Source organism: Physeter macrocephalus, chromosome 1 (genome assembly GCF_002837175.3).
Source record: "Physeter macrocephalus isolate SW-GA chromosome 1, ASM283717v5, whole genome shotgun sequence".
Taxonomy (NCBI): Eukaryota; Metazoa; Chordata; class Mammalia; order Artiodactyla; family Physeteridae; genus Physeter; species Physeter macrocephalus.
In genome coordinates this window covers 13,846,121-13,918,209 of record NC_041214.2, presented here as the reverse complement: position 1 = coordinate 13,918,209, position 72,089 = coordinate 13,846,121, and the positions used below count along the sequence as shown (strand labels likewise).

Below are 72,089 nucleotides of genomic sequence, written 5' to 3'. Positions count from 1 at the left end.
CCTCCCATCCTAATAATAATCCCAGGGAAGGCCTTAATTTTCCTGTTGAGGTCACACGTCCATCTTTGGATGGATTACTTTCCCTAAGGGTGGTGTATTATACAAAACAAGACCCCGCCCCCGAAGATATTCACATTCTAATCTGTTTAACCTGTGAATACGTTTCTTTACCTGGCCAAAGGGACCTTGCAGAAGTGATTAAATTAAGGATCTCACGATGGGGAAGAGTAGCCTGGATTATACAGGTGGGCCCAATGATGTAATCAGAAGGATCCTTCTAAGAGGAACGCAGGAAGTGTCAAGAGTCAGAGTCAGAGAGGAGTTGTTTGATGATGGAAGCAGAGATCCGGTTGACGTGCTTTGAAAATGGAGCCACAAGCCAAGGAATATAGGTCATCTGTAGACGATGAAAAAGCCAAGGAAACAGATTCTTCTCTAGAGCCTCCGCAGGGACCCAGACCAGCCAATACTTATTCTGGACTCTGGCCTCTAAAACTGTAAGAGGGTACGCTTTTAATTTTCTTATTCTAAGACACTAAGTTTCTGGTAATTTTTTACAGTGGCGATAGAAACTAATACAAATGTGTTTTCTGATTTGGCTCAGTTTGGTTAACAGTTTTTGACGTGTGGTCAAGAAAGAAGGTGGGAGATGCCAGAGGGTGACAGGGGCGGGAGTACGTGTGGTCAAGAAAGAAGGTGGGGGCTTCCCTGGTGGTGCAGTGGTTGAGAGTCCGCCTGCCGATGCAGGGGACGCGGGTTCGTGCCCCGGTCCGGGAAGATCCCACATGCCGCGGAGCGGCTGGGCCCGTGAGCCGTGGCCGCTGGGCCTGCGCGTCCGGAGCCTGTGCTCCGCAACGGGAGAGGCCACAGCAGTGAGAGGCCCGCGTACCGCAAAAAAAAAAAAAAAAAAAAAAAGAAGGTGGGAGATGCCAGAGGGTGACAGGGTTTGGAGTACACAATTGATGGTATAATCCAGACCATATCAAATCAGGGAAAATTTCCCCCAATAAAATTTGTTACAAAAGGAAGTGGATAGAAAAGAAGGCTTAATAAATAAAATTAACAAGCAAACAACAACTCCATAAACAATAGCTACCATAATCTAGTACTACCGAGAAGAAAAAATGCTGAGTCAGGAAGAAGGAACGAACTAAGTAAGGGAGGCAAAAGCCTGTAGGACTTACAGCTGGACCTGGGTAATCAAGAATTCACAGAAGTAACAGCCATTGTTTTCCTGCTCGAATGCCCTGAAAGAGCATTATGAAGAATAAAGCACATGTTTTAGGATCAGTATTACTTAAGCTCAAATCCTCCACTAAAAGCTGTCACTCTAATCTTGGTTTTCAACAGTAAAGTGAGAGAGCTTGTGCTTCAGAAACTCCTCCACAAAGAATGCCTAGTGTCATAGAAGAGGAAACTGAACATAAACGCTGAGAACCTGGGAGTCTCACAAGGGAACTTATGCAAGTGAAAGTTTCCTTGAGTATTAGTTTTCTTATTTAAAATTCAGGTTATTTAATATAAAAATGTTATAAAAATTATTAAAAATCCTGCGTGTTATCTTCTCTTTTAAATATTTAAGTTAATTGATACTCCAGGAAGGTTTACCTTTTTTAGTCTAGCTTCAAATAGTCTATGATTTCAATGATTTGTATGGCATGTGTAGCCCAGCTATGGGACTAGGACCAGGTCCCTTCAGACCTCAGTCACCATAGCTCTGCTGTCTCCATTGTCTGCCACCTGAGACCTGAGCTAGGAGGATGGCACTGTCAGCAATAGTGAGAATTTTATTGTGAAGAGGCTACAGGCAAATTCCCTTCAGAAAACACTTCACAGCTACACAAAGGGAGGACTGAAGTAGTTGCAATTTTCTGGGTTTTTTTAATTGAAGTATAGTTGATTTACAATGCTTTGTTAGTCTCAGGGGTACAGCAAAGTGATTTAGTCATACATATATCTATATACAATATAGTCATTTTTTTCAGATTCTTTTCCATTATAGGTTATTGAGATATTGAATATAGTTTCTGTACTATACAATAGGTCCTTGTTGGTTATCTATTTTATATATAGCAGTGTGTATCTGTTAATCCCAAACTCCTAATTTATTCCTAACCCCCACTTTCCCCTTTGGTAACCATAAGTTTGTTTTCTATGTCTGTGAGTCTATTTCTGTTTTGTAAGTAAGTTCATCTGCAACATTTTTTGATTCCATATACAAGTGATATCATATGATATTTGTCTTTCTCTGTCTGACTTCACTTAGTATGATAATCTCCAGGTCCATCCATGTTGCTGCAGATGGCATTGTTTCATTCTTTTTTATGGCTGAGTAATATTCCATCACATATATATACCACACCTTCTTTATCCATTCATCTGTCCATGTACACTTAGGTTGCTTCCATGTCTTGGCTATTGTAAATAGTGCTGTTATGAACATAAGGGTGCATGTATATTTTCAAATTAGAGTTTTCTCCAGATACATGCCCAGGAGTGGAATTGCTGGATTATATAGTAACTCTAATTTTAGTGTTTTAAGGAACCTCCATACTGTTCTCCATAGTGGCTGCACCAGTTTACAATCCCACCAACAGTATGAGAGGGTTCCCTTTTCTCCACACCCTTTGCAGCATTGGTTATTTGTAGACTTTTTGATGATGTCCACTCTGCCTGGTGTAAGGTAATACCTCATTGATTTGCATTTCTCTAATAATTAGCAATGTTGAACGTCTTTTCTTTGTGCCTGTTGGCCATCTGTATGTCTTTGGAGAAATGTCTATTTAGATATTCTGCCCATTTTTTGATTGGGTTGTTTGTTTTTTTTGATAGTGAGCAATATGAGCTGTTTGTATACTTTGGAAATTAACCCCTTGTCAGTTGCATCATTTGCAAATATTTTTCTCCCATTCTGGAGGTTGTCTTTTCACTTTGTTTATGGTTTTCTTTGCTGGGCAAAATCTTATAAGTTTGATTAGGTCCCACTTGTTTATTTTACTTTCCCATGGGAAAAAAGGTGCCACTTCTTTTTTCTTTTGCCTTGGGAGACTGACCTAAGAAAACATTGCTGCAATTTAAGTCAGACAATGTTTTGCCAATGTTCTCTTCTAGGAGTTTATGGTGTCATGTCTTATATTTAAGTCTTTAAGCCATTTTGAGTTTGTTTTTGGGTATGGTGAGAGGGAATGTTCTAACTTCATTGATTTACATGTAGCTGTCCAGTCTTTTCTCCATTGTATATTCTTGCCTCCTTACTTGAAGATTAATTGACCGTAGGTGTGTGGGTCTATTTCGGGTCTCTCTATTCCATTGATCCCTATGTCTGTTTTTGTGCCAGTACCACACTGTTTTGATTACTGTACCTTTGTAGTATTGTCTGAAGTCTGCAAGGGTTATGCCTCCAGCTTTGTTCTTTTTCCTCAGGATTGCTTTGGTAATTCTGGGGCTTTTGTGGGTCTATATAAATTTGCTTTACTTCTGTGAAAAATGCCATGGATAATTTGATAGGGATCACACTAAATCTGTAGATTGCTTTGGGTAGTATGGTCATTTTAACTATATTAATTTTTCCAACCCAAGAGCATGGGATATCTTTCCATTTTTTTTGGAATCATCTTTAGTTTCCTTTATCAGTGTTTTATAGTTTTCAACATATAAGTCTTTCACCTCCTTGGTCAGGTTTATTCCTAAGTAATTTTTTATGTGATTTTTTTTAAAGGGATTTTTTTTTTTTTTTTTTTTGTGGTATGCGGGCCTCTCTCTGCTGTGGCCCCTCCCGTTGCGGAGCACAGGCTCCGGACGCACAGGCTCAGCGGCCATGGCTCACGGGCCCAGCCGCTCCGCGGCATGTGGGATCCTCCCAGACCCCTTGTTCAGGTTTATTCCTAATTATTTTATTCTTTTTGGAAGCCCGTAAAGGGATTTTTTTTTTCTTTCCCTTTCTGATATTTCATTGTCAGTGTAAAGAAATGCAACAGATTTCTGTATGTTAGTCTTGTATCCTGCTACCTTGCTGAATTCCTTTATCAGTTCTAGTAGTTTTTGTGTGGAGTCTTTAGGGTTTTCTATATATGGTAACGTCATCTGCATATAATGACGATTTTACCTCTTCCCTTCCAACTTGAATACCTTTTATTTCTTTGTCTTCTCTGATTGCTGTGTCTAGGACTTCCAATACTATGTTGAATAGAAGTGTTGAGAGTGGGCATCCTTGTCTTGCTCCAGATTTTAGCAGGAAGGCTTTCAGCTTTTCACTGTTGTGTACTATGTTTGCTGTGAGTTTGTCATTTAGCTTTTATTATGCTGAGATATGTTCCTTCTATACCCACTTTGGTAAGAGTTTTTTAATGAATGAATGCTGAATTTTATCAAATGTTTTTTCTGCCTCTATTTAGATGATCATGTGGCTTTTGTCTTTCCTTTTGCTTACATGGTGTATCATATGAATGTTGCATATGTTGAATCATCCTTTTGACCCTGGGATGAATCCTACTTGATCATGGTGTATGATCCTTTTCATGTGTTGTTGGATTTGGCTTGCTAATGTTTTGTTGAGGATTTTGCATCTATATTCATCAACGATATTGGCATGTAATTTTCATTTTTGGTGGTGCCTTTGTCTGGTTTTGGTATCAGGGTAATGGTGGTTTCATAGAATGACTTTGGGAGTGTGCCCTCCTCTTCAATCTTTTGGAAGAGTTTGACAAGTATTGGTATAAGTTCTTCTTTGCATGTTTGTTAGAATACCCCAGTGAAACCATCCAGTCCTGGACTTTTGTTGGTAGGGTATTTTTTTATTGCAGATTCTATTTCACTTCTAGTGATTGGTATGTTCAAATTATCTATTTCTTCTTGATTCAGTTTTGGTGGACTGTATGTTTCTAGGAACTTGTCCATTTTTTTTTTTAGATTGTCCTATTTGTTGGCATGTAACTGTTCATGCTATTCTCTTATGCTTTTCTGTATTTCTGCAGTATCAGTTGTTATTCCTCTTCTTTCATTTCTTATTTTGTTTACTTTGGTCCTCTCTCTTTTCTTGGTGAGCCAGGCCAGAGATTTATTTGGGTCTTGTTTTTGTATCCATTCAGCCAGTCTATGTCCTTTGGTTCAAGCATTTAGTCCATTTTACATTTAAGGTAATTGTCCATATGTATTTCTTATTGCCATTTTGTTAACTGTTTGGGATTTGTTTTTGTAGGTCTTTTTTCCCCCTTTTTTGTTCTCTTGTGATTTGATGACTATCTTTAGTGTTACGTTTGGATTCCTTTTTCTTTGTGTGTATATTTATTCTAGACTTTTGGTTTGCAGTTACCACGAGGTTTTTATATATTGTTTAAAGTTGCTGATCTCTTAGTTTCAAAGGCATTTTAAAAACCTTGCATTTGTACTCTCCTCCCCTCATGATTATTGTTTTCGATGTAAATATTTTACATCTGTATCCTTTAACTGCTTATTGTGGATACAGATGATTTTGCTACTTTTGTCTTTTACCCTCCATACTAGCTTTGTCTAAATAATTTCCTACCTTTACTGTATGTTTGCCTTTACTGGTGAAATTTTTCATCATGTAATTTTCTTGTTTCTAGTTGTGGCCTTTTCATCTAGAGAATTTCCTTTAACATTTGTTGTAAAGCTAGTTTAGTGGTGCTGAATTATTTTAGTCTTTGCATGTCTGTAAAGCTTTTGATTTCTCCATCAAATCCAAATGACAGGCTTGCTGGGTAGAGTGTTCTCTGTAGGTTTTTTTCTTTCATCACTTTAAATATAGAATGCCACTCACTTGTGGCCTGCAGAGTTTCTGCTGAAAAATCAGCTGATAGCCTAATGGGAGTTCCCTTTTATGTTATTTGTTGCTTTACCTTTGCTGATTTTAGTATTCTCTGTTTATCTTTAATTTTTGTCATTTTGATTACAATGTGTCTTGATGTGTTCCTCTTTGGGTCCATCCTGTATAGGACTCTGCACTTCCTGGACTTGGGTGATTGTTTCTTTTCCCAGGTTAGGAAAGTTTTCAGCTATTATCTCTTCAAATATTTTCTCAGGCCCTTTCTCTCTGCCTTCTCCTTCTGGGACCCCTATAATGCAAATATTAGGGTGCTGGGGGTTTTCCCAGAGATCTCTTAAACTGTCCTCATTTTTTTCATTCTTTTTTCTGTTCAGTGGCAGTGATCCATTCTTCTGTGTCATTTAGTCTACTCTTGATTCCTTCTAGTGTATTTTTCATTTCAGTTGTTGCATTCTTCATCTCGTTTGGTTGTTCTTTATATTTCCTAACTCTTTGTTAAAAACTCCTAACTTCTTGCTCTGTGCATCCATTCTCCTCCTGAATTCTTCAATCATCTTTATAATCATTACTCTAAACTCTTTCTCAGGTAGATTGCCTATCTACACTACACTTAGTTCTTCTTTTGGGGTTTTATCTTCTTCCTTCGTCTGGAACATATTTCTCTACTGCCTAGTTTTGTCTAAATTGCTATTTGTATTTTTATGTTTGTGGTAGGTTAGTTATGTTTCTCCACCTTGGAGAAGTGGTCTTCTATAGGAGACGTCTTATGCAACCCAGCAGTGCACTTCCCTCTCATCACCCAATCTATATGCTCTAGGGGTTCCCCCTAAGAGGGTTTTGTGGGCCCTTCTGACTATGTGAGCAGTCAGGTAGGCTTGGTTGGCCCCTAGTCTGGTTGGTTATCAAGGCCTGCCTTGTCTGGTTGTTTCTGGCTGCTATTTAGTGGGACCTGGTCATGAGGTGGCTAGTGCTGGCTCACTGGTGGGCAGAGTCAGGATCCTGAAGTCTCTGGGGCTGTTGCCCACCCACTGGCAGGTGAAATCAGATCCTGGGGTTAGTGCTGGACTACTGGCAGGCAGAGCTGGTTCCTGGAGTCTGGCTACAGGGCCCAGGGATTCCAGAACTCATTTCAGATCATTGATTTGGGGGGAGCCAGTTCCTGACCCAGGTGGGTATGGGGTCCAGGGTGTCCCAAAGGTTGCATTGGCCTGCTAATAGGCAGGGCCAGGGCCCAGCTGGTCCCAAGGTAGGGTCTGGCTTCTTGTTGGCAGACTCGTTCTGGAGGCTGCGGGACCATAGTTTTCTTGCTTCTGTTGTCTGTCCCCTGGTGGGTGAGGCTGGTCTAGAGGCTTGCACAGGCTTCCTGGCATGAAGAGCTGATGCCTGCCCACTGGTGGGTGGGTGGATCTGGGTCCTGGCCCTCTGGTGGGCAGGGCTGTATCTAGGGGCATGACTAAAGGTGGCTGTGGGCTCAGGAAGACTTTAGGCAGTCTGTCTGCTGATGGGTGGGGCTGTGTCCCTGCCCAGTTTGTTGTTTGTCCTGAGGCATCCCAGCACTGGTGCCTATGGGCTGTTGGGTGGGGCCAGATATTGGCACTAATGAGCCAAGATGGCAGCCACCAGGAGCTGTGTTCACAGGGCTGAATATTCCCAAATATGTCTGCCACCAGTGTCTATGTCCCCAGGTGAGCTGCAGCCAGCCACCCCTCCACCCCCGGACACTCCTGTCTCTCCAGGAGACTCTCCAAAACCAGCAGGTAGGACTGGCCAGGCTCCTATCAAATTACAACTTTTGCTCTGGGTCTCAGTGCATGTGAGATTTTGTGCCCTTTAAGAATGAAATCTCTATTTTCCCCAGTCCTGTGGTGCTCTTGCAATTAAGCCCCACTGGCCTTAAAAGGCAAGAGCTTTGCAGGTTCATCTTCCCAATGCCAGACCCCCAGACTGGGGATCCTGAGGTGGGGCTCAGAACTTTCCTGTGGGAGAACTTGTGCAATATAGTTCTCCAGTTTATGGGCCACCCACCTGGGTGGTATGGGATTTCATTATATTGTGAGTCCATCCCTCCTACCCGTCTTGTTGTGGTTCTTCTTTAGACTTTAATTTAGGAGATCTCTTCTGGTAGGTTCCAGTCTTTTTCATCGATGGTTGTTCTGAAGATAGTTGTGATTTTGATGTCCTTGTGAGAGGAGGTGGGCTCAAAGTCTTTCTACTCCACCATCTTGGCCACTCTCCCCTAAGTTGTAGTAGTTTTAAAACATGTCTGCAAATTCGTTGACAGTCCTCCAATCAAGAGGTGGATTCAGTGTCCTCTTCCCTTAAAACAGGGCAGGCCTTGTGACTGCCTTGACTAAGAGAATGCAGCAGAAGTGAAACTTCTGGGATTTCCGAGTCTAAGTTAGAAAAGGCAATACAGCTTCCACTTTCCCTCCTGGAATTTAGAGCTTAATGCCCAGTTGCCATAGTGTGAGGAAGCCCAAGCCAAATGGAGAGGGGGCATGTAAGTGTTCTAGCCAACAGCCTCCACTAAGGTTCCTGCCATAGCCTCGATCAATTGTCAGACATGTAAGTGAGGAAGGCTTTGAGTTGACTCCGGTCACAGTCATTGTTAAGGAAGCCTTTGAGATAACTCTAGATTCACTTACTATCTGACTGCAACAGCAGAAAGACCTTGAACAAGAACAGCCTGACTTAGTCCCCTCAGCCCAAAGAACCAAGAGAAGTAAATAATAATAAGTTATCGTTGTTTTATATTACTAAGTTTATGCAGCAATAGATAATCAAATTAAGGGTAGTCTGTAGGACTGAATCCATGGAAAGGGAAAAGGATGGAATATGTAGCTCAGAGAACATAATCTTCGTATGTCCTGGATCCCAGATTCTACTACTTCACCTCTATTTTTACTTTCCATTTTGGATTATAAAGTGTCTATTTACTTCTTCATCTCCCTTTCTGGAAGATAGTTGGGTACTTCATAAATGTATGGGGAAAAGGGAGTTGAGGGGATGGGGGAGGCTGAGAACTGAACCCAGATGATGCAAGCAACAATCTCAGGACCCCACTGAAATCTCTCAGGGGCTGAATTTGGTGAACAGCTCCAAGTAGTACAATGCTGCCTGAAGTTGCTGGTGATACCACCAACTCCATCACCTACCGAGTGACCATGGTACTTCATATCCTAGGGTATGTTTCTCACACTGGAGGACATAATACAACAGAATCAATAGGGCATATCTTCCAGAAGTACCAATTGTACTCCAGTCATTCATTTCACAAATACTTATTGAAGACCTGTTATATGCTAGGCACAAAGGTAAGAAACTCAAAACAAACTTTTAATTAAAGTAAAGACAAGTGTATTATGGAGAAGAATGTTAAATTAGCATGGATTTTTAAAGAAAAAAGAAAAAACCCTCAAAGAACATTTATCCTTGCAGTGCCATTATTCTTTATGCCTAGAACCTTGGAGGTAGGAGTGCAGAGTTTTAGAAACTCCCATGTAAGACATTAATGAAAATGTTTATATTGCAGTGCCTCCCTGTACCATAGGTCAAAAATTGGTAGCTCATAACCTAATCTATAGACATATCTTATTTGAATCACAGAGTGATTTTTTTTTGGTTTGTTTTACAACTTGAATTAGTGGCTGATATTTAAAAACCAGAGTGTCATTTACTAAGTTGTATTTCTAGCTTCTCCTGAAAAAATTGGAAGAGCTAGAAATCTTGGGCCCACCTCCTCATGTGGCCACAGTTGGCGGATGCCAAGCTTCCTCCTTTTGTTTCAACAAGACCTGGCCCCAGTACTTGCCATGGTCCTCATCACTTTCTGTCCACACCACCCACCAGGTTCGTGGCCTTCTTCTCGTGTCCATGGTACCTGCCTGGGCCTGGGAAGTATCTGAATCTACACCCCCAGTTCTAGGTTGAATCGTTTGGGTCATTTTTCAATATTTAACATTGACTGTTCCAAATTTCTAAAATTTTCAGTATACTAGTCTTTTTTTATAATTATATACTCATATTGTTTTTTTGTTTTTTTCTTCCAGTTTTATTGAGATATAATTGACATACAGCACTTTATAAGTTTAATGGGTACAGCATGATTTCACTTACATACGTTGTGAAATGATGACCACAATAAGTTTAGTGAATATCCATCATCTCATAAAATACAAAATAAAAGAAAAAGAAAAAAATTTTTTCAGGTTACTAGATTTAACAGTCAGATCCAGAAATTTAACCTTATCTGCCCAAGTCCCAAATCAGAAAATTATAGAGCTGGTGTAGACTCACTTTTCTGATCATGGTCATAGGATTCTGAAGGCTACCACATAACCACAGGGCTCAGAAACAGCCCCCAAGATTATCTGACTTACTCTCAAGGAAAGAATCAGACTCAAAGCATGCATCTCCCCAAAACCCAGAGTCCCAGAACAATCGGGCAAAGAGGGAATAAATGAAGGTTAAACCAGGTTATTGTAGAGCATGCACTCTCCTTATGGGACACAAATGCCTTCCTGCAGTGTTGGGAAACAGGGAGAGGGGCTCCCCAAATGTCTTTGGATTCTGTCAAGAACAAGTTGGGGTGGCCTCCTCACCAGGACATGGATAGCTACGTAACTAAGTCCAAGTTCCTGCGGTAGTGTGTGTGTATGTATAATATGTGTGTGTGTGTGTTATGTGCGCGTGTGCATGTGTGACCATATCCACCTTGGGGGCAGTGAGTGTTCACCATGAGTCATTGTTTTGTTTTCTGCACTCAGCGGCCTGTGGGCTGGCAAGGATAGAGGTCTGGGATTTTGCAACAGCTGTTCCTGTCACCTGGGAAGGCAACTGAACATGCCCTGGGATCTTTTTTTTTTTTTCCACTGGGATCATTTTTATCAGCTCATGAGCATAGGCTTTGCCTGCCAAAAGACCATAATTCTCAGCGAGAAGAATAACATTCCTATCTGAAACCAATGTGGAGTCTTAAATGTCAGAGTCTAAATTCTTATCTTATGTCACAGAGTCTTAAATTGTTCACATGCTAATTCCAATTTAAGGTGACTACTAAAAGGAACAGCTACAACCTCTTTTCAGACGCTACCATAATATGGAGAGAATCCATCAGTAAACAGTGGAGATGAAGTCTCATTCTACTTTAACTTATCTTAAAATGACTTTCATGTGGTTTCAGGAAATAGCCACCCTGTCCTCCATTCATGAGTTTACTATACAAACTTCTCTGCCTGGCAACTGTTCCAGGCTTGTTTATACCACCTTGCAGCCCTGGTCTTTCCAGACCTCATTTTTAGCCCATTATCTATGAAAGTTACCTTAATCCCTTGATCTTACATTCACCTCTCCCTGGACCCTTTCCAGCCTGTCCATGGAGAGAGGCACAGTGTCCTTTGGACTGTAGCCATGGGAGAAATGCTGATTATGTGATAACGACAGGCACTGCCTGTTCCCTGCAAATGGCACACAGCAATGACAGAGGGATGCCACGGGGGGAATGCTGACTCCCCTCTTGCTGGGGAAACCTGTATTAACATGTTTAGGATAATGAAACCAATTCGTCTGGTCAGCAGATGTAACATAAAAACACCAAACATACTTAGTTAGCAAGCCAAAGATCTGAGCCATGATTAAGTCTTGGAAGACAGTTAAAAGTCTAAAATTCATAACAATTCTATCAATACCACTAATTGGGAACTCTTCAAAACTCTCTCATCTAAATGCCTGCAAAAAAGAAAAGGAAAGAGTTGCTTATTTTGAAGCCTGCCTGGTGTAACAAAGGGAAGTTTCAAGGCAACAAGCATTTACATGTATGTAGTATTAGAGGAGAGGAGAGTGGAAATTTTTGTTTAGGTCAGTATTTAATAAAATTACCTGCCTGCTGTTTCCAGATCCAACAATAGTATCGACAGAAAATTCTCGATAAGATTATTGCTGCAAATATGTGCAACTGTCACTTCGACGTGTAATGATTTACTTTTAATAGTAATTCTTGGTCTCATCAAATCTGGGCCTCTTATTACAAAGTAGTGACTCCTGCACTAATAATTCTTCTACTGTAACATTTTTTCCTCTGCTTCTGGAGTTGTTAAGGGTTTTGGTCTTCAGTCCTATCAGATGCAAATAATACTGAGAGAGAGCATATCTTTTTTGTTATTATCAGTGGGTATCATGGAGGAAAACAATAAAAACTTAGGAAGGATTGATTGTCGGTAGAGTATAAAAAGGAGATTCAGGGGCTTCCCTGGTGGCGCAGTGGTTGAGAGTCCGCCTGCCGATGCAGGGGACGCGGGTTCGTGCCCCGGTCCGGGAAGATCCCACATGCCGCGGAGCGGCTGGGCCCGTGAGCCATGGCCGCTGAGCCTGCGCTTCCGGAGCCTGTGCTCCGCAACGGGAGAGGCCACAGCAGTGAGAGGCCCGCGTACGGCAAAAAAATAAATAAATAAAATAAAAATTTAAAAAATAAAATAAAAAGGAGATTCAGGAGACACCTCATAGGCAAAGAGAGAGGGCAAGGAATGAAGATTGTGTGTGTGTGTGTCCAAATTTGGAGGAAATGGCAGGAGGCAATTCTAGAAAGGAAATGAAAAACCTCTCCTCCTCCTCCTCTTTCCTCATTCAACTACTTCACAATTTTGCTACAAGTTAGCCCTGCCTCTAAGGTCTCTAGCGACTTGCTCCCCTTCCATCTTATTCAACTTAAAAATGAAGAAGAAAGCCCAGGATAGCTGCTCTGTGCACAAATCAAGGAAAAGGTATTGAGAAGAGTGAACAAGGAAAGTAACTCTAAGTGGCTCAACATTACATAGGGACAAAGAATAATGGACTGGTTCCCAGAAATGCCACCCCATTCAGATGAGGCCACAGGTTGCCTGTTTCCAGGACACTCATTACTCCCTGGAAGGGACTCGTGGCATGCAATCCTATGAGAAGCCAAGCATGCCTTCCTGATGACACAGCAGGCCTGCATGACGGCAGATTAGGATATTGTTCTGGTACAAAGGGGAACACACATAGGCTATTCTGAGAAGGTTAGAAAGTCCTGATTACCCCACAGATTGGCCCAGACAATTAGTGTGTGGGCATTGCAGAAGAAAAGCATTTTTATTAACATAATTTTCCTTTTTATTTAATACAAGTGGTAATTCTTTTCTAATCATGAGTTGAACCAACAAAGAGCAGAGAAGAAAGATTTGCTTTTGATTATATGCATTGTTTTCCTTGGGAAAGAGATGAGTGGGGTTGAATATTGAAATGAAGGAACCAGAAAGCATAAACGAGACCATATTCTTGGCTCCCACTTAGAAGGAAGCAGAATGTTTGGAGCTATATCACAGACATCTGCTAAACATCCATGTTCCTTGGTCTACCACAAACTGGTTCTTTTCAAATCATAAATATATACATGTTTTTCCAAAAGAGAAGAATCAATACTATTGTTTATTCACACTATTTTTCTTAAAAATGTTAAGTTTCACCAGACATACAAAATTTTGCAGAATCTTTGGCAACTCTTGCCTATTTTTCCTTCTTAAAAACAGTTAGGGTTCTTGGTGTGAGACTCTTGTGAACCTTATTTTTGAGGCAATTTCTGTAAATAAACTAAAACATTATGTTTCATGGATAATTTTCCTCTCAGCTAAAACAGTTCATCCATTTCAGTTGACATTGGCAAGAAAATATCCACCTATTTCATCTTGATTGGTTATTTCCATCAACTGTAAAAAATAAATAATAAATAAAGGGAAGAATGCCTCAAAGATACTTATGTCCCAGAAGATGGTTAAGCAAATGGGTAAAATGTACAAAAAGAATGCCATCTTGTGAGCTGCACCACCAGAATGACAACAAAACATCACCCTAGGAAGTAATGCTGTGGTTTCCAAACGTGTCCTCATGTTATAATATGAACCATTGAGATATTGGCCCACACTGAGAGGACCACATCCTTTGCCTACAGGGATCCAGATGCTATCTTGTCCTTGGGCCCCAAAGGGAATGACCTTGTTCAGTCTGTGACCTAGAACCAGATACCCTGGAAAAGCAAACGATTTGGAGAGACTTACCAAAGATTCTGATCTATTTTGGGCAATGCTACTGGGTGTGATATTGAGTGTTAAGGGAGCCAAAGAGAACTGATTACAAGATGACTAAGGAAAGGCCCAAGGGGCTTCAGCTGAATTCTGAAGAGAGCTGCTCTTTTTTCTTTTTTCTATTTTTTTTTCTTTTTTTTTTTTTAAGAAACTGGACTTCTTGACACAAACTTACCCCAAATCCTGGAAACAACAGCTAGGGAATACCAGTTAAAGTGCATGAATTGTTTTGAGCCAAGTCGTGGAAGAAGTAAACTCAGTAAGCATTTGTTATTTTAAAATGTTGATTCACAATTTAAAGGAAGGGTTTAGATAAATTTATGGTTTGTAGGTCCATAATGTATCATTAAGAAAAGCTGATGATATTTAGGATACATTTTGTGGTTGATGTCTACGAGGTTAATGATATACTTCCACAAAACAAAGCCTTAGTTCTTTGAGTGCAAAAGGCCTGAAAGGTCGTGTAGTTCAGTCTCTTAATTTTACTAGAGAAAGAAAATAAGGTCAAGAGAGGCTAAGTGATGACAGCCAAATAATGACTCTTAACTAGATGCCAGATCTGGGGTACACAACTTTTTTTTTTTCTTTTTTTTTTTTTTTAAGAAACTGGACTTCTTGACACAAACTTACCCCAAATCCTGGAAACAACAGCTAGGGAATACCAGTTAAAGTGCATGAATTGTTTTGAGCCAAGTCGTGGAAGAAGTAAACTCAGTAAGCATTTGTTATTTTAAAATGTTGATTCACAATTTAAAGGAAGGGTTTAGATAAATTTATGGTTTGTAGGTCCATAATGTATCATTAAGAAAAGCTGATGATATTTAGGATACATTTTGTGGTTGATGTCTACGAGGTTAATGATATACTTCCACAAAACAAAGCCTTAGTTCTTTGAGTGCAAAAGGCCTGAAAGGTCGTGTAGTTCAGTCTCTTAATTTTACTAGAGAAAGAAAATAAGGTCAAGAGAGGCTAAGTGATGACAGCCAAATAATGACTCTTAACTAGATGCCAGATCTGGGGTACACAACTTTATCCAGATGCTATTCCAAAAAATCTATACATCTATCTGTAGATAGATATACATATGTATACATATAAAATCATTAGAGATTCAAAATGTGCATTATCATATAAAAAATTCTGAGTAGTCTTTCAGTAAAGAAATCTGTTCAGCTTTACTAAACTTAGCCTTTCTAAATTCGCTTGACCACAAAGCCCTTTTTGCCACTCAACAATTATCCCATGAAACTGAATCATGAAAATGCTACATGAAAACTTCATTTGTGTCCATAATTATTCTATTTGGTTTGCTGGTTCATTTTTTTTTTGTTTTTTTTTTTGCGGTACGCGGGCCTCCCTCTGTTGTGGCCTCTCCCGTTGCGGAGCACAGGCTCCGGACGCACAGGCCATCGGCAGGCGGACGCGCAACCACTGCGCCACCAGGGAAGGGAAGCCCCCGCTGGTTCCTTTTTTAACCTACTTAATTCAAGCTAGAAATATAGGCAACACGTAAAAATAGATTTTTAAATAAAACCCCACACAGTTTTTCACTCAATCAGGTCATTAAAGTAATAGTGAAATTCCAAGGTTACTTCTATGCAGATCTGCTGCATGGCCAGAACCAATGGTGGCCTCTGTATTTTTATACACTTGCCAACTAGTACAGCATTGGCCCACTTTTTTCAAAGGCAGATAGCCATAGCATTACATATATGCAAACTGATTTGAAGAGAATTGTCTTCAAAACTTACAGATATTTTGTGGTATAAAACAAAGTATCCCACTCAACAGAGCAATGTCTGCAGACCTTTAATGTATCATTAAGTGTATATTTATTAGTTTGAGCTATATCCTTATCTCTAAATTAAACAAAAAGAGCTTAATGCCTTATAGAGATTTATAAAAGCTTCATTCTATTTTAAAACTTACTCAGCAGTTCCTGTGGCCTTGTCCTTTCAACTTTGTGAAATGGGAATATTAGGCTGTCAGATGGTATGGAAATTCTTATATCCTTAACTGTTTGTATAATCTTCTGGCTCAGGAAAACCAACCTGGAGAGGTAGTATTCACTTCTACCAAATGCTGCAGAACCCTCTGTTAGGTACACTGACACTACTCATTTCATCCCTCATGGCAGAATAATTTCTAGTAGAATCATGCATACACTGGCCAGTATTAATGTCATCTGTGTTCCCTCGAGATGAGCATATTTCACACACACACACACACACACACACACCCCAAACTCGCAAATGCCTGGAAGGTATTTGACATCCCCTTAGGCTTAAAATGTACCCAGCACCACTATCTGACTTAGTAGTTTTAGGAGCCTTAAATGCCAATCTAGTCAATATTCTGCCCAAGTGTCACATGTAAGCAGTCTGTATTCATGTTGATTCCCTGTAGACTGCTTCTCTTGAAATAGCTGCTAAATGAAATAGAAAAGTATCTAGATAAACTCATGTGATTATCATAGTCTAATACTGCTAAATTGCAACCCATGGGATAATTTAAGAGGAAATTACATTTACACCTCCAATCAGTGAACCAATGTTATGACTCATTTTGTAACCAGCAATTTTTTGACTTTGCTCATCTCCACCCTTGAATGGATATTTTTAGACTGAGGCGAGGCGGAAAGGATTATTTGTTGTAATCTTGCCCTTAATACTGCTTTGTGTATGTTTCCATACACATAATTGGCTCTGTGAGAATTGGAGGATAATAAGATCATTAATAAGGGCTAATATTGCTACAGTTCCATAGGAAATGTGAGTTTCAAAGAATTTACAGAACTTGAAGTAATTGTCTTTTTTTTTTTAAAAAAATTTATTTTATTTTTGGCTGTGTTGGGTCTTCATTGCTGTATGCGGGCTTTTCTCTAGTTGCGGCGCGCAGGGGCTACTCTTTGTTGCGGTGTGCGGGCTTCTCATTGCGGTGGCTTCTCTTGTTGTGCAGCACGGGCTCTAGACACGAGGGCTTCAGTAGTTGTGGCACGTGGGCTCAGTAGTTGTGGCTCGCGGGCCCTAGAGCGCAGGCTCAGTAGTTGTGCCTCACGGGCTTAGTTGCTCCGCGGCATGTGGGATCTTCCCGGACCAAGGCTTGAACCTGTGTCCCCTGCATTGGCAGGCGGATTCCTAACCACTGCGCCGGGAAGCCCGAAGTAATTGTCTTGATGAGTGGTTTCTCTCTTACTATCTGCCTCATAGAATAGTTGAAATCAACCTTGATTGCTTTGTAGGTCTGGTAAATTGAGTAACTGGATGGCCTATATTTTAGTTCTTCTAAGAATGCTTGCAAGCCAAAAAAGTCTGAACGAAACAACAAGATGATATGTGATACTAAGGCCAGGTCAAGTCAAGTTCTACAATAACTCATGTTTTTGGGCACTAATAGATTAGAATAAATCTCAGTAGAACTAGAATTTAGCTATCTGAATAAATAATGAATAAAAGTTTGGTGATATTTTCAATCAGTTTTCTTCTAGAAGAGGCAGTTAGAGAAGTACTAATTTCTATTGAGACTGAAGAAGATGTTTCATTTGATGTAATAATTTTAAGATGGTATCCCTACATTTTTTAATACCCAATATCCTTCCTACTGGTATTTAGCATTCATTTTAAAATTGCATACACATAATAAAACAGTCTTTCCAAGAAAGAGCTATTCTTTTTTACCCTATTACCAAGGCAGCTAAAATCTACCTTTTTAAAAAAAACTTACCATCTCCTTCATCTTCCTCTTCTCTACAATCTCTTAATGTTGGAACATGCCAGGGCTCAGTCCTTGGGCCTCTTTTCTACACTCACTGCTTTTGGTGATTTCATCCATGCAGTAAATATTACCTATGTGCTGATAGCTCCAAAATTTATATCTCTAACTCAGATGTCCCTCCAAAATTTCCAAACTCCTATATCCAAATTCCTAGTCAACAGTTCCACTTGTATTTCTTTTATTTTTAAATTGAAGTATAGTTGATTTACAATATTAATTTCAGGTGAATAGAATAATGATTCATTTTTGTTTTTATGGATTATATCCCATTGTAGGTTATTACAAAATAGTGGGTATAATTCCTTGTGCTGCACAGTAAATCCTTGTTGCTTATGTAGTTCGTGTATAGTAGTTTCTATCTGTTAATCCCATACTCCTAATTTTTCTCTCCCCCCTCCTCTCCCCTCTCCCTTTTGGTAATCATAAATTTGTTTTCTATGTCTGTTAGTCTGTTTCTTTTTTGTTATAGATCCACTGTATTATTTTTCAGGTTCCACATATAAGTGATATAGTGCCTGTCTGTCTCTGTCTGACTTATTTCACTAAGCATAATATTCTCTAGGTCCATCCACAGGCATTGCTGTCTGTGGCATTATTTCATTCTTTATTATGGCTGAGTAGTATTCCATTGTGTATTATACCACATCTTCCTAAGCCAATCGTCTGTTGATGGGCAATTGGGTTGTTTCCATGTCGTGGCTATTGTAAATAGTGTTGCTACAAACATTAGGGTGCATTTATCTTTTGGAATTAGAGTTTTAATTTTTTTCTGGATATATACCCAGGAGTGGATCATATGGTAATTCTATTTTTAGTCTTTTAAGGAACCTCCCTTCTACTTTCCATAGTGGCTGCACCAATTTACATTCCTACCAACAGTGTAGGAGGGTTCCCTTTTCTCCATAGTCCCTCCAGCATTTATTATATGTAGACTTTTTGATGATAGCCATTCCAACAGGCTTGAGGTTGTTTTGATTTGCATTTCTCTAATAATTGGCAATGTTGAACATCTTTTCATATGCCTATTAGCCATCTGTATGTCTTCTTTGGAAAAATGTCTATTTAGGTCTTCTGCCCATTTTTTGATTGAATTTTTGTTTGTTTGTTTCTTTGTTATTGAGCTGTATGAGCCATTTGTATACTTTGGAAATTAATTCCTTATTGGTCCCATCATTTACCAATATTTTCTCCCATTCCGGAGGTTGTCCTTTCATTTTGTTTATGGTTTCCTTTGCTGTGTGAAAGCTTTTAAGTTTGATTAGGTCCCATTTGTTTACTTTTGCTTTTATTTCTTTTGCCTTGGGAGACTGATCTAAGAAAATATTGATACAATTTATGTCAAAGAGTGTTTCATCTATGTTTTCTTCTAGGAGTTTTGTGGTGTTATGACTTACATTTAGGTCTTTAATCCACTTTGAGTTTATTTTTTATATGGTGTGAGGGAATAGTCCAATTTCATTGTTTTACCTGTAGATCTCCAGCTTTCCTAGCACAACTGTTGAAGAGACTGTCTTTACTCCAATGTATATTTTGCATCCTTTGTTGTAGATTAATTGACCATAGGTTAGTGGATTTATTTCTGGGCTCTCTATTCTGTTCCATTGATCTATGAGTCTATTTTTGTGCCAATACCTCCACTCGTATTTCTAATAAGATCTAAATCTCACCCTTCCCAAAATTAAACTGCTGATCTTTCCCACAAAAGCTACTCTGTCCATAGCTTTCCTCTTCTCAGTTGATAGAAGTTTTGTTCTTTCAGTTGCTCAGGTCAAAACCTTAAGTCATTCTGGACTTCTCTCTTTCTTTCACATCTTACAACCAATCTAATTGGAAATCAAGTTGGTTCTATCATCAAAATAGATCCAGATATCAGTATGAACTCATGTTTAGTTTAGGAAATATACAGACAGATAGATACATAAATAAATGTAGTATGTATATGTATGCATATTGGTAGGTAGAAGAATGCCCCTTCCACAAAGATATCTACATTATAATCCTTGGAATCTTTTACCATACATGGTAAAAGGGACTTTGAAGATGTGATTAAGTTTTAAACCTTGAAATGGGGGGGATTAATTTGGATTATCTGGGTGGGTCCAGTGTAATCACAACAATCCATAAAAGAGAGGAGGAGGTGTGATAACAGAAGCAGAATGTCAGAGTGATGCAACGTGGACTTGAAGGTGTTATGATACTGACTTTGAAGATGGAAGATAGGGCCATGAGCCAAAGAATGCAGGAAGCCTAGAGAAGATGGGAAAGGCAAGGAAACAAATTTTCTCCTAGAGCCTCCAGAAGTAACAGAACCCTGCCAACACCTTGATTTTAGCCCACTGAAATCCATTTCAGATTTTGACCTTCAGGGCTGTCAGATAATGAATGGGTATTGTTTTAAGTCACTAAGTTTGTGGTAATTTATTACAGCAGCCTAGGAAACTAATACACTTGTCTTAGAAATACACATCTATTTCCTAGCTCTGTCTGCTGAGAGGGTCTAGAAGCAGTGACCTCCCAGTAGTAATGAGTCCATCTAGTGTCCAGATCCTGGTTTCTATATATTATTCTCCAACACAAGGTACCAGGGCTTCTTGGGAAAATGGCTGATTCTAGGGCTGGGGCAGAGAAAAGGCAAAATAGTTTGGAGCGTTTTATAGCACCAGAAAACAAGGAAGTGCTCTAAAACATGGGACACTTCAAAAAGGCACAGGAACAAGACTGAAAGACTTTCCAGTGGCCAAAACTGGAACAATTTGAGCAACAACATAACAATAGTATTGGATTATAACTCAAAGGGGAAAATAATCCATGAATTTATACTGATATAAATAAATGATAAGATACATAAATACATTGGTAAATAGACACAAATCCTCCTTTCAAAAAATATTCCAATTAATAAATGTGGAAGGAATGAGGGATATAGAAAATCACCATTACAACCCCACAGCAATAACTTTTGCAGGCAAGATCTGCTTAGTGCAAAACTCTAAGGAGAAACAAGATATTTGCAAAATAGTATCTCTCCCAAAATATTTACTAACTGCTATAGTAATTTTATCATATGTCCACAAATTCTTTGCTATTCCTCCCTCTAGGAGGTAAAGCTTAATTCCACAACACTTGAGTGTGGGCTGGACTCAATGACTTGCTTCTAAGGAATAGTGTATGGAAAGAGGGAAATAGTAACTACAGAGAAACCTATAAGACACCTCTTCAACCAAGTGACCACAGTTGCATTACTGGTAATAAGTCATGTTGATATCATGTATCCTCTGGTAGGATGTGATGAGAAAGGCCCATCATCTTTGTGGTATTCATCTCCCTAATCTATAATCAATATCAAACAAACCCAAATTGAGAGTCTATGAAATCCTGACCAGTACTCAAAAGTGGCAAGGTCAGAAAAGACAAGGCAAAACTGAGAAACTGCCACAGATTGGAGGAGTTTGCATTGTGACAACCAGGTTCAATGTGGTATCCTGGATTAGATCCTGGACCAGAAAAAGACACTAGCAGAAAAAAACTGATGAAATCCAAATAGTCTATTTCTCCACAATAGAATGTCAATTGCCCTTCATGAGAACAGGAATCTTTGGGTTTTTTTTTTTGTGTGTGTGTGTTTTTTAATCCAGTGATATATCCCAAGCACCTAGAACAGTATCTGGCACACAGTAGATACAAAATAAATTGTTGTTGTTAAATTGAATTTAACCTGACACATTCAGATCCCTAGAATATGAAACAATCTTCAAATGGTATCAGAATCCCTAGAAGCTTTCATGTAAATTCTTTCTCTTCAAGTCCATATACTTATATGCTTTGCCTTTAAATAAAAGTTTACTACTTAGGTTTAATAATTTATTCAAAATTCATGATATATTACCTTATGAAATTACCATTTTTGTAGATCAAAATAGGTGAGCATTACAACTTCATATAATTCAAGCTAATGAGATAATTTTGATCAGTTGTTTACTACTAGTAATTATAATTATAACTCAATTCAGATGATTTTTAAACCGCTTTATTGAGGTATGATTGACATACAAAAGTTATATACATTTATATACAACTCGATGAGTTGAATTTTAAGTATACATTTGTAAAACCTTCACCATAATCTATGCCATGAACAATATCCATAAACTCTTCTACTTTATTTAGTATTATTATTTTATGTGATAAGAACATTTAACATGAGATCTACCCTCTTAGAAAAATTTTAAGTGTACAATACAGTATTGTTAACTATAGGAAGTATGATATACAGTAGATCTCTAGGACTTATTCATCTTGCATAACTGTAACTTTGTACCCTTTGACTAATTATTACATCCCTGTTTCCCACTTCTTCCTGTCCCTGGCAACCACTATTCTATGCTCTATTTTATCTATTTTAGATCCCTCATGTGTATTGTCATGAAGTATTTATCCTTCTTTGTCTGACTTTTTTCACTTAACATAATGTCCTTCAGTTCATCTGTGTTGTCACCAGTGACAGAATCTCTTCTTCTTTAAGACTGAATAATATTCTATTGTATGTATATACCACATCTTCTTTATCTATTCATCTGTTCACCAGTCCATGGATAAAAAAGTGTCTGATGTACAGGAAACTGATTCATTTATATAATATATATGTATTCTTTTTCAGAAACTTTTTCATTATAGTTTATCACAAGATATTGAATATAGTTCCCTGTGTTACACAGTAGGTCCTTGTTGGTGATCTATTTTATATATAGTAATGTATATCTGTTAATCCCAAACTCCTAATTTATCCCTCCATCCCTTTCCCCTTTGGTAACCATAAGTTTGTTTTCTATGTCTGTGAGTCTGTTTTATAAATAAGTTCATTTGTATCATATTTTTAGATTCCACATATAAGTGATATCATATGATATTTGTCTTTGTCTGACTTAACTTCACTTAGCATAATAATTTCTAGGTCCATCCATGTTACTACAAATGGCATTATCTCATTCTTTTTTAAGGTTGAGTAATATTCCATTGTGTGTGTGTGTGTGTGTGTGTGTGTGTGTTTTAAGATTAATAACCAAGCTGTTTATAAGCAGTGTGTGTGTGTGTGTTTTAAGATTAATAACCAAGCTGTTTATAAGCAGTGTGTGTGTGTGTTTTAAGATTAATAACCAAGCTGTTTATAAGCAGTGTGTGTGTGTGTTTTAAGATTAATAACCAAGCTGTTTATAAGCAGTGTGTGTGTGTGTTTTAAGATTAATAACCAAGCTGTTTATAAGCAGTGTGTGTGTGTGTTTTAAGATTAATAACCAAGCTGTTTATAAGCAGTGTGTGTGTGTGTGTTTTAAGATTAATAACCAAGCTGTTTATAAGCAGTGTGTGTGTGTGTTTTAAGATTAATAACCAAGCTGTTTATAAGCAGTGTGTGTGTGTGTTTTAAGATTAATAACCAAGCTGTTTATAAGCAGTGTGTGTGTGTGTTTTAAGATTAATAACCAAGCTGTTTATAAGCAGTGTGTGTGTGTGTTTTAAGATTAATAACCAAGCTGTTTATAAGCAGTGTGTGTGTGTGTGTTTTAAGATTAATAACCAAGCTGTTTATAAGCAGTGTGTGTGTGTGTTTTAAGATTAATAACCAAGCTGTTTATAAGCAGTGTGTGTGTGTGTTTTAAGATTAATAACCAAGCTGTTTATAAGCAGTGTGTGTGTGTGTTTTAAGATTAATAACCAAGCTGTTTATAAGCAGTGTGTGTGTGTGTTTTAAGATTAATAACCAAGCTGTTTATAAGCAGTGTGTGTGTGTGTGTTTTAAGATTAATAACCAAGCTGTTTATAAGCAGTGTGTGTGTGTGTTTTAAGATTAATAACCAAGCTGTTTATAAGCAGTGTGTGTGTGTGTTTTAAGATTAATAACCAAGCTGTTTATAAGCAGTGTGTGTGTGTGTTTTAAGATTAATAACCAAGCTGTTTATAAGCAGTGTGTGTGTGTGTTTTAAGATTAATAACCAAGCTGTTTATAAGCAGTGTGTGTGTGTGTGTTTTAAGATTAATAACCAAGCTGTTTATAAGCAGTGTGTGTGTGTGTTTTAAGATTAATAACCAAGCTGTTTATAAGCAGTGTGTGTGTGTGTTTTAAGATTAATAACCAAGCTGTTTATAAGCAGTGTGTGTGTGTGTTTTAAGATTAATAACCAAGCTGTTTATAAGCAGTGTGTGTGTGTGTTTTAAGATTAATAACCAAGCTGTTTATAAGCAGTGTGTGTGTGTGTGTTTTAAGATTAATAACCAAGCTGTTTATAAGCAGTGTGTGTGTGTGTTTTAAGATTAATAACCAAGCTGTTTATAAGCAGTGTGTGTGTGTGTTTTAAGATTAATAACCAAGCTGTTTATAAGCAGTGTGTGTGTGTGTTTTAAGATTAATAACCAAGCTGTTTATAAGCAGTGTGTGTGTGTGTTTTAAGATTAATAACCAAGCTGTTTATAAGCAGTGTGTGTGTGTGTGTTTTAAGATTAATAACCAAGCTGTTTATAAGCAGTGTGTGTGTGTGTTTTAAGATTAATAACCAAGCTGTTTATAAGCAGTGTGTGTGTGTGTTTTAAGATTAATAACCAAGCTGTTTATAAGCAGTGTGTGTGTGTGTTTTAAGATTAATAACCAAGCTGTTTATAAGCAGTGTGTGTGTGTGTTTTAAGATTAATAACCAAGCTGTTTATAAGCAGTGTGTGTGTGTGTGTTTTAAGATTAATAACCAAGCTGTTTATAAGCAGTGTGTGTGTGTGTTTTAAGATTAATAACCAAGCTGTTTATAAGCAGTGTGTGTGTGTGTTTTAAGATTAATAACCAAGCTGTTTATAAGCAGTGTGTGTGTGTGTTTTAAGATTAATAACCAAGCTGTTTATAAGCAGTGTGTGTGTGTGTTTTAAGATTAATAACCAAGCTGTTTATAAGCAGTGTGTGTGTGTGTGTTTTAAGATTAATAACCAAGCTGTTTATAAGCAGTGTGTGTGTGTGTTTTAAGATTAATAACCAAGCTGTTTATAAGCAGTGTGAATATTCCATTGTGTGTGTGTGTGTGTGTGTGTGTGTCTATGTCTTCTTTATCCATTCATCTGTTTATAGACATTTATTGTTGCTCCCATATCTTGGCTCTTGTAAATAAAGCTGCAGTGAACATTGGGGTACATGCATCTTTTCGAATTATAGTTTTGTCCAGATATATGCCCAGGGGTGGATTGCTGGATCATATGGCAACTCTACTTTTAGTTTTTTGAGAAACTTCCGTACTATTTTTCATAGTGGCTGCACCAATTTACTTTCCCACCAACAGTGTAGGAGGGTTCCTGTTTCTCCACACCCTCTCCAGCATTTGTTATTTATAAATTTTTTAATGATGGTCATTCTGACCAGTGTGAGGTGGTACCTCATTGTAGTTTTGATTCTAGTGTTTATCTAATAATTAGCGATGTTGTGCATCTTTTCATGTGCCTGTTGGCTATCTGTTTGTCTTCTTTGGAGAAATGTCCATTTAGGTCTTCTGCCCATTTTTCTATTGAGTTGTTTGGGTTTTTTGTTGTTGAATTGTATGAGCTGTTTGTATATTTTGGAAATTAAGCCCTTGTCAGTTGTATCATTTGCAAATATTTTCTCCCATTCTGTAGGTTGCCTATTCATTTTGTTTATAGTTTTCTTTGTTGTACAAAACCTTGTAAGTTTGATTAGGTCCCATTTGTTTATTTTTTCTTTTCATTCTATTGCCTTGGGAGACTGACCTAAGAAGATATCAGTATGCTTTATGTCAGGGAATGTTTTCCCTATGATCTCTTCTAGGAGTTTTATGGTGTCGAGTCTTATATTTAAGTCTTTAAGCCATTTTGAGTTTATTTTTGTGTATGGTGAGAGGGAGTGTTGTGACTTCATTGATTCACATGCAGCCGTCCAACATTCCCAGCACCGCTTGCTGAAGAGACTGTCTTTTCTCCATTGTATATTTTTGCCTCCTTTGTCGAAGATTAATTGACCATAGGTGTGTGGGTTTATTTTGGGGCTCTCTATTCTGTTCCATTGATCCATATGTCTGCTTTTGTGTCAATTACCATGCAGTTTTGATTACTGTACCTTTGTATTGTCTGAAGTCTGCAAGGGTTATGCCTCCAGATTTGTTTTTGGTTTTTTTTTTCCCCTCAGGATTGCTTTGGTAATTCTGGGGCTTTTGTGGGTCTATATAAATTTTAGGATTATTTGCTCTAGTTATGTGAAAAATGTCATGGGTAATTTGATAGGGATCACACTAAATCTGTAGATTGCTTTGGGTAATATGGCCATTTTAACTATATTAATTCTTCCAGTCCAAGAGCATGGGATGTCTTCCTATTTCTTTGAATCATCTTCATTTTCCTTTATCAGTGTTTGATAGTTCTCATTGTATAAGTCTTTTACCTCCTTGGTCAGGTTTGTTCCTAAATATTTTGGGTTTTTTGATGTGATTTTAAAAGGAATTTTTTTTTTTTGCTTTCCCTTTCTGATATTTCATTGTTAGTGTAAAGAACTGCAACAGATTTGTGTATGTTAATTTTGTATCCTTCTACCTTGCTGAATTTGCTTATCAATTTTAGTAGTTTTTGTGTGGAGTCTTTAGGGTTTTCTATATATGGTAACATCATCTGCATATAATGACAATTCTACTTCTTCTCTTCCAACTTGAATACCTTTTATTTCTTTGTCTTGTCTGATTGCTGTGGCTAGGACTTCCAATACTGTGTTGAATAGAAGTGGTGAGAGTGGGCATGCTTGTCTTGTTCCAGATTTTAGTGGTAAGGCTTTCAGCTTTTCACCATTGAGTGTTATGTTAGCTGTGGCTTTGTCATAAATAACTTGTATTATGTTGTGATATGTTCCCTCTACCCACTTTGGTAGGTCACTTCTCATTGCAGTGACTTCTCTTGTTGTAGAGCATGGGCTCTTAGGTGTTTGGCTTCAGTAGTTGTGGCACACAGGCTTCAGTAGTTGTGGCTTGTGGGCTCTAGAGTGCAAGCTTGGTAGTTGTGATGCACGGGATTAGTTGCTCCACAACATGTGGGACCTTCCTGGACCAGGGATCAAACCCGTGTCCCCTGAATTGGCAGGCAGATTCTTAACCACTGAGCAACCAGGGAAGTCCTGCTTTCATTTTTATAATTCGTCTTTCTGTCTGCTGTTCTGATTGGGTGATTTCCATTATTCTGTCTTCCAGATCACTTATTCATTCTTCTGCATTATTTGGTTTGCTACTTATTGCCTCTAAGTTGGCTTTCATCTCAGCAAGTGAGTTTTCTAATTTTTCTTGGCTCCTCTTTATAGTTTCTAGTTCTTTGTTACAGTGATCTGCACTTCTATTGACAGCCTTTCTTAATTCCTTCAGTATTTTCATTACTTCCTTTTTGAACTCAGGGTCTAGTAGACCGGAGAGGTCTGTTTCATTGTTTGTTTTTTCAGGGGAATTCTCTAGTTCTCTGAATTGGGAGTAGTTCCTCTGCTTCTTCATTTTACTTATATTTCTCTGACTCTATGTATTTAGGAGAAGCAGTTATCTACTGTGACCTTAAAGACTGTTTTTATGTGGGAGCATCCCTGTGTAGGCTGCATTAGTCTAATATTTTTGGTGCAAAAATATATTTTTATTTTAGTATGGATGCCTGCCACAACTTTCCTCCATGTGTGTTGGCCATTATTCCCTTGATAGAGGTTATAATTGGCATTGTGGTGACCAGACGTGTGTGTGTGTGTGTGTGTGTGTGTGTGTGTGTGTATAATGGCCATCCTAACAGATGTGAGGTGATATCTCATTGTGGTTTTGATTTGCATTTCCCTGATGATTAGTGATGTTGAACACCTCTTCATATTCCTTTTGGCCATTTGTATATCTTCTTTGGAGAACTGTCTATTCAGTTCCTTTGTCCATTTTTTAATTGGATTATTTGGCTTTTTTGCTTGGGTTATAGAAGTTCCTTATATATTTTGGATATTTGGTTTGTGAATATTTTTTCCCATTCCATAGATACCCAAACTGGGATAGTTGGTCACATTTCCAATGCCCATGTGGAGCTTTACCAAAGACTTTAAGCTATGTAAGTTCAGTCTTTGCAAAGAATGTCACAGCAGCCAGTTCTGTGCAAGAGCCATCTGATAGTGGGCATCTAGACAGTAACCCCAGAAAAAGATGTCTCAGGAAATTCTGTATCATGGGCCAATACTTCGGAGAAAGGTCCATTACTGTATCCATCATCCTCGTAGCCACCAGAGAAAGGCGTGATTAAGTGCTAACTCTGAGGATGTAACCATAGAGCATTTTGTCTGACCCAGGTACTGTGTTGGTTTTTTTTAAATTAATAGACAGCACTTTAAATGCAAAGACTTCACATTTTTTTAAAAAAGATATTTTTAGCTTCTCTTGAAAAATTGGAAGTTCTGATAACATTTGTCTTAAGCTCTTACATGCCAAAAATCTGTTTCAGCTAAGAGTAGTGACTTCCTACTTCAGACGGGACATTTGTTTCCAAATCATCATAGTCTCCAACCAAACAGTTTTACTCTTTCCATCACCTGAACCTTGCAGGCATTGGAGTTTATAACCCACTGATTTAGTTGAAAAGGGGAACAGAGGAAGGAAGACATGCTTCAGAAACTAATGATTCAGATTTCAGTTCTACAATTGGCCAATTTCTTAGGTAAACGTTTAGAATTTTATCTACTTCATGGTTGAAAATACCAGGGTATAGAGAATTTCACTGTCATCAGAACATACACATATGAGTTTTAAAACATATAAATGATCTTGTTTGAAAGAAAAAGATAAAAGAGAAACTGAACACCTCTTCATATTCCTTTTGGCCATTTGTATATCTTCTTTGGAGAACTGTCTATTCAGTTCCTTTGTCCATTTTTTAATTGGATTATTTGGCTTTTTTGCTTGGGTTATAGAAGTTCCTTATATATTTTGGATATTTGGTTTGTGAATATTTTTTCCCATTCCATAGATACCCAAACTGGGATAGTTGGTCACATTTCCAATGCCCATGTGGAGCTTTACCAAAGACTTTAAGCTATGTAAGTTCAGTCTTTGCAAAGAATGTCACAGCAGCCAGTTCTGTGCAAGAGCCATCTGATAGTGGGCATCTAGACAGTAACCCCAGAAAAAGATGTCTCAGGAAATTCTGTATCATGGGCCAATACTTCGGAGAAAGGTCCATTACTGTATCCATCATCCTCGTAGCCACCAGAGAAAGGCGTGATTAAGTGCTAACTCTGAGGATGTAACCATAGAGCATTTTGTCTGACCCAGGTACTGTGTTGGTTTTTTTTAAATTAATAGACAGCACTTTAAATGCAAAGACTTCACATTTTTTTAAAAAAGATATTTTTAGCTTCTCTTGAAAAATTGGAAGTTCTGATAACATTTGTCTTAAGCTCTTACATGCCAAAAATCTGTTTCAGCTAAGAGTAGTGACTTCCTACTTCAGACGGGACATTTGTTTCCAAATCATCATAGTCTCCAACCAAACAGTTTTACTCTTTCCATCACCTGAACCTTGCAGGCATTGGAGTTTATAACCCACTGATTTAGTTGAAAAGGGGAACAGAGGAAGGAAGACATGCTTCAGAAACTAATGATTCAGATTTCAGTTCTACAATTGGCCAATTTCTTAGGTAAACGTTTAGAATTTTATCTACTTCATGGTTGAAAATACCAGGGTATAGAGAATTTCACTGTCATCAGAACATACACATATGAGTTTTAAAACATATAAATGATCTTGTTTGAAAGAAAAAGATAAAAGAGAAACTTTATCAATTATACTTCAAAAACAAACAAATAAACTCAGAAAGGGAGATCAGATTTGTGGTTAACAGGGTGGGGCATGGGGAGGGAAGAGGGAAATTGGATGAAGGTGGTCAAAATGTACAAACTTCCAGTTATGATATAAATAAATACTAGGGGTGTAATGTACAAGATGATAAATGTAAATAACACTGCTATATGTTATATATGAAAGTTGTTAAGAGAGTAAATCCTAAGGGTTCTCATCACAAGGAAAAATATACTTTATATATTTTAAAAAAAATTTTAAGTGTAGTTTATTTACAGTGTTGTACTAGTTTCATATGTACAGCAAAGTGATTCTGTTATATATATATATATATTTTTTTTTCAGATTCTTTTCCATTAGAGGTTATTACAAGATATTGAATATAGTTCCCTGCGCTAGATGGTAGGTCCTTGTAGTTTATTTTATATATAGTAGTGTGTATATGTTAATCCCAACCTCCTAATTTATCCCTCCCCCTTCCTTTCCCCTTTGGTAACCATAAGTTTGTTTTCTATTTCTGTGAGTTTATTTCTGTTTTGTAAATAAGTTCATTTGTATCATTCTTTTAGATTCCACATACAAGTAATATCATATGAAATTTGTCTTTTTCTGTCTGACTTACTTCACTTAGTATGGTAATCTCTAGGTCTATCCATGTTGCTGCAAATGGCATTATTTCACTCTTTTTTATGGCTGAGAAAATATTCCATTGTGTATATACACCACATCTTCTTTATCCACTCCTCAGTTGATTTAGGTTGCTTCCATGTCTTGGCTATTGTAAATAGTGCTGCTATGAACATTGGTGTGCATGTATCGTATCAAATTAGAGTGTTCTTCAGATATATGCCCAGGAGTGGGATTACAGGATCATATGGCAACTCTATTTTCAGTTTTTTAAGGAACCTTCATACTGTTTTCCATAGTGACTGCCCCAATTTAAAAGGAGGGTTCCCTTTTCCCCACACCCTCTCCAGCATTTATTATTTATAGACTTAAATTATGGCCATTCTGATGAGTGTGAGGTGATACCCTATTGTAGTTTTGATTGGATTTCTCTAATAATTAGCAATGTTGAGCATCTTTTCATATGTCTATTAGTCATCTGCATGTCTTCTTTGGAAAAAATGGCTGTTTGTATCTTCTACCCATTTTTTGATTGTTTTTTTTTTATATTGAGCTGTATGAGCTATTTGCATATTTTGGAAAATAGTCCCTTGTTGGTTGCATAATTTGCAAATGTTTTCTCCCATTCCATATGTTGTCTTTTTGTTTTGTTGATGGTTTCCTTTGCTGTGCAAAAGCTTTTGAGTTTAATTAGATCCCATTTGTTTATTTTTATTTTATTTTATTTATTTGTTTATTTCTATAACTCTAGGAGATGGATCCAAAAAAAAATATTGCTGCGATTTATGTCAAAGAGTGTTCTGCCTATGTTTTCCTCTGGGAGTTTTGTAGTATCTGGTCTTACACTTAGGTCTTTAATTCATTTTGAGATTATTTTTGTGAATGGTGTTGAAGAATGTTCTAATTTCATTCTTTTACATGTAACTGTCCAGTTTTCCCAGCACCACTTATTGAAGAGGCTGTCTTTTCTCCATTGTATATTCTTGCCTCCTTTGTTGTAGATTAACTGACCATAAGTACATGTGTTTATTTCTTGTATTTCTATCCTGTTCCATTCATCTTTGTGACTGTTTTTGTGCCAATACCATGCTGTTTTTATTTCTGTAGCTTTTTTTGTATAGTCTGAAGTCAGGGAGTATGATTCCTCCAGTTGGGTTCTTCTTTCTCAGGATTGTTTTGGCTATTTGGAGTCTGTTTCCATACAAAAGTTAAAATTATTTGTTCTAGTTCTGTGAAAAAATGCCATTGGTAATTTGGTAGGGATGCTATTGAATCTGTAGATTGCCTTGGGTAGTACTGTCATTTTAACAATATTGATTCTTCCAATCCAAGAACATGGTATATCTTTCCATCTGTTTATGTCATCTTCAATTTCTTTCATCAGCATCTTGTAGCTTTCAGAGTACAGGTATTTTTTCTCCTAAGTAGATTTATTCCTAGGTATTTTATTCTTTCTGATGCAATGGTAGGTGGGATTGTTTCCTTAATTTCTCTTTCTGATATTTCATTGTTAGTTTATAGAAATGCAACAGATTTCTGTATATCAATTTTGTATGCTGAAACTTTACCAAATTCATTGATGAGCTCTAGTAGTTGTCTGGTGGTGCTTTTGGAATTTCTATGTATAGAATCATGCCATCAGCAAACAGTGACAGTTTTACTTCTTTCTTTCCAATATGGATTCCTCTTATTTTTTTTTCTTCTCTAATTGCTGTGGCTAGGATTTCCAAAGCTATGTTGAATAAAAGTAGCAAGAGTGGGCATCCTTGTCTTGTTCCTGATCTTAGAGGAAATATTTTCAGCTTTTCACCATTAAGTATGTTAGCTGTGGGTTTGTCATACATGGCCTTTATTATGTTGAAGTATGTTTTTCTCTATGCCCACTTTCTGAAGAGTTTTTATCATAAATGGATTTTGAATTTTACCAAAAGCTTTTTCTGTATCGATTGAGATCATCACATGGTTTTATTCTTCAGTTGTTAATGTGGTGTTTCACATTGATTGATTTGCCGATACTGAAATACCCTTGCATCTCTGGGGTAAATTCCACTTGATCATGGTGTGTGATTCTTTTAATGTATTCTTAGATTTAGTTTGCTAATATTTGTTGAGGATTTTTTCATATATGTTCATCAGTGGTATTGGCCTATAATTTTCTTTTTCTGTGTGTGATATCTTTGTCTTGGAAATGTTCCTTCCTCTGGAATTTTTTTGGAATAGTTTCAGAAGGATAGGTGTTAACTCATCTCTAAATGTTTGATAAAATTTGCCTGTGAAGCCATCTGGTCTTGGAATTTTGTTTGTTGGGAGTTTTAAAATTACTGAGTTAATTTCACTATTGGTAATTGGTCTATTCATATTTTCTATTTCTTCCTGGTTCAATTTTGGGAGATTGCACATTTCTAGGAATTTGTCCATTTCTTCTAGGTTGTCCATTTTATTGGCATATAGTTGCCTGTACTAGTCTTTTATGGTCCTTTGTATTTCTTTGGTGTTGGTTGTAGCTTTTCCTTTTTCATTTCTACTTTTATTGATTTGGGCCCTCTCCCTTTTTTTTGGGATGAGTCTGGCTAAAAGTTTATCAATTTTATCTTTTCAAAGAAGCAGCTTTTAGTTTCATTGATCTTTTCTATTGTTTTTTAATCTCTATTTCATTTATTTCTGCTCAGACCTTTGTGATTTCCTTCCTTCTACTAATTTTGGGTTTTGTTTGTTCTTCTTTCTCTAGTTCCTTTAGGTGTAAGGTTAGGATATTTATTCGAGATTTTCTTGTTTCATAAGGTAAGCTTGTACGGCTATAAGCTTCTCTCTTAGAACTGCTTTTGCTGCGTCCCATAGTTCTTGGATGGTCGTGTTTTCATTTTCATTTGTCTCTATGTATTTTTTTATTTCCTCTTTGATTTCTTCAGTGATTCAGATGTTGTTCAGTAACATATTGTTTAGCCTCCACGTGTTTGTGTTTTTTGCACTTCTTTCCTTGTAGTTGATTTCTATCTCATAGTGTTGTGATTGGAAAAGACGATTGATATGATTTCAATTTTCTTAAATTTACTGAGGCTTGTTTTGTGGCCTAGCATGTGATCTATCCTGGAGAATGTTCCATGTGCACTTGAAAAGAATGTGTATTCTGCTGCTTTTGGATGGAATGCTGTGTAAATATCAGTTAAGTTCATCTGGTCTAATGTGTCATCTAAGGCCTGTGTTTCCTTATTGATTTTCTTTCTAGATGATCTGTCCATTTATGTAATTGGGGTGTAAATCTCCCACTATTATTGTGTTACTGTCGATTTCTCCCTTTATGTCTTTAACATTTGCCTTATATATTGGGGTGCCCCTATGTTGTGTGCATATGTATTTATAATTCTTATATCTTCTTCTTGGAGTGATCTCTTCATCATTAGGTAGTGTCCTTATTTGTCTTTTGTAACAGTCTTTATTTTAAAGTCTATTTTGTCTGATATAATATTGCTACTCCAGCTTTCTTTTTATTTCCTCTTTCATGGCATATCTTTTCTCCATCCCATCACTTTCAGTCTGTATATGTGTCTCTAGATCCGAAGTGGGTCTCTTGTAGATAGCATATATATGGGTCTTCTGTTCAGTGGCAGTGATTTCCAAAACTCTGTTTTCCAGCTCACTGATTCATTCTTCTGTATTATTTAATCTACTCTTGATTCCTTCTAGTGTTTTTTTTTTTTCATTTAATTTACGTATTCTTCATCTCTGGTTAGTTGTTCTTTATATTTTCTTACTCTTTGTTAAAAAATTCTAACTTCTCACTCTATGCATCCATTCTCCTCTGAATTCTTTGATCACTTTTACAGTCATTACTCCAAACTCTTTCTCTGGTAGATTGCCTATCTCCATTTCACTTAGTTCTTCTTCTGGGGTTTTATCTTGTTCTTTCATCTGGAAGACATTCCTCTGCCACCTCATTTTGTCTAAGTTGCTATGTGTATTTTTATGTATTTGGTAGGTTAGTTATGTTTCTTGATCTTGGAGAAGTGGCTCTCTGAGGAAATGTCCTATGCATCCAAGCAGTGTCCTCCCTTCTCACCACCTAAGCTATATGCTCTAGGGGTTCCCCCTAAGAGGGCTGCATGTGTCCATCTGGTGTTGTGGGCTGACTATGCGGGCTGTCTGGTAGGCTTGGTTGGCCCCTCGTCTGGTTGGTTGCCAGGCCTTGTGCAGTTGCTGCTGGCTTCTCTTTAGTGGGGCCTGGTCACAAGATGGATGTTTGTAGAACCATGGGGGTCCCCGGGGCTAGTGGTGGCTCCCTGGTGGGCAGAGTCAGGGTCCACTCACTGGCAGGTAAAGATAGATCCTGGGGTTAGTGCCAGACTGCTAGCAGGCAAATCTTGTTCCTGGAGTCTGGCTGCAGGGCCCAGGGATCCCAGAGTTTGTTTCAGTCATTGAAGGAGGAGGGCTGGTTGCTGATATGGTTGGGTTTGGGGTGAGTGTGTCTCAAAGGTTGCATTGGCTTGCTAGTGGGAAGGGCCAGGGCCAAGCTGGTCTCAGGTTAGGGTCTGGCTTGTTGTTGGCAGACTCATTCCACAGGCTGCAGGATCATAGTTTTCTTGCCTGTGGTGTCTGCCCCTGGTGGGTGAGTCTGGTCTAGAGGCTTGTGCAGGTTTCCTGGCAGGAAGGGTCAGTGCCTGCCCACTGGTTAGTAGAGCTGAGTCTCGGCCTTCTGATGGGCAGGGCCACGTCTAGGCAGCTGTGGGCTCAGGAAGTCTTTAGGCAGTCTGTCTGCTGATGGGTGGGACTGTATCCCCACCCAGTTGTTTGGTCTGAGGAGTCCCAGCACTGGTGCCTGTAGGCTGTTGGGTGTGGCCAGTCTTGGCTCTAATTAGCCAACATGGCAGCTGCCAGGAGTGTTCATGCAGTTGAATGTTCACTGACATATCTTCCACCAGTGTCTACATCCCCAGAGTGAGCCTCAGCCATGCCCTGCCTCTCCAGGAGACTCTCCAAGACCAGCAGGTAGGTTTGGCCCAGGCTCCTATCAAATTACTGTTTTTGTCCAGGGTCCTGGTGTATATGAGATTTTGTGTGCACCCTTTAAAAGTGAAGTCTCTCTTTGCTCCAGTCCTGTGGGGCTCCTGCAGTTAAGCCCACTGGCCTTTAATGTGAAATGCTCTGGGGGCTCATCCTCCCTGTACCATACTCCTGGGCTGGGGAGCCTGACATGGGGGCTCAGAACTCTCACTCCTGTGGGACAACCTCTGCAATATAATAATTCTCCAATTTGTGGGTTGCCTACCCAGCAGGTATGGGATTTGATTACATCACAAGTCTGCCCCTCCTCCCCATCTTGTTGTGGTTCCATCTTTATGTTTTTAGTTGTAGAATATCTCTTCTGGTGGGTTCTAGTGTTTTTCCTCGATGGTTGTTCTGCAGATGATGGTGATTTTGGTGTGCTTGTGAGAGGAGGTGAGCTCAGGGTCTTTCTACTCTGCCCTCTTGGCCGCTCCTGCCTGCCCCCATTCCAGTTTTTGCTCTTAAAGTCTGCCTTCCCTCCTGACTTCGTGGAGATCTCTCCTCCAAAGCTTTGCCTTAGTAAACTTTTCACTAGTTTGTGGTTTTCCTAGGTGGAACTTTTTTTCCTTTGTGCCTTGTCTAGTTTCACTTGCTCATTGTGTACCACAGGCAGAAGCCTTGTACCCAGCCCTTCAGATTAGAGTTCTTCCTGTGAAAATCCATATTTCTTTAATTTTGAATCTGTATGAGATGATGAATGTTCACTAAACTTATTGTGATAATCATTTCATGATATATGTAAGTCAAATCATTATGCTGTACACCTAAAACAAACAGTGCCATATGTCAATTATATCTCAATAAAACTGGAAGAAAAAAAGAGACCCTTTCTCTAAATTTCATTTAAATGTATAGTATAGTTTCCAGAAGCCCAGCGAAAACAAATATAATCTTTAAGCTAAAAAAAATGTCCGTTTTTCAAATTTTGAGGTGAAGGAGAGGGGGGAGTATTTGTTAACCAGAAAGCCAGTATCATCTCTTCAAAGGGGAAAAAATACCCAGAAATGTCATTTTCTTTTATAAACCTTCATTAGATGAAAGGAAATCAGTAACACTTGCTTTACTTATATTAACTGTTTATCCAAAAGCCCAAGAGTCCTGTATAGTAGTGATCTTAGATCAAAAAAGTAGATCTTACATTAATTTCTCTGCCTCCCCACACTTTTGATTTCTTTACAAGTTACAGCTGTCTTGTATTTGATCTTGCATATATTTCTTAACTTAATGCTAAGTGAAATCAGATGTGGAAATAAAATCAAGTCATTGTAAAAAGATCTCAAAGCCTGCACAAGTCTTTAAACTTAGTTATAAACCCTACTTTGGTTTCCTAAAGTGTAACTCAAAGCAAAGAATTTTACTGTACTATACATTTTTATTTTATTTACAAATATATGTAATTCCAACAGCAATCAGAATTAAAATCACTATTTACAAGTTCTTTCCTTGAGAGTAGACTTTAAATAGATCTTTTTGTTTGTTTTATTGGCTGCAGTGTAAACCAAAGGTGGTAGGAGGATATGTTCTAACAGACAATATTCTTTGAGATATGTATTTCAATGAATTTGAGCAGGAAGGAGTGAACTCTCCATTTGTTCACAAAGTTGTCAGTATTCCCTGTTTTTCTTATATTGGTTTTCCGTGTCTCTCACTTCTGCTACCTTGCTGTCCCCAAAGGCATGTGAATCTGGGACCGCTAAATTATCGACATGTATATTAATGTAGAATTCACCATGACTAAATTAGTGCCAGGTTCAGAAAGAGAGCAAAAACCATTTTGTAATCTTTAATTTAAAAAGGAATTCATGGATTTCAAAGAAATAGACTGTGTCAGTATTTTTATTGATACATGCCCAAGCTGAGATGATATTTTAGGAAAGTTAGAGAGATGGCTTGGAGACATGTGTGCATTGGATTCTCAAACTTGAGCATGTGTGCCTCAGATTCACCGGGAAAACTTGTAAAAACACCAATTGCTTGGCCCTACACTCAAAGTTTCTGATTCAAAGTACTTGCCTTTCAAGCAGATTTGCAGATAATGCTGATACTACTAGGTCAGGGACCAAATTTTGAGAACTACTGGAGTAAGAAATACCCAAAGGCTTGACATAGTTTTAAAAGGAAGGAAACGTCTTTGTCAAATTTCTCTTTCAGGAGACACACACATAGCCACACAGACTTTATTTTCTTTACTAAATGATTAAAATTCCTTTAGATAGAACCTATTGGGAGCAAAAATGATAGTAGTGAATTACTGAAAAGCAATAAATAAGATTTAGAGGGATGTAGAGGGATGGATTAGAAAGGTGGTTTGAGGGGTAGGCTTTATAAATATAGAATGCACTGACTTGAGAAAAACCAATCCTTACCCACGCAACACCAAACAACAATATAGCTTTGGATACTTATTTGCAAAGATAATTCATACTACACATATCCCTGGTCTGGTTGTAAAACACATTTTCATCAACTTGCTAGGGAAAAAATCTCCCTTATACTCCTTTATCAAACTATGGGCCAGACGTGAAAAAAAAAAAAAAAAAAGACAATACATCGAGTAGTTTTGTCAAAAATCAGTCTAACTACAACATGATTGATCATTACTGAGCCTTTGGGTTTCCATCGTTCTTCAAGTCCTTCTTCTATAGGCAGTCACCAACTCATACTTCACCTCTATCTCAAGGGCAGAACAATTCCAACAGTTCTTCCAGAGCTGAGTATTGAGTCGGATTTTTCCTTTACTGTTTCTTAGACTAAGATGATTAATCAGAAGGGCACTAATGCTTTCACTCCCTGGGCTATGGCCTTCCACTAAAAGAAGAAATTCCAGCTGATAACTGTTAAAAAAATTTATCATAAGCAATGAGTTTCAAATGCTTCTCGGTAGCTAAATTTCTTACATTGACATTAGTGAAAACTGGTATATGGTTTGAAAATGTAACAAGAAGCTCTGCCCTACACTTGACCCTGCATCTGCTTTCCTCCAGATGATGCATCACAAAACCTTGCTGTCTGCTTTGACTCCACTGTTCATATGACCTGACATGTTTACACATCACACCACTTTTCTTCTCAAAAGTTTTCCTTGTCACTAACTGTGTCCATAAAGTTACAATGATTAATGAGTTGTTGCTGCTGCTGTTATTGTTTTAAAACCTCTTTGGATTCCTGGATTAGAGTTACTACTGAAATGCCCACTGATTTATTTTTTTCACTTTTCTCTAAAGTGAATTTATGTAGATGTAGATTTTTTTAAAGGCTTCTAAAGGATTATTTTTGTGGGCATTTTTGTATCACATGTAAGTCGCAAGATTGTGAAGCAAAGTCCCTAAACTTGAAAGTTTTAAAATCATCACTTTCTAGAGACATATTCCAGGCAACCCCCAGGGAGACTTTCAGAGCTCCCACATCATCGCCACTGTACACTGCCTTTAGTGGATATACAATCAAGAATGGTGGGAAAGTGAATACATCAGCCTCTGCCTTAGAAGAGGAAGAAAAAGAAGAGGGGGAGGGGAGGAAAGAAGGTAGACTATTGAGCATCTCACACCAAGGAAAGCTGTTCAGAGTGCTTTAACTACATGACGAGACAATCTAATGGGATACAAAAATATAAGCAATATAGATACGTGCAGCAGCATAAATAAGATCTAAATCATTTGCTGTAAGAGTACAATGCTCTCTGCAGCTCTACAAGGCTTAAATGCACAAGCTTTGAGACAGAATTTACTTATAGCAGAAAGAATATACAACATAACATAGCGATCTCCAGGCTCAAAAGGATACTGCCTGGGTTCAAGTTCTGATAGTGACAAACTGTGTGACTGGAGCTTGTTACTTAACCTCTCTGAATCTGTTTCTTCATCTTTAAATGGACATAATAATCACACCTAGTTAAGAAAGCCATCATAAAGATTAGATGAGCTAACACAGGCAAAATGCTTAGAACAGTACTTGGCATGTGATTCAGAGCCCTAGGTCAAGAATTTAAGTTCAGCTGAGCTGGTGATCAGCTGTGAGATTTTGGGCAAGTCCACCTTCATAAGTCTCATTACACACATCTAGATACACAGAGCTTTCATGAGAATCACGCAAAATAATGTATAAGAAAGCATTTTTACAATTATAACATGCAAACTATTTTGTAAATGCATTGAAATGATTTTTGGATTGATACCTACTAAATTGCTAATTGTGCTTATCTCTGACCAGGGAGTAGAATTCAAGATAGGTGAAGGGAATCTAAGCTTCTTACTTTCTTCTGTATTGTTTGAAATGTTTAGAGAGAAGTCATTTATTGCATATGTACCTTTTGATGAGAGTCTTCTACATACGTTATTCTTATTAGTGAGAACTATGCAAGCACCTAAAAACTCTTGACATCTAGGGATTATAGTTTTACTTCCAAACGCCTGTGTGACTATCTCTGTACAGTACTGACAACATGAAAACTCTCAACTACTCTCCATATCTGCAGATATAGAGAAAGGTTTAAAGTTCTATGGGGGAGATTCATGTTGAGCCAAAATTTAAAGGGTGGAAGGAAGTATCAACAGTTGTATAAATGTAGGTGTTGGGAAGAGAGGTGAAGTATGTTAGGGCCAATAGTGGTTCTTTTTGGAACAGAATGTTCAAGAGTGGCTTAGAGCTATAAGAGAAAGCAGGCAGCCCAGATATAGTAGAGCTGGTCAAGAACCTTAAGTTCTATGGTACAAGTTGCCTTTGTATCAAGGGACTGTTAGAAATCTAAGAACTTGAAAACATTGCACAGAATGGGACTGAAATAACAGAAAATTATAGAAAACCAAAAGGAGGCTAAAGGAGGTAAGGGAGGTCTTGCTACAGGATTTAACTGTGGAGACCAAGAAGCATGAAAATGAAGTATTGCCCAGAAGAAACAAATGTAGCTGTCAATCCCTTATTTAGGTCAATGATTTCCTTCCCCTGAAATCTGGTGCATCTCACAGTATAATTGGAAAAAAAAATCTGGTAATTTGGTGATCGTATAGTATAGTTGAAGAAAAATTTGTAATTCAAAATCAGAAGATGTGTGTTCAAGTCCTGGTTGTAATAATATTAACTATAATAATCATGAATAAGTCTCAACATCTCTGCACTCCAGTTTCCTTATCGCCACAGCGTGGAGATGATGATAACATCTACTTCACAGAGTTGTTGGGTGCAATAAATAAGAATGTATGTAAGAAGTAATGAGGAAGTTTGTGATACTAATAATGACTAAAATAATCTCATACAAATTGAACATTCAATAAGTGACAGACATTGTGCTAAGAGCTTCACGCACTTGATATGTCTCGTGAGGCTGTTTGGTTAAAGGCAATGTTCAGGCATTCATTCATTCACTTGACATATATCTGTTGGACATTTCCCTGTTATTTCCAGTGAATCCTACTTTCTCACATGTCCTACACTGAAGAAGTTTACCATCTAGTGGTGGAGGCAAAAGGGAAATGGTCTCACTTAGGAAGAATAAAGACCCTAGATGGGTGTGTGTGTTTATGTTTGGAGATATAGGTGGTCAGAGAAAGCTCTTACCAAGATGGTAATGTCTAAAAACACTGAATTCTAAGTAATGCTTTTCAAATTGTTGGTCAAGCCAATGATTTTAAAATCAGTTTGGTGGGTTGAGACTTGTATTTTGTTTTAAATTATAACTGACCCCACTTGTTTGTCTCGGAGGACTCTGAGAATCCAGATATGTTACTAGGGTGGCAGTGAGATCCAAACAGTTCTCAGCCTGTTTGGCGTCCTAATGGGGCCACTGAACTAAAGGCTTTTTGCAGAAACCTGAGGAGCCCCCTGGAAGAACTCATCTCTGTCAGAGAAGGAGCCAGGCTTGAGGAGCTTGGCGCAGTGATTGTGAATTCAGTGTGGCGGGTGAGTCTGTCTGGGCCTGCCCTGGATGTATGTCTGGGTTCTAGGGAGAGAGAGGAGAGGCTGAGGATAAAAACGGAAAGAACTATTTAATTAAGCTCTGAGGCACATGGTGGCATAGGCAGTACTGCTTTAGAACTCCACAAACAGCAACTTGACTGTAGACCACCGCACAAATCCAATGAGAGCTCTGTTGGGAGAGGTAGGGAGAAGTGGGAAAGCATCCGTGGTGCCTGGGAGAAACTGTGGGGTTCTGCAGAGGAGCAGTGGTGCCTGGAAGGAGCAGACATTTATTTATATGCCTGCCTGAGGCCCTCCAGGGTTCCTCATCAGGAGGGAAGCAACAACTAGGGAAGTTTGAATTACTGGTATTACAGGTGATTCCATTACTCCGCACAGGCTACTGAAAGTGGAAAAGTGTGTTGGTTAAATATGAGAATAGGAAAAGTGAGAGAATATTAAATAAAAGAACAGGAGCAGAAAGGGAAAAACAAAATTGGATGTATCTGGCCACTTGCTTGAAGAGGTGATAGTACTCTGACTCCAAAGCAATCTGTCCATCTATTGTCAACAGGCTCAAAAGCAAGTTTCTACCTTTAACAAGATAAATGAGGAATATGCCCAATGTCTGCAACATGCTGATGAGATTACCATGTTTATTAGACTAAGGGATTGCATTTTCTAAATCAAAATGCATCCTATCCTGAGTACACCTTCACATGATGCAGATGAGAGAAAATGTGGCTTTGAGCACATCAGTATGCAAACCACTAAGAAGCCTATTTCCATCTACTCTTCACTTCTGGACCAGTTTTACAGAGCGAGTAACCTATAACAAGTCAAAACTGTTTCTCCATGACCCTGTTTCATTCAGCATCAAGATGGCAATCAATACCTAATTTCCTTTAATATTCATAGACATAAGCTCCAAAAAGAACTTTGACAGATATATATTTGTGTCATTTGGAATTTTGAATTTATAACAGCATGTATGCCCAGCCCAAGAAAATGACTGAAAATGGACTTAAATCTAGGATAATGATGAAAGTCTTAAACTCTTGACTGTTTCTGACCTTCTGAAAAAAAAAAAAACCCCAGCTCTGTGCCCACTCAGGATTCATTCAGATGATTTATAAGAAATTGCATACCCATCTCACTTCTGCAAACCAAGAAATCACTTTCAAAAGAGAGTGGAATAAAAGTAAAACATTCATCCATCTCATTCTCTGGGAAATTACCAACTCAAAATATTATTCTTCAGCTTTCGGTATTCTTTCCTATAAAGGAATCTTAGGCCAATGTATATTTATGTTTTAAGTGGAATTCCTCTGCTTTTCCAAAAAAAAGAAAAAATAGAAACAAAGAAAAAGGGGGAGGCAATGTCTGAGAAACTCTAATAAGCAATAATAAGGGATAATAAAATAAATAGTAAAAATGGGAAATAATTTCCTCAGAAAATAAAAAGAGAAGATTTAATTAACTACAAGATCTACAGATGGACATTACAGTCATCCCTGGGTATCTGCGTGGAACTGATTCCAGGACCCCTGCAGATACCAAAATCTACAGATGCTCAAGTCCCTTACACAAAATGGCATAGTATTTGCATATAACTTATGCATATCTTCCTGTGTACTTTATTTTTTTATGTATCCAATTTTATCTTTTTAATTTAATTTTTATCTTATATTGAGGTATACTTGATTTACAGTGTTGTGTTAGTTTCAGGTGTACAGCAATGTGATTTAGTTATACATATAAATATATCCACTCTTTTTTAGAGTCTTTTCCCATATAGGCCATTACAGAGTATTGAGTAGAGTTCCCTGTGCTATGCAGTTGGTCCTTGTTGATTATCTAACATATATATATATAGTAGTGTCTATATATATATAGTAGTGTCTATATGTTAATCCCAAACTCCTAATTATCCCTTTCTCCCATCTTTCCCCTTTGGTAACCATAAGTTTGTTTTTAAAGTCTGTGAGTCTGTTTCTGTTTTGTGAATAAGTTCATTTGTATCATCTTTTTAGATTCCACATATGAGTGATATCTTATGATATTTGTCTTTCTCCATCTGACTTACTTCACTTAGTATGATAATCTCCAGGTCCATCCATGTTGCTGCAAATGGCATTATTTCATTCTTTTTTATGGCTGAGTAATATTCCATTGTATATGCGTACCACAGCTTCTTTATCCATTCCTCTGTCGATGGACATTTAGGTTGCTTCCATGTTTTGGCTATTGTAAATAGTGCTGCAGTGAACACTGGGGTGCATATATCTTTTGAATTATGGTTTTCTCTGGGTAGGTGCCCAGGAGTAGAATTGCTGGGTCATATGATAGTTCTATTTTTAGTTTGTTAAGGAACCTCCATACTGTTCTCCATAGTGCCTGTACCAATTTACATTCCCACCAACAGTGTAGGAGGGCTCCTTTTGCTCCACACCCTCTCCAGCATTTATTGTTTATAGATTTTTTGATGATGGTCATTCTGATCAGTGTGAGGTGCTACCCCATTGTAGTTTTGATTTACATTTCTCTAATAATTCGTGATGTTGAGCATCTTTTCATGTGCTTTTTGGCCATCTGTATGTCTTCTTTGGAGAAATGTCTATTTAGATATTCTGCCCATTTTTTGATTGGGTTATCTCTTTTTTGATATTGAGTTGCATGAGCTGTTTGTATATTTTGGAGATTAATCCCTTGTTGGTTGCATAGTTTGTAAATATTTTCTGCCATTGTGTAGGTTGTCTTTTCATTTTGTTTATGGTTTCCTTTGCTGTGTAAAAGCTTTTAAGTTCAATTAGGTCCCATTTGTTTATTTTTGTATTTATTTCTATTACTCAAGGAGACAGATCCAAAAAGATATTGCTGCAATTTATGCCAAAGAGTGTCCTGCCTATGTTTTCCTCTAAGAGTTTTATAGTATCCGGTCTTACATTTAGGTTTTTAATCCACTTTAAATCATTTCTATGTTACTTATTATACCTAATACGATATAAATGCAATGCAAATAGTTGTAAATACAATGTAAATCTATGTAAATAGTTGCTGGCGTGTAGCAAATTCAATTTTTGCTTTTTGGAACTTTCTGGAATTTTTCCAAGTATTTTAGATTTGCAGTTGGTTTTATCCACAATGCAGAACTTGTGGGCACAGAGGGCCTACCGTAGATGGAAACATTACTGTGGGTTGTGCACAGGAATCTCACCTCTAGCCTTCTATTCTCTAGTAAATTTCCTCAGCTCTACCAGGCTTGGTTGCTCATGAGGAGTTTCCTTAGATATTTCAAAACTCATTGGAATTTACCTCTTATTCCAGACACGGCTAGTAATAAAAAAGCCTTCTTTGAGAGGTTTTTATATCCTAATTACAGTATAGAGAAAGTAGTATTCTCAGCTCTGACATCAATACATGCCTTGAGGGGGAGGGGCACAGAGTGAGGGTGGGTGATGATGTAAGGCCGAGCATTATGCAATCAGAAAATTTTAAGAAACAGTTAACTCATTAAACTCTTCTTCTCAAATAGTTATAGCTGCAGTTTGATAGAATGTAAGCTGAAGGTTTTGGAAATTTAAAAGCATATAAGATTCTATGCCTTGTGAAATCTGTATGTCATCACCTACCTAATCCTATTGTTCACAGATCACTAATCACTTCTTTGAGAATTCCAGTCCAGCTTACATTGCTCCAACAACATCTTGAGAGTTCAAAGTTAGAACATCAACATTGTGCATTCAAGAATATTGTAAGGGGGAAATAATTACCCATTTGCTACATATTTATTAGTTGTCTGTTTTGTACTATGAGTTGGAGTGATGAGAAATAGATTCACTCATAAAGGGCTTCAATTTAACAGAGGAAAAAACTCACATATATGAAAATATTAGTGGACAAATAATATGTATCATTATACTTCATTTAATTAAAAAGTATAATGTAATATAAGCTAATAAAGTGCTAATTTTTTGTTGCAGCTATAAACAGAAAAGTGGTTTGGATTTACTGATATAAGCTGTCATTGATCAGGGTCTCATGTACCAGGGAGTAATGCCTACACACACACACACACACACACACACACACACACACACACACACACACACACACATACACACATACACACATACATACATACATACATACATATATGATAGGTGTGTTTCCAAACTTCTGTGATACTAAAAATCACCTGGGGAATTGATTTCTTAATAGGCCTTCTCTAGACTTACTGAAATGAACTCTCCAGAGCAGGAGCTTGAGAATCTGTCTTTTTAACAAATGACTCAATTGTTTCAGTTCAGGCAGGTTTAGAAAACACTGCAGTCCTCACAACAATCCCATGAAAATATTATTCTTCTTTTATAGTTGAGAAACTAAGGTTAGAGAGATTAATTAACTACTCGAAGGACTCCCAAATTAGAATACAACAATCTGACTTCCAGAACTTTTGGTCTTTTCACTGCACTAAGCTTTCTTTGTTCTCTGAGAAAATGATCAGATTGGATGTGTAAACATGGAATTAAAATACTTATTGTAGGGAAATTCATTTCTACTGCTGCTTAAAAACAACATTATAGTCTGCTTTAAAGTGCTAAGGAAAAGAATATTGAGCCCTTGAAATAAGAAAGTCTTTGTCAAAGATAGAAAGTTAAGATTTATGGGAATGCTGAAGCTTTTTGTGTTCCAGGGAAAAGTTGTGCACACATTTGAACAAGAAATGAGATATCCTATAGCTTCAAAGGGCTAAAGAAAAGGACCAGGACGTGTGGAGAAAAAGACTCCAGACTAAAGAAAGGAAAGTTGTTCTGACATAAAACATAGGTTGCCACAATTTTGTTTTATAACTTTCTAACCAAATGCCAGGACTCTGTGGTATACAAATGCAAGAAAGATGACAGGTCATGCAGGAATGGTGTCGGCAGAAAGAAGTACAGAAAAACCCAGTCTCTAGCCAGGAAGAAAGCTAAACTATGAGTTGATGTCCCCAAGGGACATCTGGTTTCCCCAAGGGAAACCAGAGCCCAGCTGTAAAGTAGCCTAAAACCTTTAGAAAGTTGGTGACAGCCCAGGGGCTACTTTACCTAGGGAGTCTTTTAATGGATTTCAGGAAATCCATTGAAATAGCATCTTGAAATAACATGTACAGTTTTGTTTGAATGTATGTATTCTGAGAAAGTCTACTGCTTTCATGGGTTTCTCATTAAAGTCTATAGCACAGAGAGAGGTCAAGTGAATAGAAGGACCATATTTTTAATTAATTCAGACAGAATGTGAAGAAGGGAAAAAAAAATGGTAGATGGTCTTGAAGCCCTCACAAACCCTACAAACATCAGGGAAGTCTAGGGGATTCAGGTCAGGGGTGTCCTTAAGAACTGGCTGTCCAGTAGGAAGAAGCCCTGATTTATAGTACTTGTTGATTGCTGTGATGTAAATACTCCCATGTGGCCGATTTCCAGCTGCCAATGAGATGTAGCCTAACTTTCAAAATTCCTGAAAATTTAACAATCAGCTTTCACAAGACTGCAGGAGCAGTATCCAGTAGCCCTCTGATTCAAGGTGAGTTCATTCTTAAGTCTGGAGAAAACTAAAACTAGGTCAAGTTGTTAATGAAAATAGTCGAGCCTAATTTTATACACATTTTATGTTAGCATTTTATAAATATTGCTTTAAACAGAAGTTTTTAAAAAGCTTTTCTGAAATGTTTAACCAAGTTTAAAAGATAAGAATCAGTGAATAAAGCCAAAGCTTTCTCTAATTGTTTTGACGAGATTAATTTCAGTAGGGAAATTAATTGAATACAAAAGGATGCTATAATTACGAGGAAGAAACTGGGTCCCTTCTTGTCTTGGTTCACTTGGGCTGCTATTTCAAAACAACACTGACGGGCGGGTAGCTTATAAACAGCAAACGTTTTTCGCTCAGTTCTGGAGGCTGGAAGTCCAAGATCAGGGTGCCAGCAAGGCCAGGTTGAAGTGAGGCCCTCTTCTAAGGCTGCAAACTTCTCATTGTGTCCTCACAAGGTGAAAGGGCTAGAGAGCTCTCTGGGGCCTCTTTTTTTTTTTTTTTTTTTTTTTTTTGTGGCGGTACGTGGGCATCTTACTGCTGTGGCCTCTCCCGTTGCGGAGCACAGGCTCCGGACGCGCAGGCTCAGTGGCCATGGCTCACGGGCCCAGCCGCTCCGCGGCATGTGGGATCTTCCCGGACCGGGGCACGAACCCGCGTCCCCTGCATCGGCAGGCGGACTCTCAACCACTGCGCCACCAGGGAAGCCCTGGGGCCTCGTTTATATGGGTGCTAATCCCATTCATGACGGCTCCACACTCATGATCTAATCACCTCCCAATCCCCACCCTAACACCCAATACCATCTAAGTTGGGTGGTTAGGATTTCAACATATGAATTTTGAGGGGACACAAACATTCCGACCATAGCACTTCTAGAGCAGTAGTTCTCAAATTATGGATTCTGGACAAGCAGCATCAACATTACCTGAAAACTTGTTAGAAGTGAAATTCTCAGGCCCCCCACCCCAGATCTCTGAATCAGAAACTCTGAGAGTGGGACCCAGCAACCTGTGTTTTAACAGGTCCTCCACCAATTTGATGTACTATTAGATTTGTTTCAATTTGCTTTAAATTTGGAGATTATGTTTTTCTTTTTTTGTTTTTTTAATTTATAAGATATTTACTTGATTCCAAAACAAGGGACACTCAGAGATATCTAGCCATTTGTGGCTCCCCTGTTCCAGTATTTTAATATAAGCAGGTATGTGTGCATATTGGTATAACCCCTCATTTTTTACACAAAAGGTAGCATACATTGTTCTGTACCTGTTTTTTTCACCAAATACTTTGCCCTGGAGATAACATCACATCAGCATATAAAGAACCCCCTTCATTCATTCCTTTTTACAGCTGCTTAAGTGCCACATATGTAGATAGACTACAGTTTATTGTTAGTCTTCTATTAATAGATATTTGGCTTTTTCCAGGGTTTCGTTCTAACAGATTATGCCATAATGAATAGACTTGTGCATATACCATTTTGTATTTTTAGCAGTGTACCTGTGGAAATGTCAATATTCTTAGAAGAGGGATAGCTGGGTCAAAAGTTAAATACTTATGTAATTTTGGTATTGTGTTTGCTGAACACCCCTAAAAATGTTGTACCATTTTGAATTTCTAAAGACAGTATATGAGAGTGCTTATTTCCCCACAGCCTTACCAAGACATATATTGGTATATCTTCATTTTTTTCCCATCTGACAGGTGAGGAATGGTTCTTCAATGTGGTGTTATTTACAGTTCTCTTATTTTAAGAGGTTAAGGGTCAAGCTTACATTCACATTTTGTTTTCTATGAACTGTCTCTTCTTATCTCTAGCTCATTTATTCTGTTTTTCTGTTTTTCGAGGGGTGGCCAAAAAATTTAATGTGATTTAATTTACCAAACTTTTTCCTATTGCTTATACATATTAAGTAGGAATATTTTTCCTACTCCCAGGTTATAGAGAAATTCATCTATATTTTCTTATAGTTATTATTTGTACCCAGAATTTTAAACATGTTTCTGAAGAGATTCTTATGTCCACTGAAGTACCAGTTTACAAATGCAAGTTTTATAAACTCATGTCAAACACTGCAGTTATTTACATGAGAAACATTTAATAATCTGTCATTTCATGCTTTTCTTAATTCTTCTAAATGATGTCAACCTGAAGTCTTCTTGCCTGCACGATAAAATGTTCCATTAGTAAAACGGAAAAGATTATTTCTGGAGTAATGTGTATTCTTTGTGAAGAAACATATTCAATTATTGAAAACTTTACCTTTCTAAGAGAAGACAACATAAACCATTACGATGCATCCCACAATCCAGCCAATCAAGAGAAGAATAGGGACCAGAAGGTGGGAAAATGTAGACACTGCTGAAAAAATAAACAAGAGAAAACAGATCAGGTCATGTTGGTATTAAATCTTCTGAATCAAAAGGATAAGAGGAAATCATATAATATCAAGGGAAAAATACACTCTCTAATCACATCCATACAAGATTATTATTTTCTTTTCTACAAAGGGACTTGTGACTCAGCTGGGTATTTGGAATAGAAGACCTGTGTTCAAAGCATAGGCCTTTCTTTTACAGTTATGTGAACTTGGACAATCCTGAGCTTGAACTTCCCTATTTGTAAGATACAGAGAATGAAACTTGTGATATCCACCTCCAGGAGTTGTGAGGATCAAATGGCATCACGTGTTTACAAAGGCTTTGTAAACTCTAATTACTGTGTAGGTGTGGGTGTGGTGTATACAGAACAGATTCATGCATTTGTTCAATAACACAGAGACCAGCTGTTAACATAGAAACACTGGAAAGTGACTCTGAGGTAATTCTTACTAAACTAGTCATAACATAGGGAAAGGTGTTGAAAATCGTTCTTAGACTTGATAGCTGCCTTTATCATAGGAAAAGGAAAGCATTACACCTTATGTAATCATTGAGAAAAGAGATTCTATTTTTTTAACTGGTTCAATACGGCAACCAACACTGATCCAACACACGCGTAAAAGACGAAAGTATAATAATTCCTCTTGTGTCTCCTGTTTGTACCCTTACCTGTAAAAAAGTAACTTATAGAAGTATCTTTTTTAAAAATATTCACTGCATCTCAATCTTGTTTCAAACAACACACCACACAAAATGATTCAAAACAGCACGGAAAGACATAGTATAGAATTAATGTCCCTGTGTTAAAGCCTCACATATATTCCTAATTGAAAAACACAGTTAGATTTTATGCCATTAGCTAACAAAGAAAATGCATATTCTTAGCAATTGCATTCCTATTACAATTTCCATCACTCTAAAAGTGAAGTTTTTTAAGTGCTATTAAAATCATCAGGAAATGAGACACTTCTAAAATTAGAAGACACTCATAACAGCAAATATTCTGAAATTAAAATGAATTTTAATAGTTTAAATCTATTTTTCCAAAAGTTTTGGAGTCTCTCTTAACTCTCACAAGTTCAGCAGCTTTCCTTGCTTGTCCATCTCACTGTGACCTTGAACAAAGCATTAACCTCTAAATGAAAAAAACCCTTTCTTTCTCTTTACCTGTCATGTGGTATTGCTTTAAGGATTAAGGAAACATTATGATATGCTCTTTACTCTCATTTGGATGAAAGCCTTTTTATGAATTAAGGTAGCATTAAAGTGGAAGTACGTAGTAATTTCTTGAACTGTTCCTCTCTTAACTCTCACAAGTTCAGCAGCTTTCCTTGCTTGTCCATCTCACTGTGACCTTGAACAAAGCATTAACCTCTAAATGAAAAAAACCCTTTCTTTCTCTTTACCTGTCATGTGGTATTGCTTTAAGGATTAAGGAAACATTATGATATGCTCTTTACTCTCATTTGGATGAAAGCCTTTTTATGAATTAAGGTAGCATTAAAGTGGAAGTACGTAGTAATTTCTTGAACTGTTCCTATACTGATTCAGTATTTTTCCCAATTTCAAAGAACTTATAAATACTCAATTAAAATATTGGTATTAATTTTTAAGTATTTTATACAAGCATATTTTAATACAGTTCTGAAATTTACATATAATGCACTAAAAGTAGTGTATCTCATTACTTATTATTCTTTGTAAAATAATACAATTGACTGTGCCTTTAAATACTCAAAGTATACCTGCATTTGTGTTCTGTTTACAGTAGTGTTTTAAGTTTTATTACAATCTGTAGCATTGGTTTGAAATAGGAATATTTAGGAACACAGCATACTCTGCATACGTCACACTACTAACACAAATAAGCACAAAACCTCTTTTAAAATATGAACAGTAATTCCAAAATTCTTCTCTCTGTCCGGGTTTAAAACCTGGTGCCACCACGCTCTTATATGTGATCTCAAGCAAGTTACTAAACTTTGCCATGCCTCAGTTTCCTTATCTATAAAACGGGAATGATGATAACACTTAATATCTCATGAGATTGTTGTCAGGATTAAAAGCATCAATTCCCGTAGGCATTTGAAAACTTACTTGGACACTATATATATATATATATATATATATATATATATATATATATATTCAGCCCATTTTATCATTTATTACAATCATTTTTCTTAAAAATAAAAAACATTTAAAAACCAGAAAAAAAGAAATTCAGATGTGAAGCATACCAAGCCTATTTTATTTATTTTTGTTTCAGAGTCAGAAAACACACTCAGAAAGATAGAGGGATTTCCCCCAAACTCACACGGCCATTTAGTAGCAGATCTGACACAGAATTCAAATGCCCTTAATGCTAGCCCAGCACACCACAGTGCCTCAAATCCAGTACAACACTGGAGAATATCTGAACTCTAACTCATCTTTCAAAACAAGCACGAACAAATTAAGCTCTTTTGTTTACCTGATCCTTTCTAAATGATTCATGTAACGTATAGACATGGTCCATAAATTGCGTATCTAACGCATTTTTGGCAGCCACACTAACATATACGGTTAATGATCCTTTAGCTGAGATACCACACTCTTCAGAATAACTAAGAAACAGCAAATATTGGGAAATAGAAAATAAACCAGGGAGCCTGGAGCCTTTTTTGCCAAGAGAGTTGGATGTCTTAAATCTTACCTTTTTCAGCCATTCTTCCTGTTGTGGGGTGGGCTGTTCAGGGCCACGCTTACCTCTTTGTTATTGTTATCCAGCATCTCTTTGAACTTTAAATAGACATCTGAAGAGTGTGGCAGCTGCCTGACTCCTGGCTGCCAATTGTCTGGGTGATGTAAGACATTGGAGAGCAGAACTCCTCTGTCTCTTTCTTTATCCTGTTATTGTGGAGGAAACAAGGGGCTACATGACCTAAACAATTAAGTACGTTGAATTATCCTAACCCAGAGATAAGCAGATTTTTTAAAACTCACCCAGTGCCTCAGACAACATGAAGGAAATGTTGGGAAGGGAGTGTACAGAGGAAAGATGGCATTGCGATTAGAGAAGTCCTATGAAAGAGGAAGGGTGGTATATTGGAAAGAAAGGACTTTGGAGTTGGAAAGACCTGGCTTCAAATTTCAAGTCTATTTGTGTAATAAAGGCCAGTTGCTTAACTGAACATCAGCTTCTTTGATTTTAAAATGAAGATAGTAAGACCTACACAAGGAAGAAGTGTCATAAAGATGAAATGAAAGAGTTATATCAAACATAGAGTTCTTTATTATATTACAGAATACAAAAGATAAAATAGTGCCCCTTCCTATGAACCATTCTAAAAACAGAAAATTGTAGTATAAATGTCCTAGAAACTAAAACAGTAAAACGCGTGGTATTGCCTAGACTTTTCAGAGAGCAGTCCTAAGCTTGTTGTTTTTATTAGCAATGTATAAAAATAGGACATTCCATTTTTCAAAGTCCAACCTGGCTTATGTAACATGACCTAGATTATGCTCTAGATTCTCATTGGAATAACTTTTGGGTCTGGATGGAAAGGTTTTGCAAAATGACCTTGTAACCGACTTTCAAACAATCCAACACAAGACTGAGTGTCCTCCTCTAAAAACAAGATTTACATGATCAGATCTACCTCCACACAGTTCCAAGAGTAATGTTTCCTGCAAATGACCACATGTCTCATCACTGATCAAAACACACCAATGGTTCTCCATCTCCTAGAGAATAAAAATCAGAACTCCTTGTCAAGATACCTAAAAAGCCCCACCTCTTTACTTTCCTATTTGCAATGATGCTTCGACCACACTAAACTTGCTATTATATGAATCCAGAATGCTACAACCCACACAGGCAAGAATAACATATGAATTTCTACCTCAAGTCATATACCTATAGATTAGAGTGTGCAGCCAAAAATCTGGTAAATTTGTTGCTTGTTCAATGTCATTTAAGCCAAGTTATCATCTCTCTCTCCCTCTCTCCAATTTAATGTTGAAACAATGCCTGGCTATACCAGATAAGAAAAGAGATTATGTAACAAAATCCCTGATAAAGTCAGGAGGTTTTTCCAATATTAAATAATTACATATTGAACAAAAGTTAATCGAGGGCAATTTCACTTAAATGCTGAAATTTTTAACTAAATAGGCTCAAATGAATACCTTTCTTAAAGCCAGAAAAAAAAAAGGTACTTAAAAAAAAACAGTAAGGTACACTCCAAAGAACAAAGATACATATACTCGGGTAAAATAATCTGCCTGAAATGGATAAAGATAGAATGTATGAAAATATTTCTACATTAAAAATATTTATTTCCATGTCAGTTGTCTTAAACTTTCTTTTTTGATATGAAATATTAACATTACTGCTACAAATTTGGATTTGTAGGGATTACTTTATAACTCATTTATTTTTCTTTTCTATAGAAAGAGACAGGAAAAAAAAAATTAATTCAATGAGCATGAATTGCCCCGATCTCAGAGAAAGTTTCAATCTAGAATCTCATTTCCTTGTTATCCCTTCAGTTAAAAAAAAAGTTTTATTTATTTAGGAAAAAAATGTTTTATTCAATATTGGACTGGTTTTGCTTTGAACTCATAAACCCGATGTTTGACCATTTTCTAATCTTCCTCTTAGGGCACACCATTTAGGTACGTAAGTACATTGTCTAATTTGCATATTTTCTTGAAGATTTAGCTCTCAAATCCTTTATTATCAAGGTGACATTAGATTCTTCTAGGGTATTTAAGCTAAAAAATTCAAATACTTGGCTCCTTATTCAAGATAAATCAGAATTTATTCACTTTTCAAACATTTTTGACTATCAGTGTCTGGAATTATAGTAGAAAGATCTACACATGGTAGATTAAATGGACAAATTCCTATAAAGATATAAACTACCAAAACTGACTCAAAAAGGAATAGAATATTTGAATAGACTTATAAAAATAAAGAGATTGAAGTCATAATCAAAAAAATGTCCCACAAGGAAAAGCCCTGGAACAGATGGCTTCACTGGTGAATCCTACCAAACATGTAGAGTTAACACGAACACTTAAAAACTCTTCCAAACGTAGAAGAAGAGGGAAGACTTCCCAACTCATCCTATGATGTCACTATTACCCTAAAACCAAAGCCAAAGGTATTATAAGAAAACTGCAGACCAATCTCACTAATGAAGATAGGTGCAAAAATTCTCAACAGTAAACTAACAAACCACATCCAGCAACATCATATAAAAGAATTATACACCACAACCGAATGGGATTAATCCCAGGAATGCATAGTCAGTACAACATTCCAATACCAGTTAATGTGATACACCATATTAATAGAATAAGAAACAAAAACCACATGATCATCTCAGTAGATGCAGAAAAAACATTTGACAAAATCCAACACCATTTCAAGATAAAAACAATAAGTTAGGAATAAATGGGAACTTCCTCAACCTCACAAAGGGAATGTACAAAAAACCCACTGCTGGCAACACACCTAATGGAGAAAGACTAGGTGCTTCCTCCACAACATGAACAAGACAAGGATGTTTGCTCTCATACTTTGAGTCAATATTGTACTGGAGGGTGTAGCCAGGAGAATTAGGCAGGAAAATGAAGTAAAAGGCATCCAAATTGGAAAAGAAGAAATTAAACTATTGCTGTTTGCAGATGACATGATCTTATATAGAGAAAATCCTAAAGAATCCACACACACAATCTTTTTTGTAAAATAAATAAATTTATTTATTTTTGGCTGTGTTGGGTCTTCGTTGCTGCACGCGGGCTTTCTCTAGTTGCGGCGAGCGGGGGGCTACTCTTCGCTGCTCTGCTCGGGCTTCTCATTGCGATGGCTTCTCTTGCTGCGGAGCACGGGCTCTAGGGGGGCAGGCTTCAGTAGCTGTGGTGCGCAGGATCTAGAGCGCAGGCTCAGTAGTTGTGGCGCACAGGCTTAGCTGTTCCTCGGCATGTGAGATCTTCCCGGAACAGGGCTTGAACCCGTGTCCCCTGCATTAGCAGGTGGATTCTTAACCACTGCGCCACCAGGGAAGTCTCCTCCACATACAATCTTTTAGAGCTAATAATCAAATTCAGCAAGGTTACAAGATACAAGATCAACACACAATCAGTTGTATTTCTACACGCTAGCAATGAACAGTTTGAAAATTAAGGAAAAAAATGACAATTACAATAGCATCAAAAAAATAAAATACTTAGGAATAAATTTAACCAAAGAAATCCAAGACTTGTAAATGAAGACTGACCAAACATTGCTGAGGAAATTAAAGATCAAAATAAAAGACATTCCATTTTCACAGATTGAAACGCTTAATATTGTTAAAGATGGCAATACTACCCCAAGCAATCTACAGATTCAGTGTATTCCTATCAAAATACCAATGGCCTTTTTTTTTTTTTTCAGAAATGGAAAACCTAACCTTAACATTCATATGGGGGACTTCCCTGGTGGCGCAGTGGTTAAGAATCCGCCTGCCAATGCAGGGGTCACGGTTCGAGCCCTGGTCCGGGAAGATCCCACGTGCTGCGGAGCAACTAAGCCTGTGCGCCACAACTGCTGAGCCTGCGCTCTAGAGCCCGCGAGTCACAGCTACTGAAGCCTGTGTCCCTAGAGCCCGTGCTCCGCAGCAAGAGAAGCCAATGCAATGAGAAGCCCACGCACTGCAATGAAAAGTAGCCCCCCACTCGCCGCAACTAGAGAAAGCCCGCGCGCAGCAACGAAGACCCAACGCAGCCAAAAGTAAATAAATAAATTTCTATTAAAAAAATTCATATGGAATTGCAAGGGAGCCTGAATAACCAAAACAATCCTGAAGAGGAAAGCAAAGTTGGAGAACTTACGCTTACTGATCTCAAAACTTACTACAAAGCTACAGTAATCTAGAATATTCGGGACAGGCATAAGGACAGACATACAGATCAATGGAATAGAATTGAGAGTCCAGAAATAAACCCAAACACTTACAGTCAACTGATTTTCAGTTGACTACCAAGGGCTACCAAGACAAAATATTAGGGAAAGAATAGTCTTTTCAACAAATGGTGCTGGGACAACTAGTTTTTCACATGCAAAAAAGAATGAAGGTGGACCCCCTACCTCATAACATATTCAAAACTTAACTCAAATGTACCAAGACCTAAATGTAAGAGCTAAAACGATAAAATCAGAAGAAAACATAGGAGTGAATCAGGCAATGATTTCTTAGCTATAACACCTAAGCAGAGAAGCAATCAAAGGATAAATAGGTAAGTTGGCTTTCATCAACATTTAAAACTGTTGTACATCAAAGAACACCATCAAGAAAGTAAAGAGGCAATCTATGGAATGGAAACAAATATTTGCAAATCATACATCTGATAACGGTTTAGTATCCAGAATATATATATATTTTAAACTCTTACAATTCAACAATAAAAAAACCCAAGTAACCATTTTTAATATAAACAAAGAATTTGAATAGACATTTATCCAAAGAAGATATACAAGTAGCCAATAAGCACATGAAAATATACTTAAATCATTAGTCATTATGGAAATGCAAATCAAGACCACCATGAGCTACCACTTCACCTCCACGAAGATGATTATAATAAAAAAGACAGATGATAAGTATTGACAAATATGTGGAGAAACTAGAACCCTCTAGTGCTGATGGAAATGTAAAATGGTACAGCCACCTTGAAAAACAGTTTTGCAGTTCTTCAAAATGTTAAATATGGAATTACCTTATGACCCGGCAATTTTATTCTTACATGTATACCCAAGAGAACTAAAAACAGGTGTTCAAACATAATGTACACAAATGTTTATAGCAGCATTATTTATAATAGTCAAAATGTAGAAACAACCCAAATGTCCATAAATTGATGAATGAGTAAACTAAATGTATAGCCATACAATGTGATGTGTTCAGCCATAAAAAGGAATGAAGTTTTGGAACATGCTAAAACATGGCTGAACCTTGAAAATATTATCTTAAATGAAATAAGCCATATTGTATTATACGATTCCATTTTACAAAATGTCCAGAACAGGCAAATCTATAGAGACAGAAAGTGGATCAGTGGTTGCTTGGGGATGAGGGAGATGAGAATGGAGAGTGACTGCTAAGAGCTATGAAGTTTCTTTGGGGAATGATGAAAATATTCTGAAATGAGATAGTGGTGATGGTTGCACAACCTTATGAATATACTAAAACCAGTGAATTGCACACTTTGAAAGAATTACTTTTATGGTACTTGAATTATATCTCAATTTTTTAAAGTTCAAATTGGTTCTTGAAACAAAGTTTCAGAGAAGAACCCCCAGACCCTCCAGGTGAAAATGGGGGAGGGAGGCAGAACAGGATTGGGAGAAATGCCAGGCAAAATAGTTATAAAGTTGAAATTTTTGTTTTTAAAAGAAGCGTTTACTGAGCACCTACTATGTGCTAGATGCCACTCTAGGCACTTGGGATACATCAATAAAAAAAAGATCCCTGCCCTCCCAGAGTTACATTCAGAAAGGTAATAAGTGCTATGAAGAAAGAAAAAGCAGGGCTGAATAAGGTTAATAATTAAGTTGATCTGGGTTTTCCTAGCAGGACTGAAGAACAGCAAGGAGTTAGTATGGCTCCAGCAGGGTGAGGAAGGAGGCGAGCTATAAGAGAAGAGGTCAGAGAGGTGAGTAAGGAGGGCTTTATTAGCCATTGTTAGAATGTTGGATTCTTCTCTGAGTGAAACAGGCAGCCAAAGGAAAGTTTTAAAGAGAGAACTAACATAATCTGACTTAACATTTTTAAAGTATCATTCTGGCTGCTGTGATTGGGAGCAAAGATTAAGCAGGGAGACTTGTTGTAGGCTACCGTACTAATCCTGACAAGGGTCAGGAGATGATGGAGACTCAGACCAGGATGGTATCTGATTACTCATCAAGAAGGGGCACTATTGATGAGGCCAAAGTACGGTGGGCATTTGTGATGGATCTGACTTGACTAATACGGTTTTGATGAGTTGGGTGTGACTTTCCCCTATTATCAACTTTTGTGGACTGAGTTGCTAAGTGGAGAAATTTGTGTTCAACGTCCAATCAAAGGGTCTGCAAACTGCAGTAGAATGTAATGAGCAAGGTTTATCCAATCTGAGATGTCCAAAATGTGAAACGTATCAAGACTAATGAATAAGAGGCAGCAAAGTAGTACAGGCTACCTGATCTCCTTCCCTGGGACCCCTTCTTGCATGTCACAGAAAGGGAAGGGTGGCTCAGGGCAGAGGGCAACACTATGATGGTGGAGAAGCAGGAACCTGGGATCAAGTCAAGTCGAGGGACCATACCTATGGACCCTCAGGCCTCAGCAGAAAAGGGGTTGCAGGAGTCCATTTTTCAGCTTCTACTCATTCCTCCATGTACTTCCGATTTGGCTTTAGCCTGCATTTCACCATTGAAACAACTTATTTGTAAGATCACTAAGATCTAAGATCATGTGACTTCTGTGTTGCTAAAGTCAATGCAAATTTTTCAGTCCTGATCTTACTGATGACCTCTTGGTGCCACTTGACACCATTGGCTACTTTATCCTTCTTGAAATCATTTCTCTTGGCCTCTGTGGCATCAGACTCTTCCCATTTTTGACTGTGCATTCTTAGTCTTGTGAGTTTATTCTCATCCACCCAAACACTAAATAATGGCTCCTTGATGAAAATATCAGAACTGAGCTTCCATGATATGGGAAGATGAATAGGAGAAAGCTGGTAAATGAAATCTCTGTCATGTATATTTACAGAGCCCTGAGAGTTCCTCTCAGGCGTGCAACCTATACAGTCATTTAGGACTCCATGCTGAGAAGGACCCCATGCTTGTTTTAATGCTCTGCTCTGAGTGTCTTGAAATTCTTAATAACTTTTTTTTTTTTTTTTTGGCTATGTCGCACGGCATGTGGGACCTTAGTTCCCTGACCAGGGATCAAACCCACTCCCCCTGCAGTTGAAGCACAGAGTCTTAACCACTGGACCTCCAGGGAAGTCCGAAATTCTTAATAATCTTTTATCTTTGAACTTGCATTTTTTCAGAGGCTATGGGACAATGGAGCATGCACATGAAAAGAGGTGGTACAGGGGAGGTGGTGCATTTGAGCTGTAGTGGTCCTCAGGCTCTAGGCACTGCAAACTGCGTCCACAGAGCAGTCAGCCCTGAGTATATGCCAGGGCCTGGGACAGTCCAGAGCTGCAGGGAGTGAGGGAGTGGAACCAGGCAGGGACCTGGACACAGAATGGCAGTGGGGACAGCAGCAAGCATGCCTGGATGCAACTGCTGGTGGATAAGCAGTGAATTTCAGCAGTAGATTGTGGAATCTTCCATTTTAAAAACTGCAGCAACCTGTATCACAAAATATCCACAGGTTTCAAAATAGAAATTAAATGTAAAGATTGCTACGTTCGATGGCAAATAACACTATTTTCATATGAAGCTTTGGATGAACCAGATATGAAGAAGCAGACAATTTTAAAATTATTTTTTCCTTGTAATTGAAGATAAGACAATAGGATGCATAGCAGATGTTTTGAAATACATACAAATCATAAAGCTACTTTTCGTTTCTTGCACAACTTCCATAAGTTACCAGAAATGTCAGAAGAAATGTCAAAATGTCATTGTATAAATTTACATTTAAAATTAAATTCAGACTTACACAAAACTGATTGTATGGAGAGTTAAATCTTTTTCTAGAAAAATTGTTCCACAAGAATCATCAGCTCTAGATGTACTAAAATTTATGCTTTGATGGATTTTGATATAAATTTATCAGAAATTTACACAGCCTGTAAAATACTCTTAACAGCTCTCCAGTAACAGTTACATCAGCAAAAAAACTTCTTAAAATTAAAACTTATCAAAAATTATTTGCAGTCTTGCATTTGTGAAGAGTGACTAACGTTGCTGTCAATCATATAGAAAATGGAGTTGCTTAAAATATAAATTCTGAGGACCTAATATATAATTTGCAGAAAAGTGAGCCAGAAAAAAAATCTTATGGTCAATAAGCATATGAAATTATTAAAGTATTATTATATATTGTATTTCATAAAATTATGACACCCAAAATATTATTTTTTTGCAGTTTGTGAGTCTGTCATTACTCATGTATCACAAATACACCTTTATATTTAATGTCATCAAATATTTTTAAAGGAAAACACTTTATAGCATATTTAATGCTATATATATATATTTTTTTGAACAGCATTTCTGAATTTTCATCTTGCCTTGGGCCCTGCAAATTTTGTCATCAGCCGTGATTCTTTCCCTAAGGAAAGGAGGCAATGGGGTAGCAAGAAGGCAGGGCTTTCCACATCTGTTTCTTCCTCACTTCCTTTAACCATAGTGTTTCTCTTCATTTGCATCGTGTATTAAGGTTGTGGTGCTTAGCAAGTTTAGAAACCTCCCATCTAGTGCAACCACACATACAGGCAAAAGCACAAAACTAAAGTACAGAAAAGTGAAGTGACTTTTCTACTTTTCTACCTTTAGGGTCAGCCTCCTGAATCCCAACCTCTAGCCTTCGTGCTGTTTTCCTGGTATTCATGACCCCATCCTGGTGACATGACATGTCCAGTGATTATATATGAGAGCCCCTTTTCTGGAACCCAGTTTGGAGACCCCTATTATTAGCCTACTTTAAAATGTAAAACAAGTTGAGAAAGAAGGTTGGCAGAGAGATGCCCAAATGTGAGCATCTATTCATCTGTTTCTTATTCCAAGAGATATTCCCTAAACTTCAATTCATTGATACCAAGATCCCCTACCTTGCAAAGCAGTTTACAGGATATGGTCCCAGCCTAAACCTTTCTATTTCTCGAATGTTTTAAAATAGATACAGACAGAAGTAAAAAAATAAAGTGCTGTCAGTATCATTTTTCAATTGAAGTATAGTTGTTACTTAAACTAATAGCTTCAGGTATAGGACATAGTGATTTGATATTTTCATAGATTATACTCCATATAAAGTTATTATAACACATTGGCTATATTCCCTGTGCTGTTCGTTGCTTCCTTGTAACCAAAATATATAAAGAACGCATACAACTCAATATCAAAACAAACAAACCACCTGACTAAAAAAATGGGGAAAGGAAGTGACTAGGCGTTTCTCCAGAGAAAATATACACATGACCAACAGGCGCATGAAAAGATGCTCAATGTCATTCTTAATGTCATGCTCATGGCCCTGGACTCTGTGGCCTCAGCAATCTCCACTAAAGCAGAAACAAAAGGTGCTATTACTTCAGATTGATGTTTATTGACTGATTTGGATGGTTTTGCCATCCAGATAGCCCTTGTGCTTCAGAGATGCCTTGGCTGTGAGGGAGAATTATCTGCACAGAACTGATAAGACTCCAACATTCTTTAAAAAATAAAAAAACAAGTTAATGTTGCTAAGTCATAACAAAGGGTTGACTACCAGGGCTGTGCAGTCGCCGTGACAGGGGTTCAAATCTCTACTCTTCTAATATTTGTGGGACCTGGGGGCAGGCTACTGTCAGAGAAATTCTCCAAACTTAGAAATAAGGCAAAAAAGCGGAGGCAGATTGTTTCAGCATCATAGGGGGACAAAGTCACCCAAGGATTGTCAAAACCTGTACTTAGTTCATCTCACTTATACTGTTGATTAACGTTTGCATACTTAAAGAATTTACTTGCTAACTTGTAATTTTTTGTCCAGTAGAGATGCAAATAATTTCCATGGAATGGAACACATAACCCCAAACATCAAGGGCCAGCTGAACATTAAACATTTCTATGTCTAGCTCAGCAATCTCATCCTAACAAATACACTAGCTTCTTAGAAGCTCTTTGAACTGAACGCATCTTTTCCCCTCCTTAATTAATGAACAAAATATTTGGTACATTGTCCTTTTTATATTTGCCCAAGGGTCCTGATTTTATCTTTTTGAAAATTACACTTTAACATGATTAACTCTTGGACCCAGTTTCTTATCTGTAAAATGGAGATAGTAAGACCTACATTATAGGGTTGCTGTGAGAACTGAGTGGCAAGGTAAGTAAGGCGCTTAGCACAGAACCTGTTGCCAAGGAAATGCACATGAGACCTTGAGCTTTAGAGCTTGGAAACTGAGTTTCTAAAGAAGGTATTAAAGCAGCTGGAATCAGGGATATGGGCCAGGTCCTCACTGGTTGGTTTCTGCTCATTTTCTGAAACACTCACATATTACAAACTTGCCTGAAATGACTTTTCTGCTTCTATAATCACATTCTTTAAAACCTTATTTGCTGACCCTCTGCTAATTATATACCTCACACCTCATGGAAATAATGTCCAGCGGGAACTATGTGTAACAGCTTGGGTGACCTTCATCACTGAAAGCTTTCCACTGCTTGTTCCCCATAGGGCTCAGGCAGTCGAAAAGTTTGAAAAGCCCATGATATTGTCAATGAAGTACATTTACTTTTTATTTTTTTAATTTTTTTTTTAATTGGAGTACAGTTGCTTTACAATGTTGTGTTAGTTTCTGCTATACAGCAAAGTGAATCAGCTATACGTATACATATATCCCCTCTTTTTCGGATTTCCTTCCTATTTAGGTCACCACAGAGCACTGAGTAGAGTTCCTGTGCTATACAGTCGATTCTTATTCGTTATCTATGTTACATATAGTACTGTATATACGTGAATCCCAATCTCCCAATCCATCCCACCCCCCTCAATGAAGTACATTTAAACCAAAAGACAAAAAAGGTTTTTCTCAGAAACTTTGCATTAGCGTTTCCGTATTCCAAATGGTAATTTTTCAAGACACAAAAGGGTGACATCAAATATGATATTTTTAATGAGGGATATGCTGAGGAAATATATTCAGTTGTAAACATATTCTGTAAACTGTTTTCTTTGACACTTTCCCCTCCCTGAGATCTCTCCACCCCGACCTTTCCCCTTTGGTAAACATAAGTTTGTTTTTGAAGGCTGTGAGTCTGTTTCTGTTTTGTAAATAAGTTCATTTGAATCATTTTTTTCAGAGTCCACGTATGAGTGATATCATATGATATTTGTCTTTCTCTGTCCATCTTACTTCATTTAGTATGATAATCTCCAGGTCCATCCACATTGCTGTGAATGGCATTATTTCATTCTTTTTTATGGCTGAATAATATTCCATTGTATATATGTACCTCATCTTCTCTCTCCATTCCTGTTGATGGACATGTGGGTTGCTTCCATGTCTTGGCTATTGTAAATAGTGCAGCAATGAACACTGGGGTGCGTGTATCTTTTCCAATTATGGTTTTCTCCAGAGAGATGCCCAGGAGTAGGATTTCTGGGTCATATAGTACTATTTTTAGTTTTTTAAGGAATCTCCATACTGTTCTCCATAGTCGTTTTACCATTTACATTCCCACCAACAGTGTAGGAGGGTTCCCTTTTCTCCACACCCTCTCCAGCATTTATTGTTTGTAGACTTTTTGTTGATGGGCATTCTGACTGGTTTGAGGTGATACCTCATTATAGTTTTGATGTGCATTTCTCTAATAATTAGTGATGTTGAGCAACTTTGCATGTGCTTTTTGGCCATCTGTATGTCTTCTTTGGAGAAAGGTCTATGTAGATATTCCGCCCAGTTTTTGACTGGGTTGTTTGTTTTTTTGATATTGAGTTGCATGAGCTGTTTGTATATTTTGGAGATTAATCCCTTTTTGGTTGTAAAGCTGGGATAGTTAAAACAGATTGTTACTAGGGTGTGAAGAGACAGATCATTAGTAAAAGCTAGCAAGTCAAGAAATAGATTCAGTTCTAGATCTTGATAGAGGTTTGGGTTGCAAAGGTGTGTATGCATTTGTCAAAACTCAGTAAATGTACAGTTAAGATCTGTACATTTCATTGTATGTAAAGTTTATTTTGAAAGAAAAATGTATTCAAATGTATTAGATTTTAGTCCAAAGACATGCTTACTAAAGTATTTGGTTTATGTTTAATTTTTTTTATTGAAGTATAGTTGATTTACAGTGTTGTGTTAGTTTCTGGTATACAGCAAAGTGATTCAGATATATATATATTTTTTTTCAGATTCTTCCCCATTATAGTTTATTACAAGATACTGAATATAGTTCCCTGTGCTACACAGTATGACCTTGTAAAGTATTTGGAGGAAAGTGTGCTGATATCTTCAGTTTATTTTGAAACAGATCAGAAAATCAGATGGATCGATGATTGACTAGCAGGTTGCAAATATGAAAAATTTTGTAATTATGTAAAATTATCTCAACATTGGCATAAGCTTGAAAATGTCATAGTAAAGTGTTGGAAAAATAGACTCAAATGTATAGAGAAATTTAGAATACACCAGAGAAGAAACTGCAAATCTTTAGGTTTTAACTTTAATTATAGAATGAAAGATTTTTTTTCTCCATTATAATAGAATCCCAGTGGGAAGGGTTGGTTGCAGGGAGCAGAGTTGCTCCTGGGGTGAATCTCTCAGATTGTTTAGTGTTCCCTGATGTCCTGACTTGTGAGGCTGCCTGGAAAGTTGGCACCCTTCCTGTGAGAACTCTCTGCTGTGCGAATGATTTCCAGCTAGGGACCACTAGCAAGGGGAGACCTGGTCCTCAGGGGCTGCACACGTTTAAAGGTCTAGGAGAAAAAGGTGTCACTGTATCAGAGTGTATGTTGTGCAGGCCAAGGGCAGCTCTGTTCTTCAAGCATGGTGATTATTCACTCCTTTGAATTTTTTGTTAAGTTGCTCTTTTATACCTAACAGCTTTAGGATTTAGATCAGTTTATTCAGGAGGTCTGAATAGTTCGTAAAGTGCAGTTATTTAACGATTTGTCTTCTGTGGGTTTGTGCTACATAACCCTACACTTATATTTCTCAAAGATTACGTGGAATGGGTGTTTCGGGAGGAGCGTCGTTCTGCTGTACTATATACAGAGTTTGGAAACAGTGGGGCTCCTGGGGACTCAGCCCACTCCTGGCAGCTGCCACCTTGCTATACCATGTGGAGAGAAAGAGCCAGGCTTCCTCAACCTTAGAGATGTCCTTAGACTCTGATAGGTAGATATGGGGCTCTTGTTATTTGGAGTGCAGAGGTGGGAAAGGGTGTATATATTTTGGTGGCAAAAGGGAAATACCAGAAATTCGAATATATGAGGACTCTGTAGTTTTGAGAGGGATAAATAAAGCCGCTCTTGCGGGAAATGGCCACAAGGCAGCAGCATTTCTACAGTTCCAACTCTGGGTTTTGGGGCAACAGAGCCTTCCTGGAAATCGTGTTAGTAGGCTGCAAATTAGAGTGGAACGTGCCAGAGCACACCCCCAAGACCTTTTATCTCCTTACCTCTTGTTTGTTTCTTAAATTTGTAATTTATTATCAGAGAAAATTTGATAAAAATATTGTGTTTGTTCTAGGTGTATATAATCTGGTTCATTATATCTATGTATCTACCTATTTATCTATGGTTCCTTTCCTGTGTAGGTTATTACAGAGTGATGAGTAGACCTCTCTTGGTATTCCATAGGTATTTTATGATTATATATTTCACATGTGTTAGTACATGTCTGTAAACCCCCATATCCTACTTCATCCATTCCTTACACCTTTCCATTTGGTTAAACATAATTTTGTTTTCTTAATCCATGCGTGTCCTTCTCTTGGAAATAAGTTTTTGTCTATCAATTTTTAGGTAACACCTAGAACTGATGTCATAGGATAACTGTCTTTCAGTTTCTTTCTCACTTCAAGTTGGGTGATTATCTCTAGGTCCTTATATGGTGGTTCAAACGGGACTGTTCCACTGTTTTCCATGGCTAATATTCCATTGTGTACATGGACTACTTCTTCTTTGTGCATTGTTCTGTTGATGGACATTTTGGTTTCTTAAAAGTCTTGACTATGGTAAATGTTCCTGCAGTGCAGGGTTGCCAGCCTGTGTCTTTTTCATTCTGGTCTGCTCAGGGGATAGGCGCATCAAAGGACCTTCCAGATCACATGGTAGCTCAATTTTTACCTTTAAATGCACCTCCATTATGTTCTCACTACTGGCTGTTACCCCCAGCACCTAGAGGGTACAGAGTTCTCTGAATCCCCTTCAGCATTTATTCTTTCTAGACTTTTTGCTGAAGATCATTCTGACGGCTGTGGGGTAAACGTTTCTCTAGACTGGATTTGCATGGCTTTATTAATTGCTCATGTTAAACATTTTTCCATTCCATTTTTTTTTAAGAAAAAGAAAAGACAAAATGTGCATAAAATATGCCTCTTGAAACTGTCTTCTTGAAATGTTGGCGTCTTTTGAATTTTCTGGTCGATTTACGACCCCAGGATTTTTTTTGACGGCAGGTGTCATTTACAGGCCTGCAATTATTTTGAATATTAAGTGAACATTAGCGCTGGGTTTAAAGCTGCTGTTGTGTTAAACGGCCAGAAGGCGGCAGCATTTCTCCATTCCCAAATCTGGTTGCTAGGGAAGCAGAGCCATAATGGAAGTTGTGTTGTAGGTTGTAAATTAGAATGGAATGAGCCAGGAAAAAGCCCCTTAAGTATATGTCTCATTACTTCTTGTTCGTTTTTTAAATTTTTTATTTTTCATCACAGCAAATTTGATTACAGTATTTTGTTTGTTCTAGGTGTGCAAGATGTGGTTCTTTTACACGTATACATATATCTATCCTTCTTCAGATCCTTTTCCCATGTAGGTTATGACACAATGTTGAGTAATCTTCTCTTGGTATTCCATAGGTCTTTGGTGATTATATATTTCACGTGTGTTTCTATATCTCTGTTAAGCCCAATATCCTAATGCATCCAATCCTCACACCTTTCCATTTGGTGAATCATAAGTTTGTTTAATGAATCTCTGATTGCCTTTCTCTGTGCAAATATGTTCATTGGTGACAATTTTTAGGTAACACTTATAAGTGATATCATAGGATATGTGTCTTTCGCTTTCTCACTTACTACAAGTTGAGTGATTATTCTAGACTCATCTATGGTGCTGCAAACGGCACTGTTTCATTTTTTTCCTTGGCTAATATTCCATCTGTACATGTCCCAGTTCTTCTTTGTCCACTCATCTGTTGATGGACTTTTTGGTTGCTTCCATGTCTTGGCTATTGTAATACTGCTGCAATGCAGATTTGCCTGCCTGTGTCTTTCCAATTCTGTTTTCTTAGATTATAGGCCCAGGAGTGGGCCTGCTGGATCATATTGTAGCTCAGTGTTTACCTTTTAAAGGCACCTCCATTCTGTTCCCATTAGTGGCTCTTACCAGGTTACATCCCACTTCAAATTGAGGGTATGTATTTCTCCACAACCCCTTCAGGATTGATCGTTTGTAGTTTTTTGCTGATGGATATTCTGAGTGTTGTGAGCTGATACCACTTTGTGGCTGGATTTGCATGTGTCTCATAATCCCTTGAAATTGAGCTTTCAGGCATGTTCTTTTATTTTTCAAACTGTGAGTACAGCTTAATTCTTCAAATTGTTTTCTTGAAGTATGTGCCACATAGTGAAATTTTTTGGCCATTACCTGTGTCAGGACACTTTGAGGGCAGGTTTCATTTAGAGCCCTGCAGTACTTGTGCATATGAAGTGACCATTAGCACAGATTTTAAAGCTGCTGTTGCAGATAACGGCCAGAGGGTGACAGCATTTCTACCTTCCCCTCTCTGGTACCTAGGGAAGCGGACCTTCCTGCTAGTGGTGTTCCTCGGTTATAAATTAGACTGGAATGTGCTCTGATAAACCCCAAACAGTTTATGTCTCCTTACTTATGTTTGTTTTTTAAATTTAATTTACATTTTTTAGTGGAGTACTATTCCATTGTGTACATGGACCACTTCTTTTTTGTGCATTCCTCTGTTTATGGACATGTTCGTTGCTTCCAAGTGTTGGCTATGTTAAATATTGCTGGAGTGCAGTATTGCCAGCCTGTGACTTTTGAGTCTCATTTTCTCAGGTGATAGGCGCAGCAGTCGGTATGCTTCATTGACTAGTAGCTCAATGTTTACCTTTTCAAAGCACCTCCATTGTGTTTTCATTAGTGGCTCTTACCACGTCATATTTAGCACCGAGGGTACGCATTTCTCCACAACCTCTTCAACATTTATTGTTTGCAGATATTTTGCTTATCGCCATTCTGACTGGTGTGAGCTGATAGGTTTTTGTAATTTGGATTTGCATGTCTTTAATAATTCCTAATATTCAGCATTTTTCCACGCCTTTCTCTTTTCTTTAAAAAAAGAAAAAAGTGTGAGCACAAGATACCTCTTTAAATTGTTTTCTTGGAAGGTTGCCCTCTTTTGAATTTTGTGGTCGATTTTCAACCGTAGGGTGTTTTTTGAGAGCAAGTGTCATTTACATGCCTGCAATGATTGTGAATATTTAGTGACCATTATCACTAGGTTTAAGGTTGCTGTTGTGGGAAACGGCCACAAGGCGGCAGCATTTCTCCATTCCCAAAACTGGTTACTGGGGCAGCAGAGCCTTTCTGGAAGTCGTGTTTCTAGGTTGTGAATTAGAATGGAATATGCCAGGAAAAAGCCCCTGAAGTTTATGTCTCATTACTTCTTGTTCATTATTTTAATTTTTTAAATTGGGGTAATGATTAGAATATTGTTTTTTCTAGTTGTACACATTCCATTTCATTTGTACATTATATATATATGTATTTATATTCATGTAAAGATCAACTTGCCATGTAAATTATTAGTCTTCCATAGACCTCCATTTCTATACGGTCAGTCTTTTTGATATATAAGTTTATGTCTCATTATTTCTTGTTCGTTGTTTTGTTTTAATCAGAGCAATGATTAGACTATACTTTGTCCTAGGTGTACACAATCTGGTTCATGTGTACATTATATATATCTATTCATGTACAGATCCTTTTCCCATGTAAAGGATTACAGAGTGTTCTGTAGACCTCCCTTGCTATATGCTCGGTCTTTTTGATATATGTACTTAATCTGTATTTGTATACGTATGGTAAACCTAACCTTAATTTATCCATTGCCACCACCTTTCCTTTTAGATACGAATAGTTGGTTTTTTAAGTCTGTGAGTGACTTTCTCAGTGGAAATATGTTCATTTGTGTCAGTTGTTAGATAACACCTGTAAGTGATATCATAGTATATTTGTCTTTTGCTTTCCAACTTACCTCATGTTCTGTGATTATATCTAGGCTAACCTATGCTGCTGCAAAGAGCAGTGTTTCATTGTTTTCCATGGCTAATATTCCATTGTGTACCCCGACCACTTCTTCTTTGTCCATTCATGTTGATGGACATTTTGGTTGCTTCCTTGTCTTGCCTATTGTGAATATTGCTGCAGTGCAGCTTTGACAGCTTGTGTCTTCTCGATTCTGGTCTTCTCAGATGATAGGCCCAGCTGTGGGCCTTCTGGATCAAATGGTAGCTCAATTTTTACTTTTAAACGCAGCTCCTTTCTGTTCTCATTATTGACTGTTACCACTTTACATCTCACCAGCCTCTACAGGGCACACAGTTCCCTAAACCCCTTCAGCATTTATTGTTTGTAGATGTTTTGCTGATGGTCATTCGACTGGTGTGAGTTGAAAGCTTTTGTAGATTAGATTTGCATTAGTCTAATAATTCCTAATGTTGAGTTATATCCATTTTCCTTTTTTTTTTAAAAAAGAGTAAAACTTACTTACCCTTTAAAAAAAAAAGGGTGAGTAAAACTTACCCCTGATCTTCTTGAAAAATTTGCTGTGTGTTGAGTTATTTGCCCATTCCCTACCTCAGGACATTTTTTGAGGGCAAGTGTCCGTTGAGTTATATCCATTTTCCTTTCTTTTTTTAAAAAGAGTAAAACTTACTTACCCTTTAAAAAAAAAGGGTGAGTAAAACTTACCCCTGATCTTCTTGAAAAATTTGCTGTGTGTTGAGTTATTTGCCCATTCCCTACCTCAGGACATTTTTTGAGGGCAAGTGTCCTTTACAGCCCTGAGTCCTTGTGAATATTAAGTGACCATTAGCTGTGGGGTTAAAGCTGCTCTTGCGTTAAACGGCCACAAGGTAGCAGCATTTCTACATTTCTGAATCCTGGCACGTGGGCAACAGAACCTTCCTGGAAATCGTGTTAGCAGGCTGAAAATTAGAGTGGAATGTGCCAAGGCAAACCCCCGACAGCTTATATCTGCTTACTTTTCTTGTTTGTTTTTTAAATTTATTTTTTATTAGAGCAAATTTGATAAAAATGTTGTGTTTGTTCTAGGGGTACAAAATCTCATTCATTATATATATATATATCTATTGATCGTTGGATCCTTTCCCACTTAGGTTATTACAGAGTGTTGAGTAGACCTCTGTTGGTATTCCCTAGGTTTTGGTGATTTATATTTTTCATATGTATTAGTATAGGTCTGTCAACCCACATCTCCTAATTCATACATTCCTCACACCTTTCCACTTGGTTAAAAATAATTTTGTTTTCTTCATCCATGAGGGTCCTTCTGTTGCAAATAAGTTCATGTGTATCAATTTTTAGATAAAACCTATAAGTGATATCATAGGATATCTGTCATTCGGTTTCATTGTTACGTCAAGTTGTGTGATTATCTCTAGCTCCTTCTATGGTGTTGCAAACGTCACTGTTTCATTCTTTTCCATGGCTAATATTCCATTGTGTACAAGGAACACTTCTTCTTTCTGCATTCATTTGTTGATGGACACTTCGGTTGCTTCCAGCTCTTGGCTATGATAAATATTGCTGCAGTGCAGGATTGCCAGCCTGTTTCTTTTTGATTCTGGTCTTCTCAGGTGATAGTCCAAGCAGTGGGCCTTCCACATTATAGGGTAGCTCAATTTTTACCTTTAAACTCACCTCCATTATGTTCTCACTACTGGCTGTTACCAGTTTACATCCCCCCAGCAGGTAGAGGGTACACAGTTCTCTAATACACATCCAGCATTTATCGTTTGCAGATTTTTTGGTGATGATCATTCTGACTGTTCTGAGGTGAATGTTTTTGTAGATTGGATTTTCATGCCTTTATTAATTCATGATGTTGAGAATTTTTCCATGCCCACTGCTGGACCTATCACCTGAGAAGATGAGGATAAAAAGTCACAGGTGGCAATACTGGCACATTCCATTCAAATTTACAACCTAGGAAAACGACTTCCAGAACGGCTCTGCTGCCTTAGTAACCAGATTTGGTAATGGAGAAATGCTGCCGCCTTGTGGCCGTTTCCCACAACTGCAGCTTAAACCCAGTGCTAAGGGTCATTAAACATTCACAATCATTGCAGGCCTGTAAATGACACCTGCCCTCAAAACAAATTCTGGGGACGAAAATCCACCAGAAATTTCTCAAAGAGGGCAGCCTTTCAACAAGAGACTTTCAAGAGGTATACTGTACTCACACTTTTCTTTTTAACAGAAAAGAAAAAGGCCTGGAAAAATGATAACTTTTAGCAATTTTTAAAGACAGGCAAACCCAAATTACAAAAACCTATCAGCTCACATCAGTCAGAATGGCCATCAGCAAAAATGCTGCAAACAATAAATGCTGAAGGGACTGTGGAGAAATGCATACCCTCTGTTCTAAGGGGGACGTGGTAAGAGTCACTAATGAAAGCACAATGGAGGTGCTTTGAAAAGGTAAACATTGAGCTACCAGTGAATCAAGCACACCCACTGCTGGGCCTATCGCCTGAGAAGTTGAGAATCAAAAAGACACAGGCTGGCAATCCTGCACTCCAGCAATATTTACTATAGCCAACGCTTGGAAGCAACGAAAATGTCCATTCAGCAGAGGAATGCACAAACAAGACGTGGTCCATGTACACAAAGAAATACTACTCCAATAAAAAATATAAATCAAATTTTAAAAACAAACATAAGTAAGGAGACATAAGCTTTTGGGGGTTTATCAGGGCACATTCCACTCTATTTTATAATTGAGGAACATCTCTGGCAGGAGGGTCTGTTTCCCTAGGTACCAGAGTGGGGAATGTAGAAACGCTGCCGCTCTCTGGCCGTTACCTGCAACAGCAGCTTGAAAATCTGTGCTAATGGTCACTTCATATGCACAAGTACTGCAGGGCTCTAAATGAA

The 72,089-nt window shown here is 37.7% G+C and overlaps 1 protein-coding gene across 1 annotated transcript; it reads right to left on the bottom strand.

The window, feature by feature from the left end:
* Window positions 1–48,641: 48,641 nt before the first annotated feature.
* Window positions 48,642–51,863, bottom strand: STRIT1 (small transmembrane regulator of ion transport 1). The gene is made up of 3 exons (XM_024131839.3): window positions 51,692–51,863; window positions 48,878–48,976; window positions 48,642–48,778 (listed from the first exon to the last, which is right to left on the bottom strand). The coding sequence occupies exons 1-2, from the start codon at window positions 51,702–51,704 to the stop codon at window positions 48,882–48,884; spliced, it is 108 nt and encodes a 35-aa protein (XP_023987607.1). The 5' UTR covers window positions 51,705–51,863; the 3' UTR covers window positions 48,642–48,778; window positions 48,878–48,881.
* Window positions 51,864–72,089: the final 20,226 nt, after the last annotated feature.